At 47.1% G+C, this 71,815-nt stretch overlaps 1 protein-coding gene across 1 annotated transcript; it reads right to left on the bottom strand.

Moving 5' to 3' along the window:
* Positions 1-17,529: 17,529 nt before the first annotated feature.
* On the bottom strand, positions 17,530-66,989 carry Slc28a3 (solute carrier family 28 member 3). Its single transcript, XM_051194540.1, has 18 exons — positions 66,873-66,989; positions 46,579-46,668; positions 44,640-44,734; positions 42,677-42,768; positions 40,860-41,049; positions 38,151-38,295; positions 35,657-35,770; positions 34,956-35,033; positions 32,713-32,793; positions 31,235-31,315; positions 29,075-29,200; positions 27,495-27,625; positions 25,628-25,796; positions 24,706-24,903; positions 20,321-20,402; positions 19,697-19,795; positions 19,355-19,466; positions 17,530-17,701 (listed from the first exon to the last, which is right to left on the bottom strand). Exons 1-18 carry the CDS (start codon positions 66,987-66,989, stop codon positions 17,575-17,577), a joined length of 2,127 nt encoding a protein of 708 aa, XP_051050497.1. The 3' UTR covers positions 17,530-17,574.
* Positions 66,990-71,815: the final 4,826 nt, after the last annotated feature.

Below are 71,815 nucleotides of genomic sequence, written 5' to 3'. Positions count from 1 at the left end.
CTCGCTTTCTTTCAGTCTAAGTTCAGATGAGCAGTTTAAGATTTGTCACAGTGGAGATGTGTGAGCACAGTGACTTCTCGCTGGTGGCACAGAGGCCGGAAGGGGCGAGGGAGGGGAGGGTGGCACCTGGGGGAGGGAGGCCTGGGCTTTCTGTTCAGGACTTGTTGAGCTTTCTAGGGCAAAACTGAACAGAATGGAGCCGCCTGGTCAACACAAGGCCTTGATAGTGCTGCTGTTATCTGGTAAATTCTTTGGGCCACAATTATGGAATAAGGGGTAAATAGCACACTTTCGGCTGGGCACACCCAAGAATCCAGTGGCATTTGTACCTCGAAATAATTTCTGGAAAGTTCTGTGCTCTAACTAATGTCTCCAGTATGGTACATGAACACCTGGACACAGACACACACAGACAGACAGACAACTGTGAAAGGAGACACCCACTTATGTTTGTATCTCGTAAGGCTGGTTGACACCACGTTTGGTGGCACTCAATAGTGTTTATATTAGTTGGCAGTTTGTCATGGGTGAAGTGGGGCAGACTGTTTTACAGACACACCAAGACGTTAAATGTGAGCTGGGCGTTGGTGGTTCACGCCTTTAATCCTAGCACTGGGGAGGCAGAGGCAGGTGGATCTCTGTGAGTTTGAGGCCAGCCTGGTATACAAGAGCTAGTTCCAGGACAGCTTCCAAAACCATAAAGAAACCCTGTCTCAAAAATAGAAAGGGGAAAAAAATGTTAAATGTATTAGGTTGAACCATAGGGTTTTTTGTATATCTAATAAGGGATGACATTAATTTCATAGGATTTGATCTGAGAAGTGGCTTTTTCTTTAGAGAAACTTAGACAAGAGTTGGGAAACCAAGAGTAACTTGTCTGTCATGTAAAGCCATTAAGAACAAGAGCTAGAGATGTTTGGAGTCCGTCAACAATGGAAACGTTGTTTCTTCTGGCTGACTCCACCAGAGTGAATCTTTTCTACCATGTGCTGTGATGTCCAAGCCACATGGGAATCCACCTACCGACTCATTTTCATGCCCCGTAAAGTAACAGTCATAATAACAGGGGCTCATTCAGGAAAATGAGCTGTGTGCCTCACACAGGGAACCCACACAGTCAACCCCACAGGGAGGATCTGGCTGCTGCCAACTGTGGTGTGGCACCCTTTCTCACCATTTTAAAATCCGTCTCGTTTTTAATTGTGTATGTGACATAAGTATAGGTAGCCAGAATTATGAGCCAACCAATGTGGGTACCGGGGCTTGAACTTGGGTCCTCTGGAAGAACAGCACCTGCTTGTAACACTAATTGATCTTAATAATAAAAACCCAGAGCCAGATATCAGGATAAATGCCGAAAGATCAGAGAGACAAAGGGCCAAGCCACAGCCACACCTTACCTTGTCAAAATCTCAGTCCAAAAGGGACCTCAGCTCCAAAAGGGACCACGCTGTCTTATCACTTCCTCTCTCTGCCCAGCCATATCATTTCCTGTTTTCTCCTCCCGGGTGCTGAGATTTAAGATGTGGACCACCACTGCCTCCGTGGTTAATTAGTGTCTACCTCTGCACTCTCATCTTCAGACAATCTTTGTTTGTTAGAGCACAAACATAGCATCACCATGTGTACTCTCAAACACCGAGCCATCTCTCTGGCCCCTGGTGCTCACCCAACCCCCTTTTTACAATGAAGCATTCCCTTTCAATAGTACAGACAGCATGCTCCAGAAGCTTCGGCTGTCGGCTGTCTTTATCAACTGCTGTACGTCGAGCATCATTATACTCCTGTGTTTGTACGTGGCTTTGTGAGTGCCTCAGTGTGGGGTGATGCCACGATGGCCACAGTCCGGGAGATGAGAGCTTTCTGCCACCTGATCATCTAAGGGCCCACGTCGGCACACGACTCTCTCCTTCCACTGCTCACCAAAACTTGGCTCTGGGGTTTGCAGAAACCACCTTACCCTCATACAGTGGACTCCATGCCTGCGGCAGGGGTAGGTATGCAAACGGAGGCAGTGAAGGCAACTCCCAAAGAAGCATGCCTCTCTGGCGGCTGCAGGGTCCATGCACGGGCGACAGCTTCCGGGGCTGCTGCTTCAGAGGCCATGGGTGGGCTTGGGCCATGTAAGGAGTGTTTGTGTTTCTTCTAAACCAGCTGTGTTCCCAGTCATGCACTGGAGGGAAGATCTCAGGGTGCCCGGGGCCTGTCATTTCCCCACGGAGGGACTTTATTTTATGGCTTGAGTTTTACCCACGATGATCCTTGGACAGTAATGCCCCTTGTGCCAATTTTCACGGAGGCAGCCGTTAGTCACATAGCTCAAGCCAGCACTGATATTTTCTATCCCTGCCCCTAGTTTTCTGGTGGCTAGGGTAAAGACTCGTGACTTTCTGAGACTCAGCTCTGAACTAATTTGCTGTGTCATCCTAGGCAAGTTTATCTGCCTCCTTGTAACAATTTCTTCTTAAAAAAAAAAAAAAGAGGCCATTAAAATAGACAAGGCTATTATCTGACTGTACAGCAACACATGTTCTATAAGACCTTGAAGAGATCTGGAGTATAATTTAAATTCCATCACATTTAATTATTGACTGTTGCAGAGAAGGAACTGAGGTGGGTGGGTTTCCGGAATGGGGAGGCTGGCAGGAATTGGAATATGTTTGAAGATAATTCTCCCCTTATAAGAAAACCTGACCAGAGGTCCTAGGGATCCCAGGGAGCAACTTACAACACTCAGAGTTTCTTGAACCCTTCACACATTTGAAAATTAGAATTCATGCAGGTCGTCATTGGTGTTGGAACATGGCCGTAGTTGTATGTGGAGGTTAGTGTGGGTTAGTGTGTGTCCCACTATCTTGAAGACGAGCCGTCAGTTAGACAAAGGCCGGCATTTACAGGATTTTGGCACCAACCTGGTTTGGGGCTGATGTCGGTTGGAGTATTTGTTTGTCATTTTGTGTATCAGATGCCAGTCAGGGTCAAGACCACAGTAAAGGGACTCTCTCCAGCGGCGGTAGATTGCGTGGCCCTCACTGGGGACAGTCTGCCACCTTGTGGCCAGCTGTAAGCTTGACTGTAAATTTCTGGCACTGTGCTAATCCAAGGAGCTCACTGGGTCATGGGCAGTGGGGGCTGAGGCTAAACACAGGATTTTTTTGTGCTCCTGAGCTAGTCTTGCTTCAGGTAGTTCTGCAGCTGGAGACACCTGTTTTTTCCTGGCTCTTCAGCTTAGCTTGACCTTTGGGAAGACCTCCAAACTTCTGTCAGTCGTGAATCACATCTTACCATGGTTCTTGGCATCTGCCTGTGACAGATAATTAAGACCTGGGGGGTTTAAGTAACTTGTACTAGGCCACTTAGGTGACAGACAGTGAGACTCGGTGTGACCGTTGACAAGCTGACTCATAGTAACATTTCTGCTCCTAGTGAATGGAGTGATGTAAGAACACATACTCGAAACTCACAGGAGGCAGCGCCACACTCAAGACCATATAAATGCAACTTCATAATGAAAGTATTTGCCCCCACATAATTAAAAAAAATCAATATTCCAAAAATTGCAGATGCCTCGTCTCTCCTCTGCCTGCAAAGCTCCTGACTTGGCAGATGGCTTGGGGATAACATTTTGAAAAATGCTGAGCTAGCAGGTGGTAATTGCCCAAAGTCTAATATTTCAATGGAGTAAGCTTGGGGATGGTGTAGAAGCAGGTATTTAAAAAAGACAAGAGTTTTCTCTGCATGCTTTATTTTCTAGGTTGCAGAAGAGTTCAGCACCCTCTTTTCTTCCTCACCAAGATCTGAGGCATCCGACTGAATGTGAGCCTGAAGTGCAGGGATTTGATGAGGTGCTGTTAGCACGGAGGCAGATCTGGCCTTCTGACATCACAAGAACCAATGGGCATGGAGAAAACATCCCTCCTCACCATGGCGACTGATGCGAACTAGTTCCCACCTATATGCTTCCAGGCTAGGGACTCTGCACAGAGCCTACCTGTATCCTAGCAACAGGAGGATGCTGCAGTTGACTTCGGTTTCCTTCCCCCGCCTTTCTTTCTGTTGTTTCTCAGGTGTGAAGCTGTTGGAAGAAACAGGTGGGAAGAGAGGATAGGATACTAGTGATGTTGGTGGCAGGTGTGCGCAAGCTGGGCCAGCAGGAAATGTGAAGCATGAATCTTAGGGAAGGGAGTGCACTGCGCTCACAGATGCAGCTCAGGAAATAGGTCAGGAGTGAGTGAATTACATGCTCTTTATGAAATACTAAGATTTAAGGAAATTAGTCATACCTTGTCTTTGAGTAAAGAAGATGGAGTCATTGCTACAGCTCTGGACCTTGGTGTCGATGCCCCGAAGCTCACTGAATGAACGCTCTGAACCCAACATTCTGAATTCGCTTAATCCCTAAGGCTAATTCTGTAAGATAGACAGATGATAGACAGACAGACAGATGTATGGCAGATAAATGACAGACAAGTAGCTAGACTGGTAGACAAATATGCATCTGATGTTAATTAGAACAGGCAGATCAGTGAAATAGAACATAAAAGCCCACAAAACCCCAACATGTGAAACTGTATCTGTGTTAAATGGCATGTGTATCTAATGGAGGTGTGGATGAGGGTTAGATAGAACGTTCTAGAAGATGAGTTACAGACGGCTTAGATACACATACAAAGAGATGCCTAACCTCATTTGAGCAGAGAAAAGTAAATCAAAGTCACACTGCAATACTGTTCTTTTGTACTTGGTAAAAACCTTTAAAGTTCAAGAGAAGACAGCACTGTTCTTACTTGCCTAAGTCTCCATGGAGGACAGCATCTTTTGAAATAACGAGTTATTGTGCTCTAAGCTCTGATAGCTCTATTTCCACAGCATCTCCAAGAGGTGCGCTCACACATGGGAAGTGGATAGAGACCCGAGGGTGATTATCCTTCTCTGGACACCTGCAGAAAGGTGTCTGTGAGCATCCCAGGGCAGAGTGTGCGGACTTGATACCATCAGATGGTACGCACCCCGTGGGCTGAGAGGAGCCTGAGCTGCGCTGTACAGGAAGACGGGAAAGAGGCAATAGAGAGGCTGTGGACATCATGAATTCCAAGGGTGCACATAGCCACCTGAGGCCACCTGACCAGGGAACAAGCTGGGGGTCCTGGACGATCAGCAATCTTTGTTCTCCTGCCTGTGAGCTGCCAGCTGGAGATGAGATGGACAAGCCTTTGCTCTGGACTGTCACCTTTCTTCATAAAGCACACTTGGTGGTTCAAACCCCACCCCACCCTTGGCATTTATGGAGGGATGCGGCAGAGCTCTGGTGACACAGAGGCTATTTGCTATAGCATTTTTACGTTCATTATGTAGAAATAAAAACAGATTCGATATAAACAAAGACTACTAAATAAATGATCATGAATTATAACAAAGACATATGCTATGTTCAAAATAAGGGGAAAAAATCACTTTTCCTTATTGAAAGATAATGACAATTGTCTTTCATTTGGAAAGAGCCCGGGATGTATTGTTAGGGGACCGAGCAGGGTTAGAGCAGTATACATAGTTGGCTGCCACAGCGAACCAGCTGTCACCCTGTGCATGCTGTAAGCCATGGAGGTGGGACACAAAGTTCTGCATTTGCATTTGATGACACTGCTAGCTCCTTTGACTGGATAAAGAGATCCCAGGTCACCAAGGACTCGCTGCGCGCTGTCCACCCTGCTGTTGCCGTCACATTGCTGGGGTCGCTCAGAACTAGGACTCCTTCATGCTTCGCTGACTCTAAAGTCTGTCTTGAGTGTCTTTGTTTTTCCCATTGACTTTGTGCTGGCAATATAAAGGCTGACTGCAGACACAGACAGACATACAGACACACACACATACACACAGAGACTCACAGACACAGACACACACACAGACACATACACACAGACAGACATACAGACACACACACATACACACAGAGACACACAGAGACACACACAAACCCTGATCAGTTTCAGTTCTAGAAGATGTACATTGGTCAGCTGAAGGTAACCTGGTTTGTCATCTCCCTAGAGGAGAAATCCTTCATAATGGGCTGGATGGATTGCTCAGTAGGTCAAGGAGCTAGCTGTGAATGGGGGTGACCTGAGTTTGATTTCTGGAACTCAAAGTTGCACATATTAGATAAAGCTGATGAGGTGGATGGAGACAGAGTCTCTGTCTTGCTGTCTGGAACTCACTATGTAGAACAGGTTGATTCATCTGCCTCTGCCTCCTGAGCTCAGATTAAAGATGTGTGCCACCACTACCTGCCTTGTTAATGGTTTTTTTTTAAATGTATTTGAATGTTTGCCTGCATTTATTCATGTGTATCAGTGCCTGAGGAGGGCAGAAGAGGGACCTCTTGGAGCTGGAATGTAAGCTTCCATACGGATGCTGGGAATTTGCAAGAGCAGTCAGTGCTCTTAACTGCTGAGCCATCTCTCCAGCCCTAGGATTATCGATATTTTCCTATAACAAGTCTGAGTGTTTTCATAGGAGCCTCTCACAAAGGTGCTATGAACACAGGGGAACTTCTCCACCAGTGCATCTGTAGTGGTACGATGCAGGGTTTGGGAAGTCCCCCTCAGAGCCTGAAGCTCTGCCTGGCCTTCACATACCCACTCCCAGGTCTCCGTGACGTATCCCCTGGCTGCCGATGTCTCGGTGGTGTCTGCACTACGCACTGAGCAGAAATGGTCACATAAACCCGAAGCCCCCAAAAAGCTGCCTTCTGGTAAACCCCTTGTGCTATCTGTAAGAAGGAACTTAAGAAATTCTTTTCCAGCCGGGAGGTGGTGTCGCACACCTTTAATTCCAGCAGTTGGGAGGCAGAGGCAGGTGGCTTTCTATGAGTTCAAGGACAGCCTGGTCTACAGTGTGAGTTCCAGGACAGATAGAACTCTATGGTGAGACCCTCTCTTGAAAAAGAAAAACACAAAGAGAGGAAGGAAGTTGTGTTATTTCCAGCTGGTTAGGGTGACACGTGCCTTGGAACCCTGCGTTCAGGAGGCAGAAGCAGGTGGATCACTGTGAGTTCCAGGCCAGCCAGGGCTACGTGGTGAGACCTTGTCTTAAAAAGAATTTAGTGGCTGAAGACATGTGGCTATAGTTAAGAGCACTAGCTGCTCCTCCAGAGGACTGTGATTTACTTCCTAGCAACCGTTTGTAGCTCTATTCCCCAGGAGGTCTGATGCCTTCTTCCGACCTCTGTGGGTATTGTATGCACACGGTGTCTAGATACATAGTCAGGAAAAGCACATAACAACTTAAGAACATGAGAAAAAAATCAATTTCATTTTCATGTTATATAGAGGCCAGAAAAGAGCAGAGCCACCTCGTTGCCTGTTTTAAATAGAATTCTGATTGGAGTCTTCCTGAATGCTCGAGTAGCATTTGGGCAAACAACCCCCCCCCCCCCAAGCATCCAGCTGCAGCCTCCCTGAGGCTGCGCTTCTCTCTAGTTGGAGGACTCCATAGTTTGTTGCTATGGAAACAGTAGTCAAATCACTCTGCGCCACAAAGGACCTCTCCTGGGTCCAAACATATTGTTTCCTTCTGTTTGGTTAGGTATCCATGGAAACGTGCACCTTCTGGACACTCTGCTCTCCAGGGCTGACTCTGAGGAGTGGATTGAAGGAGAGCCAGTACTCTCCACTAACTCTCCACTGTTAGATGCTCCTGCCAGGCAGGCCACAGGTTCTTATCTTCCCCCTTCCTTCCTCCTTGTCCCCTCATCTCCCTCTCCTCCTTGTCTCCAGTCTCTTTTCGAGGAGTCTCTCTGCATAGCCCAGGCTGGCTTCCACCTCACGGTCCTCCTGCCGCAGCCTCTCAGTGGTGAGGACACGGGATTGTAGGGTGTGTTTGGACAGATAATTCTAACGAGACACATGAGTTGTAGAACTGGCCCATCTTCCAGACAAGCAAGCAGAATGACACAATTTTCAGCTGGCGGCACCCTGTGACACACAGGCTGCTGGAGGCATACCCGGGGCAGAGCTAGCAGAGCTCAGTATGCACGCACAGTTTCCATCGAGCTTCCTCGCCACTTCTATCACCTTCTTACACCGCATCCATATGAAGTCAAAAGCCAAACCAGTTTTCTCCGACTTGTGCGGGACAGTTTCCACATCCCCTTCAGCAAGAAGGGACCTCGTGGCCTTCTGTCTCGCCCCTTCTGGAGGCTAATCATCACTTGTCTTAATTTTGTTTCTGTTGCTGTGATTAATCATGGGCCAAAAGCAGCCTGGGGAGGAAAGGCTTTATTTCACCTTACTGAACAGGGCCCGTTATAGAGCAAAACAAGGGAAGGAGCTCCAGGTGGGAGCCTGCGAGCAGGGACCGGGCCGGGACCGGGACCGGGACCGCTGCACAGGCCGCGGAGGAACACATTCTCCATGGCTAGCGTAGTCTGTGGTTGTATGCCGCCCAGGGCCACCCGCGTAGGACTGGCTCCACCCACAGTGGATAGGCACACCCACATCAATCATTAGTCAGGAAAATGCCCCACAAGGCTTGCCTATAGGGCAATCCAGACGGAACGGTTTACCAGTCCAGGCGCCCTCTTCCCAGGTGGTCCTGCTCTGTGTCAAGTTGATGAAAACTATCAGCACACTGGACCTCCTCAGTCTCCCCAGGGGACTGACAAGTACGCAGGGTCCCCAAGTTTGACCAGTTTCTGCCTTTTTGCCTCCCCCTGTCACAGTGCTGGCTCTTCCCTATCACAGTTCATTATCAGAGGCTGGCAGGGCAGGGTCCTAGAGGTCCAGGAGAACTAGATTATTCCTGCTTAGCCCCCAGGGCCCGTCTTGGTGGTGGCAGTCTTTTCCTGGTGGGCTATGTCTTGGTTGGCTTTCAATGCCTTCATCATTCTTATGCCTGGTAGAATCATCCGGGAACTGGGAATCAGCCGCACCCCGAAGGCACATCATTGCTGTTTGAGAGTTCCCTGGCAGCCTAATTAAACTCCAGAAATCTAAGAGCTATTAGGTGGGAATATTTGCAAAATGAATGCATATTATTACTGTGCATAGTTACAGGCCTGTCACTCAGGTGTGTGCATATGTTGATTTTACCAATGAGAAGGAACAAAGAAAATTATCTGTATCTCGTGACTCTATTCTTGGCTGAGATGCTAAGATTTCCCCAGGGATAGCTGGTTTATTTATAAAGTTGGGAATCATTCACATTTGGAACCATGATGCCATGTATGAAAAGGCACTTTGAGATTACCAAAAAGATCAACCAATGTAAAGACAAACTGAGGGGAGGTTGGGGATTTTTTAAAGAAATACATTTTTCATGAAGTCTCTGAAAACATCATGCGTGCACCCTGTGTATTTTCATTGTACGCCCTCTTCGGAGCCCCTCAATTCTGGGGTTCTTTGCTAGTGAGGCTGCGCCTTCACCATTGGCCTCTCACCAACCAGCATAGCCTCATCTCCACAATGTTCCCCGAGCCTTGGAAAAGGGTATGCCATAAATAAACTTCTCTGATGGGAGATGTCATTCTGTATATGTTTCTCATACTGGTTAATAATAAAGCACTGTTGGCCAATAGGAAAGGAAGATAGGAGGGACTAGGAGACAAGGAGGAAATAGGAAGGAGGAAGGAGGAGTCAAGATGGAGAGTCTGGAGAAAGCAGTATGCCGCCGGCTCCCCGGTAAGAGAAGGGCATGTGAAAATACATAGATCAGCAGAAATGGGTTAATAATTAAGGCAGAGCTAGCCGATAAGAAACAAGTAACCGGGCCAACAGCATTGTATCAAATACAGAGTCTCTGAGTGTTATTTGGGGCTGGCGCGGCAGCAGGACAAGACCAAGCGGCGGGCGGAAAAACCCATACTCTTACAAATGGCGCCCAACGTGGCTAATAAGAACTTCCACTTAAAATTTAACAAAAGCTTAAAAAAGGGTTTTACAAACAAAAGAACAGAGACAAGCAAGGTTTCTTGGTAGCAGCATTTTTCTCGGTTAAACTCTGCTTTGCGAGAGACAAGCAGATATTCGCACGACTCCTTTAAGGGAAGATTCCTGACTCAGCATAAGCGGGAAAAAAAATGCACAGCTTTTAAATAACTCTGCTAACAATTTATTGGTGTGTATGAGAGATGGCAATGGCAGTGACCACATCTCCAAGCCGGCAGCATGCTTTCTGGGTGGCAGCGCAGACCAAGGCGGTGAGCACAGCTTTCCGTGCTGGCGGTAAAAGTACCCGCCACCATCTTTGGTAAACAGCGGCTGACACAGCTATGACTTTCATTTTAGCAATGTTGTTGTTTACCAGATAAAAGACTTGTGGCCAGACGAAGATAAAGATTTACAGTAAAGACAGATTCATATTAAGAAGAACCTCTAAAGGTTTACAGTGTGTTTTAAAATATACGTAGACATGAAAAAAAATGGTTTTAAATAGACAAAGAGGAACTGGGTGTGGTGGCACACACCTTTAATCCCAGCACTCAGGAGACAGAGGCAAGCAGATCTCTGTGATTTGCAAAGTAAACCTGGTATGCAGAGTAAATTCCAGGACAGATAAGAGTTACACAGTGAAACCCTATGTCAAAAAATAAAAAAATAAAAGTAAAATAAACAGTAATAATAAAGCCATGTAAAGATGAAAAGCTCAGAGAGAATCTGGTTACTGTATGCTATTGTGTTGTCTCTGCATTGTTTGACTGCTGAGAAAATAACAACTGATAAAGGAAATGTTGCTGGATTAATTCAATTTATATATTTTAAAAATGCTTTGACTCAAACATTTAAGTTCAAGGACAAGTTACTGGGGAAAAGGATTTCTATTTTTGTTTCCACAGAAAATGAAAAGCTGTGGATTCCTTGCAGACTAATGTGGTTTGAGCAAGCCAGACCCCCTGAAACAGAGTTCCTGATGATCCAACATTCAAAACAGCTTGAACAAGGCAGACTTGCAGACTACAGCCAGGATTTCTGCATCTTCTTAGGATCCCCATGACAGTGCCCCTATCAGCAGGAAGTAGTTTGGAAAGAACGACGCCCAAATTCCCAAATATTGTTTATAAATGTTTGGTTTTATTTAAATGGACTTGGTTATAAATGGGTAATGATCGCAGCCAATTATTTTTAAAGGTAAAAAGGGAATTATGGTATTGATATGATTACTTTGTTTTGGAATGGATTTTCATTTATTGATACAATTTAAGGTCAATTTTGTCATATGTATATTTCTCCTCTTGTTTGTATAGCTCATTTAGAAATATAATGTATAATGTAGTACAGATTATAGATAATTACCTATGATAGTCAAAGCTTAGAGTTTAGTTAGGGTTTTCAAGATACACAGAGATGTATTTAAGATAAATAGTTATTCTTCAAACCTTTCAAAGACCTACAGAATATGGCATTTAAAATGGTTTAGGGTTTTACTTGACAATGAGACATAATTGCTCCTGGTAACACCACCTGCGTCAAAAAAGGAAGATGGACATTAAAGAAACACGTTATGGAGTTTACTTCCAATATGGCAAGACTAGCCATTTGGACAAAATACTGCTCTTGTCTGGACTGTTTGACTTTGTGCTATATAAACTGGACATGCAGGGCCCACAGAAAAGTGACTGCTGATTCACGATGGACATTGCTACAGAGTTCCTGCTTCATGGAAGAGTCTGCGAGACAGTATGCAGGACACAGAGAAAAGTGACTGATAAACTGCCAATACAAGAAGACAGTTTAAAGTTTCCTGCATTGCTGAAGAGTCTGCCAGACACACTATGGCCTATGGGCTGAAGATGGAAGATTACAAAAGAACTTTGGGTGACCAGGCAGTGAGTTGTCTCTGTCATTTCTAGAGTTTATACTATCCTTCTGTGGTCTTTGAGGGACTTGAAGACAGAGAGTTATGGTTATAGTTTTCCTTAGTTAGGCTTACAGATAAGTTACATATAGGACTTTGGACTCACAAATATAGGATAGATGATAGAATAGTTTCTTTTAATCTTGCTAAATGTTAATGGACTAAATATTGTTAACTGTGATTCTTATTGGATAACTGTTATGTGATATATTTTGCTATGTTAAGGTTAAAACCCTTCTTTTCATTTAGTCAGAAAAGAGGAGATGATGGGAGATGTCATTCTGTATATGTTTCTCATACTGGTTAATAATAAAGCACTGTTGGCCAATAGGAAAGGAAGATAGGAGGGACTAGGAGACAAGGAGGAAATAGGAAGTAGGAAGGAGGAGTCAAGATGGAGAGTCAGGAGAGAGCTGGACGCCAGCCGCCTCCCGGTAAGAGAAGGCCATGTGAAAATACATAGATCAGCAGAAATGGGTTAATAATTAAAAGCAGAGCTAGCCGATAAGAAACAAGTAACCGGGCCAACAGTATTGTATCAAATACAGAGTCTCTGTGTATTATTTGGAGCTGGTGCGGCAGCGGGACATTACCAGGCGGCGGGCGGAAAAACCCATACTCTTACACTTCTCATGTAGTTTCTGCACCTTGGTTAGTTAGTTGTGAGTTTCTGCATAACCCTGTCCACTGCACAAAGGACTTCCTCCGCTGGGGTCTAGGAGGTAAACTAACTTAGGGGCAGAGAGATATGTACTCACAAGACAGCCTCATACTATGTCCATTTGGTCACTCTTTGGGATCTCTGAATTCCAGTCACGGACTCTTGCTGGATTTACGCTATCGAGGAGACATTTCTCCCCATGGAGCAGGCCTGAAGTCTAATCAGGGAGGGGCTGAGTGTCCCCACAGCCTTTGTGTCACTGGGGCATGCATGGGCATCGTCTGCCACACGTCATTGTGGCTTCCAGGGTTCAGTGAATAAAGCTGTGCGTGACCTTTCTCGCCCAGCAGCCTGCGTGGCACCTTCTAATGTCAGGAAAGCTAGCCAGCAGGGAGGAAGCTTCCCAGACACTATCAAGTCGATTCTCCATGTCACGTGAGCAAAGTTCTGGTGGGCAAGCAAAGCCAGTGGCATTCTCCAGGACATCCTTAGCCAACAACTCTAAGACAGGTATCCCTCACCTGGCGTTGGAATTTTTTGTTTTGCTTTGTTGTGAGACAGGGTTTCTCTATGTGTAACTCTGGCTGTCCTGGAACTCACTCTATAGACCAGGCTGGCCTCGAACTCACAGAGATTGCCTCTGCCTCCCGAGTGCTGGGATTAAAGACGCACTACCACTGCCCTGTGGGGACATTGGACTTTATTTGTTATCCTGTGGCTTTGAGGAACTTTTAGTTTGCAGTGTTCCCAAAGTCAGTGTCACAGCGTGGTGGACCAGCTGAGGCCTCAGACACACACGAACAGAGAATGGTGGGCAGAGAATAAACTGAGAACAAGCAGCCACCGTTTCCGTACCTGCGGTTTCTCCAGAGCATTGTCCATGTGCGTGGGACACTGTTTGTGGGGGACGGGTTCAGGGTGACCACTAGCTGATGTTCCTAGCAGTGGCTGAGAATACCAACCCCCACCTCAGTTAGATGAGGATGTTAGGACGAGGCCAGTGTGTGAGCCAGACAAACACGTTTCCGGAGAGATGGGGGGTGGGGAGAATGTGTCCTGTCAAGGCAGGTAAGAACTGGGGACATGGGGACACACGTTTCTTCAGAAAATCACCCGGCACTCGACATTAATCAACATCAGGAGGGTAGGTACAATCTACTAGAAAGACACGTGGCAGCCACTGATACTTAAAATATGGAGGATCTAACTACATTTTAGGGTAAATGTAAAAACTATTAATTTATACTATCTGGAAACTAAGCGTGTTTAGGAGAATCTGAGTATGTGAATTGACTTTTTAGCTTTGGATTTTGCAATCTAAACATTTCTAGTAACATTTTAGTACCTCAACTGAGATGTTTACACTGGATCTTAAAGACTTCGTTTGATAGTAAACCATCACCTTGAAATGATACTTTTTTTTTTTTTTTTAAGACAGGGTGTCTCTGTATTGCTTTGGAGCCTGTCCTGGAACTCACTCTGTAGACCAGACTGGCCTCAAACTCACAGAGATCTGCCTGCCTCTGCCTCCCAAGTGCTGGGATTAAAGGTGTGCACCACCAATGCCTGGAAATGATACTTTTAAGTTAATTTACTCTTTACTCCCTTCTTAGGGAGGTAGACTCTTAACTGTGTAGCTCAGACTTGAAAGTGGGGACAACTCTCCTGCCTCAGTGCCCCAAGAGCTTGGAATACAGTCACAAACACTGTACCTGAATGGTGTGGTAGTTCTATAAGACAGCGTTGCTATAAGAATAAAAAGCACTGGTTTGTAAGGGAAATGCACAGGTGTTATTTGAAGGAACAAAACAAAGTTGTGCTGCTGGAATGGTAATCACTGGGATAAGCATATTTACTAGACAGGAACTGATGAGTATTTCAATAAAGAATATATACTACAGTCAGAAACAGGGGGCAGCGCTCACATGTATAAACTTTCCAAAGAGCAAATTTAACGTCTTAAAATGTGGCTTGACCATAACACAACCCAGCGTGGGGCGGGAAGGTGGGTATCAAGTTCCACATTTAGCTGAGTCAAGCATGAAACCCCACCCCTAGCCATGGGATCGCTGGCAACCGTTAGCTGGGAGACGGAAAGCCAGTTTTTGACATGCTGAGCCGGCCATGCCCTAGTACCACACACACTGAGGAGTATCGGGCAGCACAAATTCATCTTGGTGGTTTAAAACAATAAACAAACAAACAAACAAACACCCACAAAGTTGGGTGGGAAGAAAGGGGAGTGGACCTAGTTGGGAGAAGGGAGATAAATATAATCGAAAAACGTTGAACAAAATTATCAAACAACCAATAGTTTTTTAAAAAAATAATCATGTTTAAGAGCCAAGCCTGGCAGCCACATCTTTTATTCCAGCACAGAGGAGCCAGAGGCTGGCAGACCTCCAAATTTGAGACTTCCAGGCCAGATAGGGCTGCATAGTGACAGTGGCTACTTTATGAAGTGATTTAACTTAGTGATATCTACACAGCCTGGGGACGGTGGAAAGCAGGCGAGCAGAGACAAAACAGCGCCTGTGGCAAACTGCCGAGCGCAATCGACTTCTAAGACATTCTGCCCGCGGTTGCTGGAATTTTCGGTATTGTGCCTGTAGCAATGTAGATATTATGGTAGGGGTGGGTAGTAGAAGTGCCCGCTGACTGGGGAGTAGAGACATAGGAGGAGTAGAGATTGGGATCCCGGTGTCCCCCTCAAACACACACCTCCAGCAGCGAACTTCTTTCCTGTGCCTCCTAAGATGTCTACCACCTTCCAGCAGGGTCACAGACTGTGGGCCAAGCCTTCAACACCTTTGGGAAATACTCAAGAGCCAACTATAGGGAATGCCTAACTCCATCCCCTCCTTGGTATTATATTGTCTCACTGATATAGTACCACACACGTGTGCATCCAGAAGTTAAAAAATAAAAAAGAAAGAAAGAAAAAGAAAAGGAAGTGGAAGGCAGTCTGCAAACATTTGCTCTTCTGCGGTAATCAATCCCCCGCATGCTTCTGTGTGCTTGTATAAACAAGAAGAAAGGTGTGTGTACTTGCCAACTACCAGTGCGCTCTGGATCCGCTGGCCAGAGAACCAGGGTGGGCAGGGTGGAAAGAGAATGTTTGGTTATGTTTATAGAAAAGTATTTTATACGTTAGGTTTTTCCATGCCAGTTTTTAACGCAGTCATTGTTTTCGTTACAAACGTCTGTTTGTACAAACCGAAGAGGAAAGCCTGTTGACAAACACAGCAGTGATTGGGTTCCTTAAAGCCAGCCGAGAGGCTCAGAGGAGAGTTAGACCTTCAAGGAACGAACCATAATGACCAAAGAAAGTTTAGAAAACAGCTTGACAGACAGGCATACTAGAAGCAGCAAACAGGTTCTCTCAGGGCTGCTCAGGAAGAAAAATGTACTGGGGGGAAAAAATCAGAGAGCTGGCGGGCATCAGAGAGAAGATGTGAAGCCTTAAGGCTCACAAAGACACGCCGTGGATTTTCCTCAAGTCTGAAGACTGCGATTGATGGAAATAATACAAAATTAGAACTATCTTGACCTAGTTACTTCAGGAATTAAAAAAAATCCTTTGGACATGTAACTCCTTCCATACCACCAAACATAAAGCAAAAACAACAAATATTTCCAACTACTTATATGTAGATTTAAAAAAAATGCCCTTGCACATGACCAGAAGGGGAAGCAGAATAAATCATTTAAGGTATTGCATCACCCCGTCCCCATCTTCCTTTGGAGCCCCTGGCGGAGGTTTTAGGCACTGCCATGTTTCTGCGTGTTTCCCTAAGGTCAGTGAACCTTAGGGTTCATAGGCTTTGGCCTGGATACTGGAAATGGACACAGCACAGATTAAGTCCAAATCAGCAGTGCAGAGATTTATAAATGGTAAATGTGCTGAGAATTCGTGGCTGCTGAGTGCTCGGCCCCAAACCAGACGTTTCTGTAAACTCCCTCAAGGCACAGGAGTATCCCACAGGGCTTGGGGGAGAAAGTCAGGGCCCTGGGGATGGGAAGAGCACTGTGAGACCCTGTCTTCTGGGCATGACTTGGCTCTGCCTTCCTGAACTCCCTGTAGGTATAGTTATTTACACAAGGTCAAGTCAACATTCCAGCAGGGAGCATTACAAAACCAAGAGAGGACACGGATGTGACATGGCAGCATGTTGGGGGTGTCTAAGAGGAGCGGGAAGGGAGATTGGGATTTGGCGGTGGGTGTGAACAAGATAGATTAAGGGAGATTGGGATTTGGCGGTGGGTGTGAACAAGATAGATTAAATGTGTGTGTAAAATTGTCAAAGAGAGAGAGAAAAAAAGATTCTTAAGAAAACACAACATTAAAAGATGCAGCCTGACTACTTACAAGTCCCTGAAGTTCATGAGACTTACTTAACCCCTTGAATTGAGCATTTCAAACTTAGTGACATTGTCGTTTGGGGGAGGTGTTGCAGCATAGGTTTACATAAGCTGATTGCTGAGAAGTCTCTAAAGTGTACGGGCTTCCACTGGTTTTCATACTGCCTATATGGTTCTCTGGAGGACTCTTGATTTAAGAAGAATAAAGCCAAAGAGTGGGTCATTGCAGAATGTTTCAGATAACCATGAGTGAAGGCAGAAAGGCCTTACTTGTGATGTGTTTAAATCATACCACTCTGAAATACTTAGAGTATTATAAGAGGGTATGGCCGAGTCACAGCCCCATTGTTGGGAGCTACTATATATACATGTATGTATATATGATAACACACACACACACACACACACACACACACACACACGTTACTTTCTCACGGAACTCTTGAAAATAGAAAGAGAACATTACTTGGACTGAAGATCACACCTCTGTTTGGGACATCATCGTAGGAGTTCTCCATGGAGAGAGGGTGGACTAAGAAGGGAGGGGAGGAAGCAGATACGGTTCCCTCAGAAGGATTCCCTCCAGACTTCCTTCCTTCTTTGCCGTTAGAGTCAAGTCTGTGCTGAATTCATCAACCTGTGGCAAAGGCTCTCTGTCCCCTCCGGCGTCTGCATTCAGAATCCCGCCGGACACACGGCTGAGCTCACGGTGTGTTCGGGACCCAACTGCAGTCCAGCGTTGGTGGATTCAACAGCTCGCAGCAGGCTTTCACAGTAAAGAGGCTGAAGTTCCCTCCTGGGATGACCTTGTTTGGTCCCTTGCCAACAGTACTGGTGGAAACATAACAAGACCATGACTTAGGCCTCAGAAGGACACAGGAGGTGAGTAGACACCAAAAACGGTAAGGGCAGGAAGCTGGTTCCCAGGCTGGGTAGGGTGGGTTTCAGGCAGGGGCACCTGAGGGTTAGTTTTGGATCTCAAATTCTGGGTGGCCTTGAGGGCTCCCCCTATTGCAGAATAGCAACGGCAGGATAGGATTGAGTCCCATTCACAAAACAAAACAAAAGGAAACACACTGGACAGGGACTGGAGAGGTAGTAAGTTAAGAGCACTGGTTGTTCTGCTGGAGGACCCAGGTTCAATTCCCGGTACCCACACAGACGCTCACAGCTGCAGCTCCAGTTCTGGGGGATCTGATGCCCTCTTCTGGCTTCCCTGGGCACTGCATGCACTCAGTGCAAAGCCATACATGCAGCTACTCATGCACAAAACCAAAATCTCAAATAAATTAAAAACCGCTTCAACATTAATAACAGCACGCGAGGCCACTGGTTTTGCAAACCAAAACTGTAGAGGGTGGAGACGGACGGCAGGGTCACGGGTGGCCTAGCCTCTCACCCACCATTGTCCTTCACAACGCTGCCAGGACCACCTGGATTCTTCTGAAAATGAGGCAGTAAGAGGGGAAAAAGCGGTAGGCATCTCGTCCAAATCCTATCAGCTGATATCACCAGGACTGGGGACCTGAGGTGAGGCCAGACTGAGATTCTAGCAACAGTAACTGAAAGCATTGGCTTTGTGGACAGGCCTGAAGTTCCCGTCTTGATAATGTCGGAACTAATATTGCTTGGACAGACACAGGCTTTACCGTGGCAGATGCAAAGGGAAGGTGTGATTGTCCTAACTTATGTGGGGACTGCAAGGTTTAAGTGAGTTTGTTCACACCAAGTGCAGTGTGCACAGGGGTACATGCTATCCACTTGTGAGCAGCCTAGGAAAGTGTTTCCGTTTCTAGTCTTACCTGGAAAGGTAAGACACGACGTTGTCAGAAACACCGCTAGTTTTCTCACACGCCCATTGAAATACACAGCTAAGGAAGCTATGATAGCAACAGATAACGGTCTTTATGCTGGGACCGTAGCACGGCTGTTTGCTCCAAAGATAACAGGATCATACTATGTGCCTGTCTGTCCACTGTCACTGAGAAGAGATAAGCTCGGCCCAGTAGTCACGGCAACCAACTAACTGTAGTAATACCACGATAGCCGGGTCTATGGTAATAGTAAGAGAGTGAGCATTCCCTAGAAGAAGATGGGTGAGGAAGGTCAAGAGGCTGGGATTTCAGCTACCACTTCCCACCTCTCAACTGCACGCAACCCCGGGACGTCCTGGGATATGCGGTACAGGAAGGCGGGCGGAAGTGGGACTCAATAGCACAGCTTCAGCGAGTCATCGCCCGTGCTGGCGTGAGAGCTTTCTCTGCTCCCGCTGCAGTGGGGCTCTCTGCACATCTGTGAGGAAGCCTGGTAAACTCACTGGTTCGCCAAGCAGGGCTTTGAGTAACTGTCCACTTTTGTCTATTCTTGGTGCCCTATCTGGGGTGAACAGACTCTTGTCCACATCTCCCCCAGAAAAAGGCACACGATAGTTGGATTTGGTTATTACTGAGAGATCATAGGGACAATAAATAAGAAGACAAGTACCTGTTCAGGAGACTTTGGCAACAAGACACCGCTTCGGTTGTGTTGCTGAGTAAATCGGTGCTCTCCAGAATGTGATGGCAGTTGGTATCTGCGGGGGTGCTGGAGAGTATGCCTGGGAAGGAACCGAGTGCTGTTTATTGTCACAACTTAACAAAATCCCAGAACGCCTTCTGTTCCCAGCTTCTCCACTGCAGCCCACGCACTCCGCTTTACAGGGTGTGCCTAGCTCAGCTGATTCTCAGCTTTCCGTGGCAGCGTGCGCTACGCATGCAGCCGGGAAGCTCGCCTCCGTGGGAGCTTCCACCCCTCGGGCTTGCGGGGCGTGAAGGGTGGATGTCATACCTGCGATGCAGGCCGTCATGAAGCAGGCAGCTGTCCCTGCGATCAGGGCTCTCATTGCCCCAGAGGCAATGTCACGCTTTCTGGATGGAGCTATGGACGCTGGGAGAGAAAGAGGCATTCAGATTAGGATGATTAGAAACCCAAATTCGTAGCTTCTAATAATTGTTTTGTGACTGGACTCTCAGGTCCATTGGAAAGAAACACGTCTTAAAAGTATCCAAAGAGGCCACAGAGCACTGAGGATGTGGTAATGTCAGTGGGCTACCAGGGAGGGTCAATCGATGGGATGACGTCTTGTTAGCCGTCATCATCTATGTCTACATCCATGGCAGACATCAGTAACAAATGACAGCATCTTCTATGGTGAGCTTCCACGGACCCAGAATTCCCCCCAGATGGCTGTTGTTACTCTGTGAGCATTGGTCAATAAGTGACTGATGTTATTGGCTTGGGAGAAGTATCTGTACGTTTGAACATATGTATCTTGAATACTAGAGTGTGCATATGAAAACCATAGTGCAGAGCAGAGAGGAAACAGACCCCAGGGTGCCTTACTGTTGGAGAAGCCACTTTCCACAACACAACAATAAAGAGCTGTTGTTGAAGAACTTTCTTTTCACTTACTAAGTCCGCCGATCACTATTCCTAGGGAACCAAAATTGGCAAAGCCACAGAGGGCATAGGTCGCAATGGTCTCAGAACGAATCTGTAAGGGAGCATAAACACCGGTGTGTACGTGATCTGACTCACCTTCTGACATCTGACGCCCCGCCCCCCCCCCAGGGCCTCACAGGCCACAGAATTTAATGGTGATAAGTAATAACCACTAACGGTTTCCTTGTGCTCTTGAATTTTGAGGGAGAGTAGACAGAGGGTAGATTCAAGGAACACCTCAACAGACGGGGGATTAGTAGCCTTGGCATCAACAAATGACACTTCCTGCTCTTTAATAACTTGTAATGTTCTGTATGGCATGGTTACCTGCTGCGTTAGAGCAGGCACGGTGCTAGAAGAAGTTGGTCTCAGAAAATATTTACACTATATCATCTGACAAAGACTTACTTGAAATATATAAAGAGCTTCTATAATTAAACAAGAAAACTACTGTCCAAGTTTTGGATATATTGCCACAAAAGATGGGCAATGAGCATATGGAACAATGCTCAGTATTAGACACCAGGGAGGTGCCAACCACTGTACCAAGAACCAAAATAAATCTTCCTTTAAGTCGATTTATTTTAGGCATTTTGTCAGTTACTGCGAGAGCTTAAAATTGGAAAAAAAAAAAAAAAAAAGCAGAAGCTGCCTACACTAAGTGTGTCACGATGTAAAGCGTCTGGGTTACTCATGCATCGCCACTAGGAAAGTCACGCAACGCACTCTCCTGGTGAACCCTGGAGTCTCGCTGAGGTAACACAAGCTTCCTGCAGGACCCTTGAAAAGAGAATATAATGTATCATACGACTCATCCAAAGGGGCCCACAGATTCCCGAGAACACGGCAGAGCCAGTGGTTACAAGAAGAGCCCATCAGTGAGACGATGTGTCATTCAGTTGTCACTGGCTGCTTCCAGACCTGCAGGACATAGGCGAACACTGGCCACAGGGAGACCTTACTCCCGGGAGTCTCACGTTTAAACAGCTCAGGTGTTCTACATTAGGAAACGTATAGACACATGGTGAAAACCTACCAAACAGAACATTGGTCTGCCAGAAACGGAAGAGTGGTATGTGTGGCGGACGGCATGGATAATACAGTCTGTTATGGATGCTAATGCAGCCTATTTGTGCACACACACAAAAGTGATTATTATGGTTTGGGTCTTGACAGTTCCCCGGAAGCTCACGTTGAAGGCTTGGTTCTCAGCGCAGCCATGTTTATAGGCAGGGTCTTCGGGAGATGTTTGCCTCACAAGGGCTCTGACTTCATGAGTCAAACTGCCCCCTTTATGGGTTCACGGGTTTGCATGATGGGTTTGTCGTAATACTGAGAGAGCTTTTTCTTTCGATCCTGGCCTTCTACACGATGCACGTGCCTTACTTACCATTGGCCTAAAAGTAACCATGGTAAAACCTCTAAAGGACAGTTCTGAGTAAACCTTCTGATTCATCTCAAGTATTTTGTCACAACAAGGACAAATGGTTATTTCAGTCCTCTACAGAGAAAAAAGACCATTGGTTGCCAATAGGTCTTGGGGGGGGGGCGTTGTCTTTTAATAATCACGGGGGAAGTTAATTAATCAACCAGTAAACAGGAGCATCCCCACAGTCTGGCCATCCTGTGTGCTTGCCTTTGTTCTTTAGCTCCGAAGGCCCCAGGAGAATGCCAGGATGCCCAGTTGCAAATGTAAGAGTGTGCAGCCTTTCCCGGGGTAACGGGAAGGCAGAAGTGAGTGAGCAGAAGGGAGCATATGGGGCTGGCTGTGTTCCTCCTCAAGGCTGCATGTCTGAGGACTGTCTCTCAGGATGAAGAACCCAGCACGGAAGTTTCTGCACGTTGGTGAGACACAGCTTCTCCCGAGCACACACTGCTTCTCCAGAGTACACTGGCACTCTGCTTCTCTGGAGCACATCCAGCCGGGCAAAGGCACTGTTGACGTCAAGCTGAGGGCTGCTCTGTGATTGTTACTCCACATTATACTAAACAGTGGATTTCCAGACTGACCCTTGACCCAGGACACACCATTTCGCAAACAGCGTTCGACTCCGTACTGAGTGTGAACACAGGATAACCACACCTGGTGGTCACTAAAAACCACACCACTGCCTGGCACCACCTCTGCGCTTGCCACAGTAAATATGGTGAATGGAGGTATTAGCATCACATCAGGACCAGGACAGAGGGGTTTCTGGACAAAGCAGATTGGGGAAGGGATGCAGCACCCTGACCAGACCCCATAGGAGACGTCTCATGTCTCAGCCACCAGAGCCCGCTAGCCTGTCTCTGACAGGGGTCCAGCAGAGTGTGTGCAGACCCCACTGCGGACGGATTTATCAGCAGCGGAGAAGGAGGCTGAGACCATACTACCGTCTTTTGCCCCCACAGGTAAATGATTATGCAGTGGAGCGAGATGGGCCGAGCTGAGAAGATAACAGTCTCCTGTGTGTGAGCCAAGATGCTCAGAAATTTGGAGCAACTCCTTTTCCCACTGTGACTCGACAGTAGCAGAGGCCGCTGGGCTGTTTTCTCATGGACCCTGCGTGTCTGCCTTCAGCTGGGCTCACTCCCAAATGCAATCAGCTCTGCAGTTGGGGCTCTGCCTTTCCGACAGGCTTTCCAGAGAACCAATTAGTACTGCCAGAACTGGCAGCTTGCTCTGCTCATTAACAAAAGCACTTCTCCTGGCAACGGAGAAGTAGAAAACATGTCAGTTAATTTAGCCTATTGTTTACTCTGGGCAGGGAAACAAACTGCTTTAGATGGCATCCAGACAATGAAGAAAGTTGTCCGTGTCCTGCCGTTAGGTTACCTGGAAAATGAACAGTGAGGAGAGGAGACCCATGGACCCCGCCCGTTCCTATCAGATTTGGGGGGCACAGTGCCCCTGACCACAAAATCATTCGCATGAGGATGCCCTGGGAGGTGACTCCACTTATATGATCTATTTGTTTGGTTTTTGAAAGTCCAGGGAGGAAGTGCTGGTCTCTGGGGTGAGTATCTCCATACTTGGCAATATGCTTTAATGCTGGGGACATTAACTCCAAATGGGTTGTTTGAGAGAGATGGGGATGGTTAGAAATATTCGCTTCTGTTCGTTTCTTTATGTGAGGATTCTGATCTTTGGAGGGAAATAAGTTGTGCATTCAGCTGCAAACAGGTCTTCATGCAGATTAAGTTCCTCACTCCATCAAAGCCCAAGAAGGAAGCCATGAGTGACTGACCCAAGGTTTCCAGCCACAGGGTCAGGGCCTTATCTCCTCTTCTCCTTTTACAGCAGCAACTGTGCCTCCTCATCTTTTGAGGACACGAGGAACAGAGTGACAGTAGTCAGCTTCTAGGAACCCATGGTGCTGGCAGAGGCCTTCACAGTCAGCCATCAACTCCGAGAAGGAAAGACCTGCTATTCTTTGGCTCCTGAGTATTTCCCAAAGACCTCTGTGCTGAAGGTGGAGCCTTAAGCGGGCTTGACAGCTAATCTACCTGGGAAGAGGGACCCCCGACTGAAGAATTACCTACATTAATTGGCCTGCAGCGTGTTTGTGGGTTTTTCCGTCCTTGCTGATTGATGTGGGAAGGCTCAGCCCACTGTGGGTGGTACCATTCCCAGGCAGCGGGCCTGGGCTGTGTGAAAAAGGCTGAGTGAGCCTGGGGCCAGCCAGGCTCTGCCCCAGGTTCCTCCCCTTGGCTGCTGTCAGTGAGGAACTCTCGGGAAGCGCAGGCAGAAGTAACCCTCTTCTCTCCCCAATGGAGTTTATCCCAGCAACGGAAAAGCACGCTAGGGCAGGAAGTCAGGCCCAGTACAGGAAACTGGGTCATTCTACCACACCCTACGCCCCCTTCTGTCCCTTCACCTCCCACTTGCTTTGTGGTGAACTTTCCCCGATGTATGCTCGATGAACAGATTCGTACAGAAGAGCCACAAGGCCAGGGGATCGTGAGCTGAAACGCTGGAAACTGTGCGCCCAGGTGATCCTGCCCGTTTTGGCATTGTGTCACCGTAACACCGTAACACGAGGGTGACCAGCAGAGGCCTGTGGTGCCCTCAATGCCTGAGCCCCCCACCACTCTGAGCACAGAGGACAATGGGTAAGCTGCGCACTGATGCCGGTTGTGGCCCTAGGCCTGTGGTTATCGTCTTTAAAAGCTCCACCTCTCTCTCTCTCCTTCCCTTTCTTTCTCCACACACACATCACACAGTCGAGGAAACATGACCCAAAGTTATGCTGTGCTCATTATGAACGCTACAAGGTTAAGTTTTTGGGTTGTTCTGTGCCGCTGTGGGGACAGAACTCAAGTTCCCAACCGGGTTCGGAACAGGTTGCAATCACGCGATAGAGAATTGCACATACCGACATATATTGCTGCACGCCATTCACAAATTTGGGTCCAGCAGCTTTCCTCAAATTGATCAATTTCGAGAGATGGTCATACGCCACAAATTCATTGAAGAATGTCTTGTAGCCTATGAGTTTGGCCACCATGAAGCTGTCTTGCCAGTCGACCCCCATCATGAAGGACAGTGGCATGAAGATGTAGGAACAAAAGAGCTGCGAGACACAGGGGCATCGGCACCGATTAAATGGTGGCTTGCCTCTAATTCGGCCATGCCGCCCCCTCGTGACTGGATTGATCCTGCCTCTCCTGGGCACTAGGAACCCCTTCCATCCAGCCGCCCATCTCCATATCTCAGGAGCACATGGTTAGTCCTCAACAAACTGGCGTCAAGGCTTGATTCCCATGCTTAAAAAACCAATGAGCATCTTTCTTGGGATATCACATGAGTTAATTCTCGGTGGAATGGGCTAATCTGAGATAGTGCTTGTTTGAGGAGGGGTCAGCTCCTTGGTTCTGTCACCCATGGGTCTTCGTGTGATCCTCACCAGATATAATCCCCTGATAGAGGATGTTCGTAGCCTTCAGAATGGCAAGCTAAACAAACCTGCTTCCTGATCAAGTGTTCTGTTATAGCATACAAAGCAGGCTAAAGCAGGGGACGCAGCGAATGTGCACAGGTGGTGCTCTTAGTGGCTGCAGCTGAGGGCCCCAAGGTCTCCCTCTATAGCCTTGAACTCATGCCAAGTCTTCTATGTTGGCCTCCTAAGTGACAGGATTAAAGACATGAGCTACCATACCTGGCTTCTAAACTTTCACAGAGATCCGCCTGACTCTGCCTCCTCAGTGCTGGGATTAAAGGCGTGAGCCACCAACGCCCAGCCTCTACACTTACTTTTAAACACAGATGGTCAGAAACAAAACATGACAGAATCATACCTCAAAACTCAGCTGTGGGTAGTCGAACATGTTTCCGAACCAGGACAGGGCTGAGTTCACAAAAGACAGTAAGGCCAGGAAGGCGATCAGATTCACGGCGATGTTTGCTACCAGAGGGATGGACGAGGATGCGCCCTGCGTTGCTGCCTCCAGGAGATTTCTGGAATCACTTCATCAAGAAATGGGAATTCCAAAATTACCACAGAGTATCTCTGGAGAGATAGATGCTCCAGCACAGCATCTGCCACGTCAGGTTTGCCACACACGAGGTGACCCTTAGTCGAATGCCTTGGTCAAAGTACTCAGTCTCTTACAGCCTCAAAATCACCGTGAGGCTCAGAACCGTTACCCTCAGTGGCGGGGATGTGGGACTCCAAGGCTGCATTACCTTTCCCTTGGCGGTGGAGAGTGAATCCTGCATGCTAAGTACACAGACCCATTCACAGCCCTAACCCAACAGTGCTTTTTAAATTGGGGGCATTTATAATAAAAACAGGAAAAAACCAAGGAGCGACAAACACAGAGAAATTTCAAACCATTTGTCAACAGTACCCGCCAGGGGATATTCACAACTTATCCTGGCTCTAAAAAACGAGCCGTTGGAAGAAAGCTCATTCACTGCCTCTCCATTTAAGATTGAGTCACTTTAACCCCTGCACTCGGGAGGCAGAGGTAGGCCGATCTCTGTGAGTTCAATGCCAGCCTGGTCTACAGAGAGAGTTCCAGGACAGCCAGGCCAGGGTTACATGAAGAGACCCCATGTTGAGATTGAACCCCACTTGGGTCTTCTCTGATCTCCCATAACCCCTGTAATCTCAGAAGTCTACCCCACTTTCTTAACCGTTCACCCACATGTATAACACACACCAAGCAACTCTTCCTGGCTCTGACTCTAAGTGGAACCTTCAGGGGGCCATCCCTAATCCCAATCATCTGGACCAAAAGCATTTCCTGCTTTGGTGTTTGGGATAGTTGCATTATCCACAACAAGGAGTCTTGCGGGAGGATGGTAAGGCTTAAAAGGAAACTGTATTAATTGGTATTTCCTATGTACCTAATCCACAGGAACTAAGGGTAATTAAATACATGGTTATCTGCTATTGCTTTCCCTGTGAGCATGATGTGAGCATGTAGCTTCTCTCCTTACACCTTTACCTGGGCTCTGGGGATCAGGTCTCCAGGCCTGGATGGCGAGTGGCCTTACCTGCTGCGCCTCCTGCAAGCCCTGTACAATGTTCTAAATAACCCGTGATTAAAGCAAAGCTGAATGCATGCATTTCCCAATTGTGGCATCGTGACGGGACTCCCAGTGCCCTGGATTTCAGAGCAGTTTTGATTGCAGAGTTCTGGGTTAGGGATGCCCACCCTCTATTTAATCCTTTTGACAAGCTGCTTTCATACTCCCAGACTATTTCCATGTGAACAGGGATGGAGCTCAGACACATGTTGGCTGAATTATGACTTAATGAGACACAAATATCTTAGCTCCTGCAATCCCTCTGAGGTTTTTTATAAATCTCTTTTGCATAGCACAGAGAAAGATGAAGCAGTTTTGTTTGTTAGTTTCATGCGGGACCTGAAACAGCCATTTTGTGACTTCTCAACAGTGCTAAAGTAGAGCTCAGTGAACTCAGTGATGTGTCTACGTAAGCACCTTCACAAGGGACACACTTTGGAAGCAGATGTCCGGAAAGGCTTTCCTGAGCATTGAAAGGGGAGTTCGTTCTGTTTCTTAAACTCTAAGAAGTCACTGGGAAATGAAGTGTAATTCTAATGCCAACATGGGCTGTGCTTTCTTCCCGTCATCAACGCTGAATCTGGCGTTCCCAGCCTGTGCGGTTGTTAATTAGGTAATGAGTCGACTTACCCACTTTGAATTTTCATGGCATTCTTGAGGGTGATTTTGGGTTTTTCTGTTTCGGGCCAAAAGAGCTTGGCCACAGCCAGGGACGCCGGTGCTGACATGACAGAGGCTGTTAGCAAATGTGTGGATGACACCTGTGAGGAGAAGAGGCCGATCCCTTCTGGAGTCTGCAAGAACAGCCGCTCCCACTGTGCCCAGTTCTAAGGCCCTGGGAGTCAGGTGTCACCTGACACCTGCTTGGGAAAAGCACAAACCTAAACCTGATTGTTTGGGATGAGAATTGTAAGCATTGTCAGCATTCTCCAGGATGAACTTTCGGCGGGCCCCTACCTACCGCCCACATTTTGTCACAGCCTCAGTTCAGATGCGGGCATCATGGAAGAAGGGCCTCTGGCCGTGTGCAGAGACAGCCTCTACTCTTCCTGCCTCTTCTCTCTCTTGAAACCCTTTCTGTCTCAGCACCATTTTAACTCACCCTTTGTCCTGTAAATGATTTTGCCTTTCCTCATGTCCTTCTCTCCTGCCCTACACTGGAACTGTTAACAGATTTTTATCCCTACTGTGAGGGCTAGTCTTGGTTGTCAACGTGGCCATGTGGTGGTTTGAAGGAAAATGGCCCCCATGGGGAGCGGCTCTATTAGGAGGTCTTTGGAGTAGGTGTGGTTTTGTAAGTGTGTAAGTGTAAGTAAGTGTGTCACTGTGGAGGTGAACTTTGAGGTCTCTTATGCTCAAGATTCGGCCCAGTTCTCAGACCACTTCCTGTTGCCTACAAGATGCAGGATTCTCAGCGCCTTCTCCAGCGCCATGTCTGCCTGTATGATGCCATAATCCACCATGATGATAATGGACTAAACCTCTGAAAATGTAAGTCACCCAAATTAAATGTTTTCCTTTATAAGAGTTGCCATGGTCATGGTGTCTCTTTACAGCAAGAGAAACCCTAACTAAGACACTGCATCTAACAGAAACTAGAACCCAGGCCTCAGACCACTCCTGTGAGGGATTTTCTTGATCAGGTTATTCGAAGCAGGATGATAAAGCCTTCTAGAAAACTCTAGCAGGACCCAGATTTGGCTCATGGTATATAGTTTGCTATAGTTTAGACCAGGGTTCTCATGACTTTCCGAATACTATAACCCTTTAATACAATTCCTCATGTGCTGACCCCCAACCATAAAATTATTTTCATTGCTATTTCATAACTGTAATTTTGCTACTGTTATGAATTGTGATATAAATCCCTGTGTTTTCCAAGGGTCTAAGATGATCCCTGTGAAAAGCTCATTAGACCCCCAAGGGGTTGGGACTCAAGGATTGGGAACCACTGGTTTAGGCTGTTTTTGCCGATGTCAACAATGGGCTTTGTTTTCCCCTCCAGATTGAAAATTTTAGATAAAGTAACTTATAATTCCACTTTGTTGTGGCTAGACATAATTATAGGATGGTGGCAGGGATATGAAAGCCAAGCCCTCAATCTCCTTGGGGTCACTATGTCATGATGACAACATTTTCCATCCGCAACGAGAAAGAAAAAGGAACAATAAATAAGAAGCAGGAGTTGATTATATTCCAAAAGTTCTTACTCCAAAAGAGATGTAGGCACCCAAAACGCTCCCTGCAATCGTGGCGAAGCCAGCTGTCATAATGGCGTGGAGCTCTGATCTGGTGACATGTGGTAAATATGGTTGGACCAGTAGTGGAGACTCTGTCTGGAAACAAATGTTAAATGTTAGCTATCTGGTGCTCAACATTATATTCCCTGCTGCAGTTATTAGAGAGACGCCCAGACTGTCTCCAGCAGTCACCAGGAACTCTGGAAATGCAAGTTCTCCACCTGGAATCAGGAACTCTGAGGGTGCTTCCCCCTCCCCCCAGTCTCTACTTCCCAGGTGATTCTGGTGTCTGACTCCTTGGGGTCCCTTCATTCAAATGCTAAAGTGACTGGGGGCAACTCTTATCATATTTTAACATGGAACAGTTTCCGGGTCTCACTGAGTGGTGACTACAAATAAGAAGAAAAGCAGCACAGCAATAGGAAAGAAGGGATCGAATTTTGTGTGAGTTAATCATATCCCAAACATTCCTACCGCAGAGAACATGTGTGCCCAAGATGCCTCCAGCGTTTGCAACATGCCCACGCCATTGGTGTCCTGGTCATTTGAACTCTACATCAGCGTGCATGTGTAGCCTGGGTGAATCTTGTAATATGTGGGCCTATTAAAACAGTCCTGCACCCAGCTTTGGGCTGGATGCTGGGAGGACTTGGGAACCCTTCCTGAGGAATGGCCAAATAACTCCACCTGGTAGTCTGGGATTCCCAAACCCCTGAAACTTTCTGTCTTCCAGGTTGATCTTGACAGACATGTTTTGTGGAAATAGAGACCATTATAGAAAAAAGGATAGGCCAGGTGCCTATAGGCCCTTTCATAATTGAGACTGACCGGCCAGGGTACAGGGAAACAGGCTTGAATCTCATTACAGGGGGCAGGCAGCCCACAACGTGGGGCTCTCCATCAATAATAGTAGCACTTTGGGCACATTAACCATCAAACTGAGCGCCACAGAAGCATGCGTGCAATTTTACAATTTTCTGCTCATTAGTCCTAACTATTCTGTGAGATTGAATGTGTTGAGTCTCAATTTATAGACTAAATAGGAGCCCAGTATGTGAGACCTTCTGCCCCACAGGTACGAGCAATCATCTCAAGATGGTGCCTTAATTAGTCCTAAGAGATTTTATGACTGTAATTATTATAATTTCAACTCCTAGAGAAGGGAGCATTGCCACCACACACATACTGAAGACTGCTTCAGGCTCATGAGCCAGCTTTACAGAGAAGTCTCAGTCTGCCTGGAGCAGTCGGAAGCCTGGGTTTTGGGGCCACCTATTTTCCCCGTGGCGTGAGTTTGCTTCAAGTCCACTTTCTTTGGGCAGTGTTGCTGGCAGCATTCCCCCAGCCTCATTGTGTGATTCCAGTTTCCCTGAAGCTATGTGTCCCGAGTGGTGGCGCTCATAGCCAATTCCTAACCTGCCCATTCCTTACGGTTGCTCCAATGTTGAGGAATTACATTTCTTTGTTTAAATGGGCTTCGGGGAAAAGTGTATTTATTCATGGGATGGGTTGGGGAAATGAGAATCATAACCTAAAAGTTTATCTTTGATGAGAAGAAAAAAATCTGAAAGCATTTTCTGCAGGCTCGGGGAAGGTAGATGGCTGGGCACGTGGGGGTGAGGTTTGTTGATGCACCTGTAGGACTGTTGGTGGGTGGCTTTTCTGTCTTTCTCATTGTCACAGGCATCGCAGTGAAGAATGTGAGGTGTCCCCTATTCACTATCTGCAGCTCAAAGGCACTGAAATCCATCTGAGATGAACAGCTACAAGCTTCTTCAGAGCTGACCAAAGGCTTTTATGGATAAAAGGTTTGTGGAGAACGTGTACATGAAAAGCCCCATGGTTTGATTAAAATAATTGTGTTCTCTCTCTGAGCTTTTTCAATAACTCAATTCTGTGCTAACATGACCTCCCTCCCTTTCTCTTTACACGCGCGCGCGCGCGTGCACACACACACACACACACACACGCACACACACACACACACACGCATGCAATACTAGGGATTTCTTATTTTATATTCTTCATTCTACCCTAAAGAGATTATGCATCGATGAGCTCGTTTTCATCTATTTTGGAAAGCGCATCCCTACTGCTTGGCTTTGCTTTGTTTCTGTTATTACAACTTACTTGTCCAACAAATATGTTGCCGGCAGCAACTACAGACTCAATGGGAGATGACCCCATAGTGACAAGCATTAGCCATCCAACCTAAAAGGAGGAAAGGAAAAAGTCAGCAAAGAACTATTTATACAGCAGACCTAACAGTCGGCTAAAAATCGGACCTTAGTTAAGACCCTGAGGTCTTTAAGACCAATGGCAGGTTGGCAATGGGCTGAACATGGGTGAAACTCCTCCAGCCACAGAGCCAATCTACCAATTCTGCATCATTGTATCTGCTTTTGAGCAATATAGAAGTCGTTTCTGTAGATTAAATAGAAGTAATGGATAAATGATTGCTTTTCTGTGGTCTCAGAACGACTGTGAGCAACAGACCCGAGTAACCCATCTATTTATGGCTCTTTGGAGCAGATCTCTGCCGTTCCCTGTGTTGCAGAAGAGGCAGCTAAGGCACGGAGCAGCTAGTCAGGGCCAGCCCACAGGGAGTACTAAGATGGAAGATGGCTGGGGCCGAAGGTGTTTTCCCTCCTGAATTCAAACGAGCATGTTTGGGGGGGGGTCCTACTTTTGTGGTGGCTTTGTGGGATGCTTAGAGCCAGAGAGGGCCCTCCCCAAAGTGCCTACATATTAAAGGCCTGGTCCTCAGCCACAGTGTTATTAGGAAGTTGTGCCTTTAAGGGGTGGAGCCTAATGGGAGGCCAGAAGTTGTCAGAAGGCACCTTTGAGAATACCTGGGGACTCAGTTGGTCTCCCTCTGTTTTGCTTTCTAGGCATTTATTTCTGCCTGACACCCTCCCTTACTTTTTATTTATGTGTGTGTATGCTTCTGTGTGGCTGTGGGCCATGCGTGTGTAGGTGCCTACAGAGGCCAGAAGAGGGTGTCAGTCAGTGGAGCTGATTGTGAGCCCCTGGTTATAAGTGATGGCAACCAAATTCAGAGCAGAAATTGTTCTTAACAAAAATGTTCTCTAGCACCCTTATGTACTGATGAAGATGAGAATTCAATTGTTGGGCATCAAGAAGATGACTAACTTGCTTCAAAAAATTCTATGCACATAAAACTCTCTCCAGAGAGAAAGCAACTTCTTATTGTCTCTATTTATGTGCCACCTGCAAGGCCTGGACGACCTTGGGTACCCGGTGGGGAGCTGTGACTATGAGAACTGCAAGGTGACAGCAGAGCAGCTTCTCTGGGCAGCCATCTGGTCTCTGCTCCCGCACTGCAGAATGAATGGTTTCTATGGTTTCATGGAGACATCCAGTGAGTTGCAAGCCTAAGTCCCTTTGAAGGTCCCTGAGGTAAAGTTCTTGACAGGGACACATGAAGGATTACGGGTTTGGATCTAGGAACGTAGATGGAGGCGGAGGAGAGACTGTGTATTGTCAGTACCTGCGTAACAGGGTTAGCGCTTTGAACCTAAGCTCACGCTGCCTCAGCCAAGGCACACAGAAAAGTGTGAGTTCAAGCGAGAGGGGCTATACAGTACCTTTCGGATGACCCATTGCATCAGGCCCACATAGTACAGCACAGACATCACAGTACTGAAGAAAACCACGATCGGCAGGATCTAGGGGCAGGGCGGGGGCACAAACGTGGTCACTGGCCAGTGCAAAGAGTACCCTGAGTTTGCTACTAAGCTTCCCCTCTGCCTCCCTCTTGGCCCTAGAAGCGTCAGAATAGAAGCAAAGTCCCTCTGAACAGAAGACGGCTTCCATCAAGCACCCGCCCTCTGGACAGTCTCCTAAAGTTCACGTGGTGGATATTTAAATATCTCCTAAGTTCAATGGCGTTGAGTCTGGGATGGAGTCTTTGGGAAGACGAGGAAGTCAGGGACTGCAGAGATTGCTCAGTGGTTAAGGACACTCGCTGCTCTTCTAGAAGACACAGTTTCAGTTCCCAGCACCCACATGGCAACTTACGATTGCCTGTGACTCCTCCAGTCCCAGGGGAGTTAGCGTCCACTTTTGGTCTCTGTGGGCACTGTATGTATGTGATGCAGAAGTAATGGCCCCCTTCTTGGAGCCTGCCCCTGCCTTACCCCTCGCCCTTCCCCACTATTCCATAGCTAATTGGTCAGAGGCAAGATGTCAGTAAGATTGTGCAAGAGCTAATTTAGAAAAATCTATTAATAATACCCCTAAAAACACATTTTGTCTCAGCATTAGTGTTCTTTACGTTTTAAAGGGATCCCCATGACAGCGCCCCCTATCAGCAGGAAGCAGTTTGGAAAGAACGACGCCCAAATTCCCAAATGTTGTTTACAAATGTTTGTTTTCATTTAAGTGGGCTTGGTTATAAATGGTTAATGACCACAACCAATCTTTTTAAAGGTAAAAAAGGGGATTATGGTATAGATATGAATACTTCGTTTTTGGATTTTCATTTATTGATACAATTTAAGGTCAATTTTGTGATATGTATATTTCCCCTTTTGTTTAGGCATTGTGTTTATATGCCTCATTTAGAAATGTAATGTATAATTCAATACAGATTATAGATAGTACCTATGATAGTCAGATCTTATAGTTAAGTTAGTTAAGATTTCTCGATATACAGACATGCATTTGAGATAAATAGGCATTCTTCAAAACTTTCAAAGACCTGCAGAATATGGCATTTAAAATGGTTTAGGGTTTTTCTTGACAGTGAGACATAAATGATCCTGGCAACACCACCTGTGTCAGAAAGGAAAATGGACATTGAAGAAATGGGTTATGAAGTTTGCTTTCAATATGGCAAGACTAGCCATTTGGACAAGATACTGCTCTTGTCTGGACTGTTTGACTTTATGCTGTATAAACTGGACATGCAGGACCCCAGGAAAGTGACTGCTGATAGAAGGTGGACATTGCTACAGGGTTCCTGCTTCATGGAAGAGTCTGTCAGACAGTCTGTAGGACACAGAGAAAAGTGACTAACAAACTGCCAATACAGGCGGACAGTTTAAAGTTTCCTGCTTTGCTGAGGAGTCTGCCAGACACACTATGGCCTATGGGCTGAAGATGGAACATTACAGAAGAACTTCAGGTGACTGACCAGGAGAGTTGTCTCTGTCATTTCTAGAGTTTATATACTATCCTTCTGTGGTCTTTGAGGGAGTTGAAGACAGATAGTTATGGTTATAGTTTTCCTTAGTTAGGCTTAAAGATAAGTTACATATAGGACTTTAGACTCACAAAGATAGGATAGATGATGGAATATTTTCTTCAAATCTTGCTAAATGTTAATGGACTAAATATTATTAACTGTGATTCTTATTTGATAACTGTTGTGTGATATATTTTGCTATATTAAGGTTAAAACCCTTCTTTCATTTAGACAGAAAAGAGGAGATGATGGGAGATGCCATTCTGTAAATATGTTTCTCATCCTGGATAATGAATAAAGCACTGTTGGCCAATAGGAAAGCAAGGTAGGCGGGACTAGGAGACAAGGAGGATTCAAGGAAGTAGATAGGAGGAGTCAGCATGGAGAGACTGGCGAGAACAGAGGTCCGGGCCCACTCTCTGGTAAGATGAGACCACGTGGAAATACTTAGATATTAATCTATTAAGAAATGGGTTAATAATTAAGACAGAGCTAGCCGATATGAAGCAAGTAACTGTCCAACAGCTTTATATCAAACACAGAATCTCAGTGTGTTAATTGGGGCTGGCGCCATGGTGGATCCAGATCGGCAGGAAAAACCTTACTCCTTACAATGGGCAGGCACAGAAAGGTGTTAGTTACCTTAAACGCGAAGAAGTGGTCTGTGTACTTCTCACCGAAGACAAACATAGCTCCAGTATCAGTGTACCCGAGAAAAGTCTGAGTTTGAGAAGGAGAGAGGTCATTGCAAACCATCAATCATTACTACAGACCACAGGCGAACCTGAGGGTCTGCAGAGGATGGATGAGGGCCAGTAAACTCATGAATCTGATACTTAGTCTGACTTGTTCTGACTGGGGTCATGGGCTCCCATAAACCCTGGGCGCTATATGAGGATGACCCTAGTTACCACCAGATGCAGACGAAAGCCTTTTCTTTATTTTGGGGAGCTATCTCAGAAGTGTGGCACCCCTTGGGCAGTGATGGAGCAATGGGAATAAGGGCACGGTCATGGTTGACACAGGTAGGGGGCAGAGGCAGGCTTAATCAACTACATAGATGAGTATATTTGACACAAGCAGCAAGCCTGATTTGTGCTATGAAGCTAATCTAAGAGTACAATATTACAGATAAATTATCTACTTAAAAAAATGTTCTGAGTGCTACATCCAAATATGAAGGAGTAGAAGAACACAAAGAATTCTCTTTTTGTTTTTTGTTTTTTTTTTGACAAGGAGTAGTGAGGCTCTGGTTGGCTTCCCACCTTCCTTATAGCCAAGGCTGAATTTGAATTCCTGACCATCTGTCCCAGCTAACCCAGCTTGTCTTTTGAACTGCTCACCTGAACTTGTTTTCCCAGCCAATCAAAAGCAATAAATCCAGGCTTAGTCCTCAGAATTAAGAGCCCAAGAAGAAACTGCAATCCAATTCCCCAAAAGACGGGCCTCCAGTAAACCTGCAGAGAAAGGTGGAGGCTGTTAAATATTGTGCTAACTTCACCATTGTAATGAGGCTTAAATGAACAACCAGCATTGGGCACTTGGAGACTAAGCTTTCAGAAATGACAACAGACCCTTTCATTTGTAGTTAACCTTATTAGAAAGTTAGTGGTGACCTCAACATAGATGTCCAAGGGGCCACTGTCCCCTTATGAGTGTTTCCACATGTGACTGGGGATGCCCAAACAGCCAGGAGCAGAGGACTTTTTTCCAATTGGTTAAATTTGTTTTTTTGACAATTTCACACATGTACATGATTATGCTGATTACTCTCCCTCGATAGCCTTGCCTATCTCTCCCACCCCGTCTATCCTGTTTATCCTTACAGACCTCTTTCTCACACTCCAATTTGCTCTGTTTCATAACTCACTGACTTTAGACAGGGTCATCTGTGTGACCATGGATTTGGAGCTATCCATTGAGTCTGGTGGGTTCAGCGGTGGGCACACAAATGAAGACAATGAATGACCTTGATTCTGCCAGGATTTACGAGTAGTATCTATCAATTCTGTGGCCGTTGATTTTAATCATGAATTTGACACACATATAACTATCTGGGAAGCGTCTCAGTGAAGGATCAGGTTGACTTGTGGCCATATTCCTTAGGTGTTATCTTTATTACATTAATTGCTGTGGGAAGGTTTTCCCTACTGTGGGTGGCACCATTGCCTACACAGGCTCTGCTGAGCTGTGTAAGGGTGGAGGAGGGAACTGAGCTCAAGCATGGATCCACTGGTTTCTTGCTCTCTGCTCTTGAAGGTGAATAATGTGACTAGCTGCTTCAAGCACCTGCCATTTTAATTTTCCCACAATGATGGAATTGTGAACAAAATAAGCCCTTTCTTCCTGAAGTTGATTTTGTTGAGGTATTTTGTGAAAGCAACAATGAAACAAGATAGAACCCATACAAGTAAGCACGATGCAATGGTTGTGTCATGCCTAGGATGGATGGTATTTCAAAACCTTTCTCCTTGTCTCTGGGTCTATCCTTTCTTCTTGCCGTCTCCTCCACGGTGTTCTATGAGCATCTGAGGGGATGTCATAAATGTCTTATTTAGAGCTGGACATTCAGCCATCACTCATTCTCACTACCACAGGCAGCTGCAAGTCTGCATTTACCCACCACTCAATACCAGGAGAGACTTCAGAGAACCTTTAGACAGAACCATTCTGTAGTATGTATGAAAGTGTGTATGCATGCATGCATGCATGTGTATATATATATATATATATATATATATATATATGCGTACATGTATGTCAGGGCTGCATCCACTCTTTATAAACCTTGGTACAAAACCTGAGAAAATGTGTAACTATGAAATCCTGATGATCTAGACACAAAGTATCATCTGTGAGACAAAAATTGTAAATATTACATGTACAATTATTTTTCCACTTGGAAAATGGAAAGGTAGAAATTGAGTTTTCTGTGTTCAGAGCTTGTTTGTCTGGCAATTTATAAGTGAATTGGATGAAATTCTGCCTACTTGAGGGACTCTTGTTCCACAATAAAGGGAGCAATGACTTCTAATGCAGACATAGGATGACAAGAAATGGATTGTCATCTACATTTATCTCAGAGCAGAAGCGAGTGACCTAAAAACTTTGGATTGATGGAGGTGGCCTTATGAGCAGGGCAAATCATTTTCATTGTATTAGGTCAACTTGGTCTCTGCTGAATGCTTTTTCTGTGGGTCATCCTTTTAGCCAGAAAGAACTTCTACAGCCTGCATTGAGATTTGCAGGTAAAAGCTTTTAGTCTCAGAATTCATACCCATCTCATGGGCTGTATGCTAATTTAAACAAAGGGGGGTGGGTGAGAATTGGATACAACATGGAAGGAATGTATAAGGACAAATTTTAGGAATGAAAGAGCCCAAATCATAAGCAGAATTTTTATAAAGCATAGGATTAAAGGCTGGAGATATATCTCTGTGGGCAGAGGGCTTAGTTAGCATGTGCAGACCCTTCCATTCCACCCTCAGGCCCCTGTACTGGGCATTGTGGCACCTGCTTTGAACTCCAGCACTGAAGAAGAAGGAGGGTAAGAAGTTCAAGGTTATCCTTGAGAGAGTTTGAGGCTAGCATGGGGTAGATAATTCCTGTCTCAAAACTAAAGAAATACAAGATTGACTGTGCAATGGATCAAAGGAATGACTTTTCCCGTGTGTTTAACAGTAAAGGAATGTTTTACTTGTGTAACTGGAGATTACTAGAAATAAAACAGCTCAGACAAGCACCCTCACCACCTTAATGACTCATGTGAGGGGAAATTTGCATTGTTAGATTCTTTCACATTCATTATTTTGGAGTACATAACCAGTCTGTACTTACTCTGTTAGGATGTTTGGAAAAGAGAAATAACAGGATAATGTACATTATGAGTCCACCAAAGGATATCAGCTGCTGTTTGCCCAATTTGGCAGTGTCAAGAATCAACCAGAAAATCACGGCCAGGATCAGCGAGCTCCACATCACCCTGTAAGAATGGAAGGAAGGAGCTGCTGTCCTTTACTGTGACAACTTAAGTAGCATGATGTAACAAATGAAGATGGATAATGAGACAACACACTACAGAACCAGGAAGCTGTGTGCTTCCCACAGCTGTGGCACGGGCCCTCACAAGTTCAAAGATACCATCAACATCATAGAGGAGGATGGGTGTTCGTACCGGAGTCTGGTCTCTGTTTAAAGGGTCTTTGAGAGACATGTTCGTCTTCCTTTGTATTTTTGGGGATGGGTGTTGTCTTCCTCCCTTCATGAGAGAACATGTTTTCTGTATTTGGGGTACCTCAGCAGAGCTGAATTAGACTTTGGGTCCTATTTTCCTACATGAGAGTCTGGTAGACATGATAGGTGACTCATGGCTCCGATGGCAACGAGGAAGGCCATTGTGTGGTGAGGTACTACCCTGACGAACTAGACCAAAGGTGGGTGAAGGGTCCAGGGTAGCCCATTTGGTTTTCAATGGGGAGAACCAGTGCAGAGAACTACCCAATAGGGCCCTCTCTAAGGAGAGGAGATCCTACAGTGAGGAGTCACTGTAGGATGTGGGTTCCTTTGAGGGGCAGTCAGGTCCCCAGGAGCCAGTCCCGTTCCTAGAATAGAAGCCCCTGGTGGGAATGTTCTTCTGTGTATATGTTTGTCTTTTTGGTTGATGAGTAAAACACTGATTGACTAGGAAGTATGATAGGTAGGACTAGGAGGTAAGGAGGATTTGGGGAAGTATAGAGAGGAGTCATCATATGATCCCAGGAAGTAATATAGCTGGGCAGAATCTGCCACAAGATAACCATAGAGGTCTGGAGGTCTATACAGATAGACAGGAAATGACATAGCTGGGCAGACTCAGAATATAAGCAGGGACAAACAGGAAATCGCTCTCTGTGTAGAAGCTGAGCAGTCACGATGTCAGATGGCGGAGGAATAACACCATGCTGGGTATTACTGGGTAAGTCACAGCCTCGTGGCTATACATAGATTAGTAATTAAGACAGAGCTAGCCAATAAGAAACGCTAGTCACTGGCCAACAGCATTATAATTAATATAAGCTCATGTGCTTATATATTATGTGGAGGGCACCCGGACTTGCTGGGCCAGAAACCACAGGTGACAAGCTCTTTCCTGAGTCAGAGCTACTGTGTCTTCATCTTGGTACTGGCTTTGAGGTAAGACAAAAACCAGGGCATGGGGAGAAAAAAAAAGACAGGGCGTTTATCGGAGTCTTCTCCAGCCAGGGATGGAAAGAACATCACTGGCTCTTTAGCTAAGGGTAAGCAGAGAGGTCATGACTTTTACATTTTTGTATAACATGGACTATAGATGATATTTCTCACTAAATAAAATGGGATAAGGGAAAGAAAAATGTCACGATTTTAGTACATGGCTTACAACCCCCCCCACCAAAAAAAAACCTTGTGTGATGTGTCTTCAGCATCAAGGGGAATTTTAGAGATCTAGGGTTTTTGTTTTTGTTTTGTTTTTCTTTTTTGAGGCAGGGTTTCTCTGTGTAGACCTGGCTGTCCTGGAACTCACTTTGTAGATCAGGCTGGCCTCGAACTCAGAGTTCTGCCTGCCTCTGCCTTCCCAGTGCTGGGATTAAAGTTGTGTGCCACCACTGCCTAGCAAGATCTAATTTTTTAAGGAGCAAAAAGCATAGAAAGAAATGAGAGGAAATGAAAACCTAATCTAAAAATTATTGCATTCAATAGCCAAAATAAATGCAAATAAGGGACACCAGTTGGTCCAACTTAATATATAAAAATAATGTTTATGTTCATTGTGCATTGAAAACACACACACACACACACACACAACACACACAAAACCCTGGGTTATATCATCTTGGTTTTCATTTCTTATTTGAAAACTATATGTAAGTAAACTAGTAATAATAAATAATAAGTGAAAGAAAACATTCAAGAGTGAGTGCAATTCTTGATTTCTACTTTGTAAAAGAATGTAATGAGATTATGCAGAACTATGCATAAGGAAAAAGGCTAGGGAAAAATGCAAGCTCACATTGCCATCAACCCTTTCTGTTTTGAACTTATCAACCGATCTCTAATCAGCATTGAAAAAGGATGGCACTGTGCAGTGCAGCTCTTCTCTGACCTCGGGCATGACAGACATTACTAGCTGATCATGATCTCACTCTACAGACAGGGTGGAAAGAGAGCTAAAGACATCCCTGCATAACTAAAACGTTGCACCACCCTGTATTCTTGGCTAAATTTTAGTAAGTAGATATCTAGGTGTCCCTCCAATGCAGACATCAGGATGACCACATGGTCTCTGGACATTTGCCGTTGAATCAAGGGGCTCGATGGTCCACTCGAATAATTTCCATATGACACATTCATTATCTCACTCTGGTCTTGTCTTCTTGTTTGTCCAATGGAAGCATGTGACAACTGCTCTTGAAGTTATTTCTAGCATCAATGTCCCATAAATGAGGATGGAATTTTAGAACACATTTTGGGAACAGTGTCAGAGAGAGCCAAACATCCTCCCACTGCTGTAGGGGGAAAAGTGGTATTTACCATTTCAGCCAGAACCAATGCCTGTGGAGAAGCCTTTTGCCTGGAGACAGGAGCTCACCGATTCGATGCTCATATTTAGCCATCAAGTGATCCCAGATAACAAAGAAGATGGCAACCACGGTGATCACAAAAAGAGGAAGGGCTCTGTGGAAGTTCAGTACACAGGCTGCAATCACCAGAGCCAGGAAACCTGTCCAGGAGGCAAATTCAGATGGTTAATATTACCAAACCAGTGGTCCTGGGCTTCCAGCCCGGGTCTGACTTAGATGAGGGATGGCTTAATTAAGCACCCATCGAATGCAGGGTTGCTTTGGTACAGGTAGAGCCTTCTTTAGCTGAGCCTTCTGCTTTTCTTTCTAAAGAGTCACCAAGGTTCACCATGATGGAGAAAGGGTGGTGTCTGTCTGTCTTCTGTTTGCTTTTTCTCCTTTATAGTGCCTGCTCAATTCTTGGAACCTGACACTTGGTCATTGTTGCTCCATTTAAAGAACAGGTTCCAGGATAAGAATTCCAGGTGTGGTGGTGCACACTTTTAATCCCAGTACTTGGGAGACAGAGACAGTCATATCTCTGTGAGTTCAAGGCCAGCCTGCTCTACACAATGCGCTTCGGGATTCCACAGGGTATACAGAGAAACCCTGTCTCAATAAAATGAAATTAAAGTTCCTTATTCTACAAGCTCAACAAACAACGGTCCACAGGCTAAGCCTGACTTGCCGCACGCTCAGTGGCATTTGTTCTGTGTGCTTGTGCCCTCCCATTAACTGGTGTTGCCATGTAGCTATGCTTTCTACTGACTTATTATCTGCAGTTGCACTTTCGTTACAGTGGAAAGTTTGAAAAATGCCAGACCTAGGAGACTGTGACCTTCCAGAGGGAAGATGGCCAACCCTGGCTGCTCCTGTCCCAGCTGTTTGACCCTTAGCACAGCTTTGGCAGTGTAGCGTTGCTATACGAGTGCCTCACGGGCTCATGTGAAGGTTCACATTTTATAGACAATGTTTTGTTTTTGTTTTTTCAACAAGCTTTGAAGACTTTTGCTTTGGGAAGATGAAAATCAGGGGACATTCTCATGCGCCTGTAGGCTAACGTGTGGGCCAAAGGGGTCTGGGTCTCACCCTGTATTCACTCCTACAATCAATTTTTGTTGTTGTTTAACCTTGTGTTCACCGCAAAGTCTGCCAGCTGCCCAGGGACTCTGGATTTGCCTTAGCCAATGTGCTTCTTCTAAAAATGTCACAATAACAAGGGCTCTACGAGCTCCTCGAGTAAGGTAGTGCTATGGTTTGAATGCATCCCTCTGAAGTCTGTGTGTTGGAGACCTAATCCTCACATTCATATAGTGACAGTAGCAGAGCTTCAGGGAGGTGACAGGAATCGGACGAGGTCCTGAGGGTCAAGCCGCCATGATGTCACTAGTGGCTTTGTATAGAGAAATAGAGACACAGGTCAGCGTGTGTTATCTCACGTTGCGAAGCTCCCCCCCTCCCCTGTCAACACGGCACCTTGACCCTGGACTCTGCTCCAGGACCTGAAAGACCTCTACGATTGAGAAATGTAGTATCCAGAAAATTCACTAAGACAGTATGTGACTCAAAAAAAATTCTGGTTGGCCTCATGAACAACCCAGGCAAGCAACCTGTGTAGGGTTTCCCTTCTGGGGCTTATTGATCGACTTCACCACTTGTCTGGGTGAGTCTGTAAGGTCCAGGGGAAGGGACAATCTCTCTCTCTCTTTATACAGAAAGCAAACACTTAAAACAAACAAACAAACCTGAGAAAAGACAACAGAATCCCCACCCCCCATTAGTACTCACCAGTCAAGAGAATGCCCCCGATGATGCGCCGAAGAATGGTTCTGTGCTTTCTACAAAACTCACAAATCATATCATACTTTCTTTCCAAACACCTGCAACATAAAAAAAGCAAAAGACCCACAGGGTAAACACCCAAACGTGAGGTATCTGGGTGGGAAGCCTGGGCTAGGCTTTGTAAGCAGCGCAAACAGGTTTCCGAAGCCATGTCTCAAAGCAGAAATGGAACATCAATTTTAGACAGACACTGGCCGTGCCATGGCTTAACCACTGGATGAGTGTGCCAAGCTCTGAGGGAGAGAACAGAATGGGGATGGGTAACCATTATGTACCACCAGGTACCATTACCGTGGGAAGTATTCATGATTAGGAGAGCCTGTGCTGAGAATCTGAAATGCCACTCTAGAAGACACTAGGTGAATCCAAGTGTGGTAAAGACTAAGCTTCCCGGGGTCTAGTTCAGGAAAAGCCAACAATGCTTTTCCTTCGGTGGAGGACATAGTGGTTTGCTTTGTTTTTAAAGTAGCTCTGGTAAAGGGCCACTTTTAACAGACCCTCCATCCACTGTGCATTACTTTATCAGATCTTTTAGTGGCAGAGAGAGTGTGTAATTCGTTACAGCAATCTGACCCTATAATACAAAGTTGCTGGCATAGACGACACTTGATTCATTTGGTTGTCTAGGCTGAACAACTCTCAACTAGCTGGTGACTGCTTCAGTGGCATGAGCAGGTGAACCCGAGGTCACGTGATTCCCCGAGAGTCTATTCCAGCCCCCTGGACCAGAGCCTCCTGCAGTAAATGAAGGACAGAGTTTGGCAGATGTTCTTGGTGGAACATGTGTACCCAGATCTCTCAGCGCAATCCTAACTGGTGTGGGAGACATTGCTCTGAGGTATAAGAATAAAAGTTCCTCAGGAACTGGATGCTCGGTGGTGAGGAGAGCACACTACTCCTGAGGAGGGACCTGGGTGTGGCTCCTGGCACCTACGTGGTGGCTCACACTCCTCTATAATGGCAGCTCTGAGGAAGCTGATGACCTCTACTGGCGCTGGGCACACACACGGTGCACAGACACACACATGCACTAAGAAATAGGGAAATAATTAAAAGTTCTTTAGAGATACAGAAATGTAAACAAAATTTTACATAGGAATTTAAAAAAATGGACCCATGAATTATGATACAGGTCTGAAGTTCCAGGTCATTTTCTTCCAAGAGGACTGACTTTGGGTAGGTTACTTCTTCAAGCTTCATTTTACTAACCCAAAATCAAGATGGTGATACTGCCTCAACCAGGAATGATGGCTCACACCCATGACCATAGCATTTGAGAGCAGGCAAGAGGGTGGTAATGGAAATTTCAAGGTTATGCCTGCTGCCTCTCCTGTCTTCCGTGATTGTAAAAACTTGGGGCTGATTTAAGGCTACAAGGTAAGGAAGGCAACAGTTTAAACATTCTCACTACATGTTTCTATTTTGAGTGCATATGTGTGGCACAGAACAAGTGTGGAAGCCTGAGGACAGCTTCCAGTGTTTGGTCCTCTCCTTCCAGAAGGCGGGGAAGTCCTGGGGTCACCAGGCTGGGGAGCAGGTGCCTCCTGAGATGTCAGTGAGTTTCAAGAATTCAATTGCTATTGACTGATATGGAGAAGATGAATTGGCTCCTTGTGTGTGGGTTGGAGCCACTAGTTAGTGGTTTGTACCTTTAATGAGAAGACTGTCCTGGGTAAATGTAAGAACAAACACTAGGTAACTACAGCAACATCTTTTTGACCTGACCACACCTATCATCCCCAAAAGCCATTCATTTTTTTTCCCCAAGAGGTGATGGGTGGGTGGGGCTAGAGGTGGTGACAATTTCTAACGAAGCATAGGGAAATAATTGGGAAGAGAATAAAACAAAATGACAAAGCATGGAACACACAGGGGTGGATGTGCTGCGTCCCTGGCTTAAGAACTGTACCCCTTTTGATGCTCGTCTTGGCCATCACCCTCCACGTCGTCAAAGTCTCTGTCTCCCGGAAACTCCTCCTGCTCAATCGTGATCTGCCTGTCACCCTGGAGATCAAACGTTGGAGCAGAGAGAACAATGAGAATCTGGGCACCAGGGGCCCTGTGCTCCTCAGCTTAGTACTCAGGCAACAGTCCTTTTAACCGCGCCTACTGCACGGACACTTCCCCCTTTTATAATCACAACACATTCGGGGTCACACATAAGATCTCTTTCCTCCCAGAGGAGCCTCCGGTAACCCCAACACCACCTTTTTTGTTTTTTTGAAAGGGGGACACGTTTGCATTTCTGGTTTTGTTCCTGTTTCTGCTGTAACCATTCAACAGTAGGCACAGCTCTGGTTTGGGGAAAGGCTAAATGAACTTAACAGCCAGGCTGTGTAATTCTCCCTCTGCACGGAACCAGCTCATTGCCAGAGTACTGAAGCCAAACCAAAGCCTGGCTTGCAGGTATGAACACCTGCTTCATCCTTCAAGGGCTGACACACTCCCCTCAGGACTCACAAGAGCATTCATTGCCTTTGTCCCGATGACCTAAGAGTCACATGCACCCGAGCTACTTCCCATGGACAGCTTTTCTGTAAACAGTATGAGCTTTCTCCTAAATATCCATGACCTATCCCGTTCCCAGAATAGCTCCCTCTTTCCATTCCACAATAATTCTTCAGCTGGAGAACTTGGCCATTGTAGCTGGGGACCGCTCAGGTGCACCTTGGCTCTGGACACAAACTAGCAGATGTATGTAGTGTACAGATGGTTTCAGTGCCGTAAAATTCCCTCTGCTCACCCGCACTTTCTCCCTAAACCCTGGAAACCACTATCCCTTCATTCCTCTACGGCCTGGCCATTTCCAGGATGATGCCACTGGGTATGGGTGTCCCTGCCTTAAGCTGGCCTCTTCCACTCCACAGTCTGCATTCACAGCACCACGTCCACTTGTCTGGATGGACCACCGTTTATCAGATTTACTGATGGGCATCTGGGCTGCTTCAAGGTTTGCCAATTATCCGTAAAAGCTGCTGTAAGCACCCGGGGTGGTTTTCATGTGGACAGGTCTGTTTGCTGGAGGACACGTGTTGAAAAAACTTGGTATATTAAAGGAGGTAAGCAGTAAATAAGGTGGACAGTGGATTCCCAACATCGACGTGCAGGAGGTGTGCTGGCTTAAACAGGCTACGTTCCAAGATGCACCGACTCTTTCCCCTTGGATGAAAGACCAATTTTAATCTTCCAGTTTTGCCGCAATAATTCTTCCCGGTTTTAGGTACTCTGGGTGATCTACATGGCTAATTTCTCACTTCCCCTTTTTTTCAGTGACAGAAGAAGAAATTCTGCCTAAATCTAACAACACAGAATTCCTTGCCGGATGCAGTGCCCATGCATGTCATCCCACCACTGGGGATGGTGAGGTCAGAGGGTTAGGAGTTCAATGCCATCCTCTGTTGCATATCGAGTTTGAAGCCAGCTTGGGTCACATGAGATCCTGTTGCCCCAAAACAAACAATACTTAAAAAAACAAAATAACAATAAAATAAAAACAATAAACCTCAACCCCAAACAAAAAGACTTGAGCGAGCTAAAGTTTTGTGAGGGGCTGTTGGGCTCCGTGGAACCGAGGGAGGGGCATCTCACGCGCCTCCTTCGCCTTCGCAGGCAAGCTGGCTCTTCTTTTTCTGCCAGGAGGCCTCACCCCAGGCCGGCCCTGCTCCTGCCTCTGGCCCAACACTGGGCTTTTTGCCTGGGGCTGGTTTCCCTTTCAGGGAACTCTGAGACTGTAAAAGTAAAATTGTTGTTAAGGTATGAGTGCCCTAGACACACTAACCACACTCCATTCGCAGGAGGCAGTGTCACCATGGCAACCGTTCCCCAACCATCCTCCAAGTCTGCCCCACCTGCTTGGCATTTCCTTGTTCCTTGCTCTGTACCACTCTGCTCCTGACGGTGCTGTTTCCCAGTGTGTCCTGCTCTTCAAGGTCTTCATCCTAAGAACAGAGCAGACACAGAGTCAGAGCCCAAACACAATTGTCCTTCAGTGAAGATTCCAGGAAGGGTTGTGAACAGTGGCAGGAGGCGATGAGCTTCGGTGTTCCCACGAGGCACCCGCTTCAAGGAACTGCCAGGGAGCCATGGGGTTCTAAGGAAACGGATGAATTTTGCTTTGCTTTGCTCTGACGGGAAAGCCACGTGCTCCACATTGAGTAAGGACAGCAGCTCCTCACCTTCAGCCCTGACTGCAGAGCCAGTACCAGGGGGACCTGGGTGGGGCCCTAACCAGGGCAAGTTGGTCACCTAGCTGAGGGACCACCCCTCAGGCAGGCAGATCCACTTTTAAGTCACGCTCAAGTGATGGGAGAAACAATTATCCTAGAAGACAATGTACTTTTCCTTCCCAGAATTCCCAGCCCTAGTGCGGACATGAGCCCCAACTCTGAGTAATTCTGAGAAACAAAACCTTCCCTTTCTTTCGGTCTCTTTTCTGCTCACGATTTCCCTAACTCACTGGGCTTCTTTCTCTAAAGTTTCCTTCTCTGCAGTGTGGCTGCTCACCTTCATGCCGTTTAACTCCACTGACTTAGCTTCTTCTCTCCTGGGTAGATGCCAAGATTTACAGCTCCATGTCCCAGGTCCCAGGGTTTCAATTTCAAACTCCAATAAAACTGTCCCAGTGGCTGCTCTTAAATAATCTCCCTTCCTGCCCCTCCCCTCCCCTCCCTCCCTTCCTTTTTCTTCCCTCCCTTCCTAACTGATATATTAGAAAGACAGGTCCTCCTCAAACACTCCAGAGAGCTACAGAACATGGCATTTAACGACACCCTCCATCCCTTCTTCCTCTGCCCTCACTATGTAACCCTGCTGGCCTGGAACTCACTCTGTAGCCCAAGCTGAACTAGAACTCAGAGAGTTCTGCCTGCCTCAGTCTCTTGAGCCTGGATCACAGGCCCGTTGCACTGATAGCCCTCTGGTGGGCTCTTCACTATTCTGCATTCGTGGTTCTTACATTTTCCTTAACATTGAGTTGAAAACAGCAGGTTCCAGGGTCCTGCATTACATGTGTGAATAAAATCAGGGTTCCTAAAATGCAGCAAGTGGGGGATGGAGAGGGAAGACTTCACCAAGGGCCTGAGGGAAGCAGCTCATTCCCAGACCAAGCAGAGAGCCTTCCCTCAACACACTGACTCTCCCCTGGGCTCGGGTTCTGTTTGTCATCATTGTTCCTTTTTACTTTTAACTGTGCGTGACGCCTCGCAGGTCACAGGTCGTATTGTTCTAAACTTCAGTTGTCTCTTTCCGACTGCCTCCCTTCTAAGGCTTCAGCCTTTGATGCTGATCACTCCTGCCCCCTGCTGGCGGCATCTGAAATCTTTGCCGACTGTGGGTGTCAATGATCTTATGTGTCTGGGGGTGTCCCGCATGCTGCTTTGCAGGCTCCCAGAGAGAACCCTGAATGGGTTTTCCCTTGTGTGCTGGGACTGTTCTGTCCGGTGAACTCACTCCTTGGTCTTTATATTTCCAGGAAGAAAAGCGCCTCCCACTCGAAGATTTAAAACAGAAATAAGGGGCTACTGTGGGTGTGGGTGGGTGGGAAATGACTAGCTTTTCTCTTTCCCTTCAAGCTGGAACTGTGGGGTTGTAATAGAGGCTTCTAATCACTTATTAGTCGCCATTTCTTCCTATCTATTTAGGTCAGATTACCGATACCTTTGTGTCTCACACCTATAAGCATGCCTGTTCTCAGGGTAGAACCTTCCAGGACACTGACTGGGTTGGGAAGTTGTGGGAATCACACGCATGTTTCAAAGTAATGAAGACATACATAATAAATAAGATTTAAATGTATTTAAGATATTAGAGATTTAATATCTCATTTAAAATGTCTCTGATAGAGCATGTAGCCATCTCTATTAACAGCTGTGCTGGCTGGCTTTGCGTGTCTGCTTGACACAAGCAAGGGTCAGCAGACAGGAAGAGTCTCAGTTGAAGAGATGCCTCCATGAGATCCAGCTGTTAGCGATCAGTGGGGGAGGGCCCAGCCTACTGTGGAGCCATCCCTGGGCGGGCGGTCCTGGGTTCTATGAGAAGCAGGCTGAGCGAGCCAGGGGAGAAAGCCAGTGAGCACGGTTCCTCAATGCTCTGCATCAGCTCCTGCCTCCAGATTCCGGCCCTGTCTGAATTCCTGTCCTGACTTCCTTCAGCGATGAGCGGTGACGTGACTGTGTAACCGAATAAACCCTTTTTCCTCTCCAACTTGCTGTGTAGCCATAGTGTTTCATTGCAGCAATAAAAACCATAACACAACACTTAAAACTAAAAAGGAACAACAACATTCCAAGCAAATAAAACCCGACGTCCAGGGGAGAGTCCAGGGAAGGCTCTGCTTGTCTGGGAGAGAGCTGTGTTTCCCTCAGCCCCGAGCTGAAGTCTTCCCTTCCCATCCCCCACTTATCACATCTTTAAATTAAGAAACATTTATTTTAAAAGTTTTCCAGGTGTGATGCCACACACCTTTAATCCCAGCAGGGAGGCAGAGGCAGGTGGACATCTGTGAGTTCAAGGCCAGCCTGTTCTACATGGTGAGTTCCAGGACAGCCAGGGCTACGTAGTTAGATCTTATTTCAAAAATGTGTTTATTATCCATGAGTGTTTTGCTTCATGTATGTAGTGCATCATGTATGCATGCAGTGCTCATGGAGGCCGGAAGAGAGACTCAGGTCCATGGAACTGGAGGTGGGGGACACTGAATGGCCCCCTCTGCAGGAGCAGCCAGGGCTGAACCTGTGGGCCATGTCCAGCCCCTAAGCAGATGCATTTGTGAGCATCTTGGTTGTGCCTCTGGAACCATCTGAACCAGAATCTGGAAAGTAATTAGTGTGAGAAGCGTACGTGTGTTCAGGAGCAGAGGCTTCAGTCCCGAGGCCGTTTCGCGCTGTGATCGTTTAGAGTCTTAAACAGTACGTGAATGGTTTGAACATTCTTCTTAGTTGTCTAAAATCCTACTTCATGGTAAAACTGTATTGGTTTATGACTATGTTTGCTTTGTGACTATAGAAACTTCACGGAACTTATCACATTGGAACATAGAGTTTGGGGTAATCTCACTCTGTTCCTAGGCTATTTGGCTCCAGAATAAACAACCTCTTCCCCTTGTAGGTGAGAGCTATTTTTTTTCATCTTTCTTCAATTGGAGCCAATGCAAATGCCACTGCCATGAAAAACACGTACAAACAAGTCCCTTGCTGGGACCTGGTGTCAGCTGGAGACGATCTTACAGGCATACCTGTGAGCGACGGTGCTGGGAGTTAGCCTAGGTGGGAAGACCCACGCTAACTGAGGACTGCACCATGCCCTGGGCGTGGCTCCTGGGCTGCAGGGGAAGAAGGAAGCGAGTTGAACACCAGCATTCACGTCCTTGATGGTGGGCGTCATTCATAGACCATCTGCTTCCAGCTCCTGCTGCCTTTGTGTCCCTGCCCAATGCATAATAAATAAACTCTGCAAGCCAAAGAAACCCCTTCCCTCCTGTCTTCCCTAAACTGCTTCCTTTGTGTTTGAGACAGGGTAGCTCTGACTGTCCTAGAACTCACGGTGTAGACCAGGCTGGCCTTGAACTCAGCCTCTCCCTCCATACTGGGATTAAAGGCCACCAATGGGCCTAAACTGCTTTAGTCATTTTATCACAGTGACAGGAAAAGGGGTTAGTGTAAAGGGACACACGAGAGACAGTACCAAAGACAATGTTGCTCTTCCTGGTGATAAAGGAGGAGGACTCAGCCTTCCTGTGAACCCAAAAGGAACTCCAGGGTCGGACGTGATGGCTGTGGGCACGCATGTGTGTGGGGCGGTATGTGGTTTCAGTCAGAGACTTTCAACCCTTAGAGCTTTCTCTTAGCCTATGACAAACCGTAGTCTCTCTGCCCACGGGATTTCATCCATTCTCCCACAGCCAGAGACCTGAACGCCACCAACATGGCTTCTAAAAGCTGATGGCACTGGGCAGAGGGATCCCTGAGCTCTTCAAAGTAGTGACTATGTAGTAAGCCCGTCACTGCCCCCTAGGGGCGGAGAGGACCCTGCTTCTCTGCCCAGGGCTGACTTAGGCCCTTTGGAAGTTTCTGGAACAGCCTTCCAGTTGGCCAGAGGAGGAGCCAGACTTGAGTAAGTGCCAGTTAGCAAACTCTCCTGCCCTTTCCTGCTTTTAGCAACCTCCACACCTCTGACTAGGCCTGAACCTCTTCCCATTTCCTCATTCTTCCTCAGAAGACCGACTCACCTCTGGAGAAACTGAACGTCCTAGCTAGTTCACGGAGTAAAATCCATCCCCACTGATTTTTACTAATATCCGGGTCTTGAGTTGTTCTTTGGGGGGGGGTGTCCAAATCTCTGAATCCAGCCTCTCCATCTGACAGCTGGAGGCAGAACCTCCCATCCACGCACTGCCCACAAGACTGACTTGTCCTAGCCCACCCATAGGACAATTATAAAAGATAATAGCAAAGATCCAGACTATAGGGTAGGTGTAAATTACGAGGACATTTCATTTCAAAAAGGAAAAGCCAAGCATAAACAGCTGGTCAGTAACGCTGCTTCAAAACTGATAAAGGGAAATGTGTATTAGTCATGCTGTTTGGGGAGCAGCAGCAGTTTTTAATTTTTCAGAAAGAAAAGGTTTGTACAAGTCTCATCCCTGGCTATGCTATATGTCTATAACACCCAGCACATGCCTATAATTTGAAACCCAAATGAATCTTCAACATAGAACTCACACAAGAGAGACTTGCCTCAAAAACAAACAAACAAACAGAAATTCCCAAACCAAACCAACCAACCAAACAAACAAATAAAAACAACAAGTACACCTTAGACAGCAGAGGCTGCGGAGGGTCAGTGGTTAAGAGCACTCGCTGTCCTTGCAAAGGACATAGCTTCCATTCCAATCATTCACACAGTGGCTCACAACCATCTGCGATTCAAGCTTTATGGGACCTTATGCCCTCTTCTGGCTTCTATGGGGACCTACACTCATGTAGTCCCACAAACACACATAACACATATGGATAAACGTTTAAAATATGGCTAGTTGTGACAGCATGTTTTTAATCTCAGCACTCAGGAGGCAGAGACATGTGGCATTTAGGCCATCTAGGTCTATATAATGAGTTCCAAACAGCGAGGGCTACATGGTCAGAACTTGTCTAAAAAAAAAAAAACCAACCAACCAACCAACCAACCAAACAAACAAAAACTCCAAAAGAACCTGTGTTTGCCCTAGCAGGTGACCTAGTTAAGTTTATTCTTGCTGTGATGAAATACCGTGACCAAAAAACAGCCCAGGGAGGAAAGGATTGTTTCGCTTACAGTTCCGTATCATAGTCCATGTTTGAAGGAAGTGAGAAGGAGAATTCAAACAGGGCAGGGGCCTGGAGGCACAAGCTGACATACAGGCTGCTTTCTTATGGAACCCAGAACCACCAGACCAGGGTGGCCCCACCCACAATGCACTGGGCCCTCTCCCATTAATCACTAATTAAGAAAATTCCCTACAGCCAGACCTTATGGAGACATTTTCTCAATTGAGGTCCCCTCCTCTCAGATGACTCTAATTGTGTCAAGGTGACGTAAACTAACTAGACCAGCCAGACAGCAGGGTCGCCAAGAAAACTGGGGTCACGTGACTGTCTGACCTTGTGGATTCCTGTAAAGTCTGAAGTCGTAAAAACACACAGATGTGTAGTTCATTTCTGACGAAGTATGCTCATGACAGCAATCCCCCAGCCTCCACCTCCCAACTGCTGAGATTGCAGTCTGCATTGCGATGCCTGGCTACCCCATTAGTTTTAAAGGTCAGTTTTGTGCCCAGCATTCCCGTTGGGCTGTCTGTACGATGATTTGTGCCTGATTCCAATTTCCAACACTATTTCTTGCCTTCCTCTGATTTAGCTTGCCCTGTTTGACGTAAGGGAAGATATTCCTACTTCTAAAATGCTTTCTGAAGGGAGAGGGCCGGAGAAGTCTAAAAGCACACAGCGACTGGCTGTAAGAGCAGGAAGTGTGGCTAGTTGGGATGAAGGTGGCTCTGCCCATGATTTCATAAACGTAACCTGTTTATCATGAGAAACAGGAAACATTTTTAGCGCAAGTCAGATGTCAGTGCCAGAATGAAGGAGTTGGAAGCCATTGCAGATGGGTTTTCTCGTTGGCAAGAGCGCTTCCTGTTTGCCTCCATCCTGCCAGTGGCAAGAAGTCTTTTCCCCTTTGAGACTCCTGATGAAGTCTGAGATTAGGAATGTCTTTATGTTGTCTGACACTCACAGCCAAATGACCTAAAGATGGTAACAACTCTTGTCTGAGACACAGTTTGGTCAGATTTTTTTCCCCCAAAACTGAGAACAGAAAGCATGGCTTCAGTCTGTCTCTGTCTCTGCTTCTCTCTCTCTCACTTCAGAGTCTTATACCATAGCCCAGGGGTTTTTACCTTCCTGGCAGGAGAGCGGGAGAGAAGACATTTTACAGAGAGACACTTCTGCTATCAGATCATCTAACAGAATCTCATCCTGGGGGCAGGGAAGCCTGATGCTCGGCAGAGCAGGAAGAGATTACACACAGTTCTGTTAACAGATCGCCATCGGTGGATGAAAGCAGACACGGGGGGGAAGGGGGGTCAGGTCAAGGGTCAGTGATGGGTGGGGCCACATCTTGGCTGGGAATGATAGTTACACACACCCCCTTGCCCTTCACTTGCACCCAGGCCTCATGCCAATGTGAGATGATGCCTTGAGACTGATCAGTTTGTCCCTCTTTCCACCATTGCCGCACTGGACATGTCTACTTTCACTGTTGGTCTCTTTTGTTGGCATACTAGGGACAGGTGGCTGAATCTAACTTGTGGGGACTGGCAGAGTCCAGACTAGACCCTGAAAACTCCTGTGGCAGGCTGGACCATACATACACCATTCCCTTACATCAAAGGGTTGCTGATTAAATAGATACAGACTAAACAGAAACACATGGATTGCATTTATATGCCATAGAGAGTTTTAAGGAAAGCATTTGCCTAAACAGAAAATAGGTAGAAATGGCCAGGCCATGGTTAGCTTCAGTTGCTGTCTTGACACCCAAGAAGAGGGAACCTCAATTAAGAAAGTGCCCCTCACACATGGCCAGAAGCTAATCTGATGGAGGCAAATTTTCGGTTGAGTTTTCCACCTCCCTGAGTGTGTGTCAAGTTGACAACCGAAGCTGTGGCATATTCCAGACCTCTGAAGAGTAAATCCCTAAAGTTCCCCGAGACACAGGCTTGGCCCACTTGGCCCAGACCTAAGGGCTCAAGGGATCCACACTGATTGATGGATTGATTCAAAGCTGGGTAAGGACACAGGGTGGTGGCGCTAGGCTACTCTGGAGGCTGGAGCAGCAGGGTTGTAAACTCCGGGCCTGCACTGCGTTGCTAACTCACTGAGGTCTGGATTCAGATAAAAAAGTGATGGGGAGGCCAGACAGAAAGCCTCCGGCAGAGCAAGTGAAGAACCTGGGCCAAGCCTCGGTGCTGTAGGGAGCCGTCTGGCGTTGTCACAGTCCTCACATCTCACATCAATGGAGCCCGGTGTTTGCTGCAGGAAGAGACTGACTTCATACTCACATTCCTGGCTCGCTTTGTTCTGGACCCCAGCTAAGTGGTATGAAATCATCACCCATGTTCGGGCATTTGCTGAGGCCAGTGCTCTGCATGCATTACCCAAGAGTCCATCGGCAAGGGATGGGGCCTCCATTCCCCAGGGATGTGCGGTTTGGGCTTTCATTTCTCCGTAGGATGGTGATGCGCGGCATTCATTCATCTATCTTCCAAAATTATTTTATTTATTAATTTTATTTTGTGTATGGGTATTTTGCCTGCATGTGTGTATGTGCACCTGCATGTGTGTCCCTGGGTTCTGTGGAGGTCAGAAGTGGGCATCATGCACTCTGGAAATGGGGTAGTGGATGGTTGTGAGCTAACTGCCATGTGGGTGCTGGACCCTGAGCAACAAGTACTTTGAGCACTGAGCCATCTCTGCAGCCCTTTTTTATTTTTAATTATGTGTATGTGTATGGGTCTGCATGTGGGGATTTGCATGTCAATGTAGGTGCTCACAGAGGCCAGAGGTGTTAGATTCCCTGGAGCTGGAGTTACAGGCGACCCTGGAGTAGTTCCTGAACTTAACAGTTGAGACATCTTTTGGATGAGAAAGACATAGAAGAGTTAGAAAACTTGCTTCAGTGATGTGTGTGTGCATGCACGTGTGTGCATGTGTGAGTGTGATGGGAGGATGTCATTCTGTAAATATGTTTCTCATACTGGTTAATGAATAAAGCACTGTTGGCCAATAGGAAAGGAAGATAGGAGGGACTAGGAGACAAGGAGGAAGAGGAAGTAGGAAGGAGGAGTCAGCATAGAGAGACAGGGAGACCAGATGCCTGCCCCATTCCCCGGTAAGGAGACCATGTGGAAATACATAGAAATGGGTCAATAATTAACACAGAGCTAGCCGATAAGAAACAAGTAACTGGCCAACAGAATTGTATCTAATACAGAGTCTCGGTGTGTTAATTGGGGCTGGCGCGGTGGTGGGACAAGACTAGGTGGTGGGAGGAAAAACCCTACTCCTTTACATGAGTGTATGTATGTGTGTGCATGTATGTGTATATGTGTGAGCATGTATGTGTGTATATGTGTATGAGTGTGTGTGTGTGTGTGTGTGTGTGCGCGCGCGCGCGCGTGTGTAGGTGGCAGATCCAGATATAGCCTGACTCAACTCTGCCTGCACACACATGTGCATGTTTGTGTGTGTGCGTGTGTGTACATGTATGAGTGTATGTGTGTGCGTGTATGTGTGTATATATGTATGTGTATATGTGTGTGCATGTGTGTGAGCATGTATATGTGTGCATGTGTATGTGTGTGTATGTGTATATGTGTGTGCATGTGTGTGTGCGTGTATATGTGTGCATGTGTATGTGTGTGTATGTGTATATGTGTGTGCATGTGTGTGAGCATGTATGTGTGTGCGTGTATGAATGTATGTGTGTGTATGTTTGTATATGTGCATGTGTATATGTGTGTGCATGTGTGTGAGCATGTATATGTGTGCATGTATGAGTGTATGTGTGTGCGTGTGTATGTGCGTGTGCATGTATGTGTATATGTGTGTGGGTGTATGAGTGTGTGTGTGTATGTGTGTGTGTGTGTAGGTGGCAGATCCAGACAGCCTGACTCAACTCTGCCTGCACACCCTCTGCTTTTCCTGCCTCACAGCGTGTGGCTTTTCTCGTTCCCATCTGTGGTGCTCCTGTCTCAGGAGTTTGTCACTGGCTTCCTGTTGGCGAGAGGCCACTTGTCATATCCAGCCAAGGTCCCTGCCACACTGAGTACAGTCAGTCCCTGGGGCACTAAAAGTGCCCCCTGCTGCCCTGGCTCAGCTGCCCAGAACTTTCTTCCTTTTCTCGGACCCGAAGGGGATTGAGGAAGTAGCCATGTGGGCCCAGAGGAAGCCTGGTGTTTGGGGGCTCCTGAGATGTTGGTGATGCTTGTCTGTCATTCTTCCCAGCTGGATCTGTGCCCATTCACCCAGCGTCTGCAGCTTTATCCCTTTGTTGACTTGGCCACAGTGAAACATGTTTCCTTTTCTCCCTGGCCCTACACACTAGGCCAGGACTCTCTACCTTCCCCTTTGTGAGTACTCCTGACACAATAGGATCTGATGGAAACTCTGAATCCAGTTACTTTAATTGGAAATGTTTAAGCTGGGTGTGGTGGTGCTTGCCTTGATCCCAGATTGGGGGCAATGTGGGGACAGTAAGGAGACTGGGGGGGTCACTCAAGAGGAAGAAGCAGGCAGATCTCTGAGTTTGAGGCCAGCCTGCTCTACAAAGCTTGCTGTGGGATAGCCTGGGCTACACTGAGAATCCCCGTAAATGCTGTAAAAGTTCACAAAGCTTTAAACGGATGACACTGGAAGGGAGAGGCACCCAGCTCCATAGCTCCAGTTGCTTTGGCAATGTCCCAAACATGTGGAGGTGAGGAGAACGTGGCTCGGGGTCCATCCTGTGGCTGACATTTTCCCATGCCATAGAAGAGCTTCACCTCATGTTAGCAGAGAGCTCTCACAGGGGACTCATACTCATACCATCACTTCAGCTCTAACTCCTTATCATGTGCCTTGTTAGTTTATTCTAGAATGTTCTTGGGTACACAGAACACAGAAATCCAATTTTAAGTCTGTTACTGACTTTACAATCTTAGGGCCAGGATTTTGTAGTCAGCAAGGTGCCTTGAGGTAAGTCAGGGGATGTGGGTTGTATCGCTGTCTGCCTCCCTTTCCTACCCTATCCATTTCCGGGATCAAGCCCCTCCTCCCTTCCCATTCCAGATCTGATTCTTCATAAAATACAATATAGGAAATAAGTAACTCAGGTAGTAGCATCCTGTGCATCCTAACCAGTGTTTTCCTTCTGTCTAGCACTGGAGAGCTGCTTGGGATAGTTTGGTTGAATTAAAGAGTAAAAAACATATATAAAATGCCCATTTGTCACAGTAAAACAGTGACTCCCCGAATCCCAGACAAGGTGAAGGTCACACCTATGCTAGGAATAGAATTTTGCACGCGCACACACACAGAGTGGTACTAGTTTGTCATTGTTTGGCCATAGCCAAGCAGTGGCTTTCTGTTTGTGGCTCCTATTATATATAGCCTGACACAGTGTCAGGGCTCAATAAACCTCGGTTGCATGTGTAGGTCACACTTTAAGTCACACAACTTTGGCTCTCAGAAGCAGAGTAAAACAAAAACAGAAGTTTGAGGGCTGGAGAGATGGCCTAGAGTTCTGTTCCCAGCATCCATGCGATGGACCAGTCTGAGTCCATCTTCAAGTTAAAAGCTATTTTGTTACAAGGTCAGAGTAAGTGCATTTCTATTGGCTGCAAAATCCAAGCTGACAGTGCTTTAACCTGTTTCTGGAATTTAACTTACTCCCTACCCTATGACCCTATGGAGTCTGCCTCACACGCTCACACCTCCACGTATTTACTCCAGACTCTAAGGTTTTTTTTTTTTTTTTTTTTTTTTTGCCAAGGAATCTTGAGATATCTTGAGATATTCTGCCAAGATGATCTGTCACATAATCCAGTTTGCTGACTGCTTTTGTAAAATTTGCTTGCCAAGTCCTTACGTTACCAAATTCCTTTGAAAATCCCCAGCTTGAGTTTTTTCCCTGTAAAGGGGCCTGAAAAGTTGAACCAGAGCACCCTCTCCAGTCCTGCTCTGGAGAGTCCGTCCTACGTGCAGTACATGAAGCTTGCTCTGTTGGCTTTAGTTCTCAGTCAGTGGGATCAGCACAGGTAGCATGGCTCACAACTGCCTGTACGTCCGTCCAGCCAGCGGCTCTGACGCTTCTGGCCTCTGTAGACACTCACGTGTTCATACTCTTACACAGACACGTGCATCATTAAAAAACAAAGGTCTGCACTACAGAAGCTGTGAAGTCGCCAGGTGTAGTTGGTACCCTGCGTCCTGCCTCAGCGGTTCCCGGTCGTCACGGGCTCTGTTCTTGGTCAGGTCCACAGAGCTTCACTTTGGCTACTGTCACAGGACATAGGGCCTGCATGTGACCATCTTCGTCCTTTCCCAGTCACAGAAAGAGGCCCTAAGCTGCTTCTGTGTCGTCTACCTCGCCCAGGCAAGGGGTGGAATAGGGAGTCACCAAAGGCCCAGATCCCCACTTTGAGTGGTAGCTGCTGCTACCTGACATCTGGGATCTGGGTTCCAGGTGTGGAGAATTGCAGTTCCCACTCACAATGAGCTTTTATATAGAACATTCCAGGTACGCACACCCCGCCCCCTCAGTTTGGCAAAGTGTTCCGTTAGCTTTCAGACCCTTGGACTGGCTCCCTCTTTTTAGATTACGGGACTGTGGGGTGGAGGGTCTGTACACTGGGAGTGAAAGATAAACCAGGACTCGTTTAGGCCCGGCCTGTCTTCTGCAGCCCACCCTGATGGCTGCGGACACCTGGCCTTCTGAGTGAGTCACAGCTGCTGGATGACACCTGTAGTCAATCCAGCTAGAACCAGGGATGGGTCACAAACTGGGTCCTGTCCCATGTAATGTAAACGTAGACGCCACCTCCCCACGAAGCCCCCAGGCTCAGGGGAGATCATCTCTGTAGCCCATTCCCCACTCATTCTTGTCCTTTGCTAAAATCTCTCTCTCTTTGGTGAGAAGCAAGCAGCAGCAATGTCTCTGAACCTAAGCCCCGCCCTCCTCTTGCCAGAACATACATGTGTCCCTGCCTACAGGTGTGGTGAGTACTCCTTGGCGCTCTGGCCAAACTATCAGAATTACTCTTTCAGAACGCTAGAAAAAAAGTACAGGCCCAAAGGGTGCTTATCAAGGAAGATCTCAGTGCGGCCAGCTCTGAAGTGCCGTACGTCTGCCTACTTCCAGTCTTTCTTCAAGACACAGGGCAGTCTTGGGAAAATACTCCTGCAGCCACAAGGAAAGCTGCCTGCCGAACAGACACAGAGGACTAGAATACATTAAACCCCAGAAGACGGCCAGTATTTAATGTCTGCAAGTTTCTTAATAGCTGCTGGGAATGAGTTGCCCAAAAAGGGCTTTGAAAGGTGTGTGTATGTGCCTGTGTGAGTGTGTGTGTGTCTGTGTGTGTGTGTGTGTGTGAGTGTCTGAAAGCCATTCCTCTCCCTATTGTGAACTGAAACCAGGGCCTTACCAGTGCTAGGCAAATGTTCTCCCCAGCCCACGGGCTTGGAGAAGCCACAGAAGTCCTGGGGCTATCTTGTACAGCACATGGCCAAGCAGACTGATCACGTACAAAGAATTGATTTAGTCAAGTCACTAAACAACCAGTGATAACAAACAAATGACAAAAATAGCAAACTGCTTAGGGAGGCAGAAACAAATTCATTGCAAGTTCAAGGCTAGCCAGGGCTTCATACTGAGCTCCAGATCAGTTAGGGCTGCAAAGGAAACCCCTGTGTCAAAAACAAAAGCGTAGCTCAAGTGATGAGGGTAAATTGCCAACTAGAGAACATTAATAGAGAGGTCTGAGGGCTGGGGATGCTCCACAGTTAGTGGAGTGCTTCCTCAGCAGGCTTGAAGCCCCTGGTTCCAGCTAGGTGTGGCCTCTGCATCCGGAAGTCCAGGACAGGAGACAGGAGGCTCAGTTCTTTCAAGGTTATCCTCAGTTCAAGGTCAAGGCCAGTGTGGGCTACATAGGACCTTGTCTCAACAAAGGGACTATCTAAAAAGTTATGATTGGCTGTGATGACACATGCCTTTAATTCTAGCATTTAGGTGGAAGCAGGTGGATTCCTATTAGTTTGAGGTCAGCCTGGTTTTCATAATGAGTTTCAGAACATCCAGGACTGCATAGTAACACCCTGTCTGTGCTGGCTAGATGTATGTCAACTTGATACAAACTGGAGTCTCTGGAGAGATAGGAGCATCAGTTAAGAAGATGCCTTTGAGGGGCGGTGTGGCACAAGCCTTTAATCCCAGCACTCGGGAGGCAGAGGCAGGTGGATCTCTGTGAGTTTGAGACCAGCCTGGTCTACAGAGTGAGTTTCAGGACAGGCTCCAAAGCCACAGAAAAACCCTGCCTTGAAAAACAAACAAACAAACAAAACAAAAAGATGTCTTCAAAAAATCAGGCTGTGGACAAGCCTGTGGGACATTTTCTTAATTAGTGATCAACGAGGCAGGACCCAGCCCATTGTGGGTGGGGCTACCCCAGGGCTGGTGGTCCTGGGTTCTACAAGAAAGCAGGCTGAGCAAGCCCTGGGGAGCAAGCCAATGAGCAGCATCCTCCATGGCCTCTGCATCAGCTCCTGCCTCCAGGTTCCTGCCCTGTTTGAGTTCCCATCCTTCGGTGTGGAAGTGTGAGCTGAATAAACACTTTCCTCCCTGGTCATGATGTTTTATCATGGTAACAGTAACTCTAAGACACTGTACAGAGCCAGGAGATGGTGGCACACACCTTTAATCCCAGCAGAGACAGGCGAATCTCTGTTAGTTCGAGGCCAGACTGGTCTACTGAGTGAGTTCCAGGACAGCCCCCAAAACTACAGACGAACCCTGTCTCAAAAAACAAAAGCTGAAAAACAAAACAAAATAATACACTGTCCCAAAATAAATTAAAAACAGACACATAAAACTTAAGAGATGAAGCCAAAGTGGTGGCTAGAGGGAGACTCGGGGTTTGTACTTTCTCACGTTATCTTAGCTCGTGGACTAGAGAAATGTCTCAGCAGTTAAGAGCACCCTCTGCTCTTCCCAAGGACCCAGATTTTACTCCCAGCACCCATAAGGCAGCTCAAAGCTATCTGTAACTCCAATTGAGGGGATCTGACTCCCTCTTCTGGCCTTTGAGGATAGCCAGCTTGTACATGGTACACAGCCATGTGTACACACAAGCATACACATAAAGTAAAAATAAATCATAAAGGGTCTTTCATCAATAACCTAATCTTTCACTGGAAGAAACTAGAAACAGGAGAGCGAACTGGGTGGATGGAAGAATTTGGTGATGAGGGTGAGGGCTGGAGTCTGGCTGGGATGGATGGGATGGAGTGTTTGCCTAGCGTGTGCAAGGACCTGGGCCCAGAGAACAAAGCAAAGAAATTAAGGTCAGAACAAAGATAAATGAGACAGAAACTAGAAGAATGGAACAAACCAATAGAACCCAAAGTTGGCATTTTAAAAAGAACAAAATTGTCAACTATTTCACAGGCTGACAAAAATAGAAAAAAGAAGCATTTGGACTCGGGAGTAGAAATGAGGGTGTCACTGTGCCCTTAAAATAAAGAGCGCTAAGGTTAACGGTGGGTAATCGTGTCGAATAGAACAATCTGCCCAGTGTCCTCTGCTTAGGGCTCACTCACTAAGAGCAAGAGCACCTCTCTTAATGAATCATCCAGAAGTGTTTGAGCCTGGAATGGATGACCCCAAGTGCTTTCCTGACACACTCAAGCCCGTTTTAAGGAACAGTAGAGTGGACATTTAAAAAGCTTTCCTTACCAATATAAGGAAGAAAGTAGGTAAGTAAGTAAATAAAGTGGACACGAAAATGAGAGGGGACAGGCTGACATGTTATGGCGGCAGGGAGGAGGGAGAGAAGGAGGCAGTCAGGTGTGGATATGATCAAGAGTGTTAAATAAAAAGACTAAGAAAACTTCCCTTACTGGAAGTCACTGGCCAGGAGCCAGAGGATCTCTGAATTTGAGGTCAGCCTGGTCTACAGAGTGAGTCCAGGGCAGCCAGGGCCACACAGAGAAACCCTGTCTCTAAAAACAAACACAAGCAAACAACAAAAGCAAGTCACTGTCCCACATTTTATGCGGGATCTTAATTCATGTGTGGGAAGGCACAGGGCTGCTCTGGCCAAGCTTGTTCTGAGCCTGGAGGAAAACCCCAGAGTAGCCCCGAGTGGCCCGTTAGGATGCGGCCCCTCCTTTCCTCTCTGTGTGATTTCACCCAACCGTGAACTCATCTGCACCTGCTTCTCATTCTCCCGAGATCTCTCCAGTTGAACTCTGCTGAGCAGGCTCTCCAAACCTGCCTGGCTGGGTCCCCAGCCCATTCTCTGAGTCACGTAGCCGTAGCCCGTGCTCAGGGTTTGCAAGCCCTGCCTAAGTGGGTCCCACCCAGCTAACTTTTTGTTTGTGTTTTGTTGTTGTTTGTGGGGCTGGGCATGGAACTCAGACCCTTGTGTGTGTCAGGCGAGCCTTCTGCCCCTGAACCACAGGCCAGTCCATGTAGTTCAGGCTGGCCCCCGCCTCCTGAGTGTGGGCATTACAGACAGGCACAGTCACACCTGGCTCAGTTGGCTTTAGAGTAAGCAGAGAGTCTGGCCCTCAGCGGTGGCGAGGCTGGGGGTCACACTCGGGAGGAAGGGACTGGAATTAGGATGTTAAGGGAACCCTTTAATAAAAGTGTCTTTTCAAAACTTTGCCTAGATTGTCACATTTGGAAACTGAGCTCTGTGACTTCCCTGAGTCACAACGCTCCCTCTTCTCTGGATTTTCTCCCACCAGTTTGGGGAAATTTTTCAGTATTCCTACTCCAAAAAGTGGACAAGGCATGGGCACTCGACAAACGAGTTTATGGAGTGGGGGAAAGATGGTCTTTAAAGAAACAAGAGTCGGAGACGACTCCCTTTTATAGGTACATTAAGCCCAGTCTGGGAAAGTAGAGACCTCAGTGGGGTGGAACCAGGACCCCATGTGTGCTGAGTAAGTGTATTGCCACTGCTATAGAGGAGCCCATTGTTTGCCTCCCCCTCCCTCTATCCCGTGGCACCATGTCCATTTATAATACAAGTCTACTTTTTGAGTGACTGACACTCGAAAAGTCTCACAGTGTGGCCCAGGCTGGCCTGGAACTTACTATTAACTCAGGATAGCCTCACACTTGGGACTCCCCATCCCAGTCTCCCGAGAGCTACAATTGTAGGCTTGGGTCACCACACCACATACCTTAGAAACAACTTACTATGTATTTATTGTGTGTGTGTGTGTGTGTGTGTGTGTGTGTTTCTTCTGCCATGGATGGAACTCAGCCCCCAGGCACCGCAGCAGCCCCCTTTTCCTGCTGAGCCATCTCCCGGCCCCTCCGGTCCTGTTAGAGTGTGGTCTTTAACTCACGAGGGAGGCTGTTCACCCTGGCGAGGGCTCATGTGTTTCCTGCTCACTAAGGGGAGCCCAGAGGCTGACCTACACTGTCTAGCTGTGTGTAATAACAAAATTACCCGATGATGTATTTCTCAGTGTGCTATGTTAATTGATAATTGTATAATTGTACTGCTACATAGAAGCTGATGAATCCACGGAAGGGAAACAAGGACTCACGCCCTTCTGATGGGTCTAAAGTGGCACAATCATCTACAATCGTCTAGGAAGCCAGTTTGGCCTTATTAGTGCAAGTTGAAAGTATCTGGGCTCAGTTAGTAGAGTGCTTGCTCAGCATGCAGAGTCCTCTCTTTGGTGCAGGCATTGCACACACCCCTCATCCTGGCCTCAGGAAGGACAGGTGGGAGGGTCATGAATTCAAGGTCGTTCTCAAGTACACAGGGAGTCGTCGACGGAAGCTAGCCTGGGCTCCATGAGACCCAGCCTCAGGACGAAACGAAAACAAAAAGCCAGGGCAGGGACTACAGGAAGCATGGGTGGATTTCAGTGTCCTAGCAGCCAGTCCTCAGCACAGCCCAGAGGAAATTGTCGTTGGTGTTTCAGGAGGACGTACAAGTGTACACAGTCCTACCCTGACTTTAGACGCATCGGCGTGCTAATTCACACGTCCGTCCACAGCGATATTTATGGGACAGAGAACTCATGTCTGTGCAACCGTGGGGACTGAGGAACAGTCCACAACACCACAGTGAGCCTGAGAGCCTACCACAGAGGCGGGAGCCAAGCCTCTGATTTTGTAGACGTTTGAAGACAGCAAGGGGTGCGTTTTGTGTTTCTGGCTGTAAGGTTTAAAAGCAGCGTGGATGTTGTGTGGGGTCCATAGTGAGAGGTTAAGGGTGTCAGCAGCCGGGAGGGCGTGGCACTGAGGATCCTGGTGCCCGGTCCTCCCGGCTTCTCTGCCCTTCCTGCTTTCTTTCTGTTGACCCGAGGCGCTTTCCTCTCCTGGACGGCTCCCAATCCTGCCTGACCCAGCTCAGCTCTCCCAGAGGCTCCGTCTGCTTCCTTCTCCAAATCCCCTCTCTTCCTCTTTCTTTGAGCCTTGCCCATGGATCCACACTTTGACCGAGACACTTGGAACCTCAACCAACAGGCCTCACACGGGATTCATCCCTTCCCTTGAACCAGCCTTCCTCTGGATGTCCTTGCTAAACAATAGGGATCTCTGACATCCCGGGCTAGAAAACCCCCTTTTCCACTGCCGCTGCTTTTCACAAACACTCAGACACTCTTCTTTGTAATGCAGTGTATTTGCGCATTGGGTTTTCTCAATAGCTCCTGCATGGGTAGCATTCCAAGCCTATCTAACAGCGGAAAACTGGAAGTTCAGAGGGAGAAGCTTCCACACCCTGTCTCCGCCCTGACACTTCACCCTGGAGCGGTTCATTCCCTGTCAGTGTCTAGATGTGCCCACTGCCTGTGGCCTGGCTTCCTTGCTGGTGTCCCGTCCACACGGCCATCCCTCAGTAGGGTCACAAGAAGCACCTTTAACCATCTGTCCGTGGAGATTTCCTCCTGAGCGCCTTAGCTCACAGAGACCTCATCAGCTGGTGCCGCCAACCTCCTCTGCACCCCGCTCGCTCGCCGCTCCCCCCCCCCGCTGCACACATGCATTGTCCTCTTATGCCCTAGGCCTGCAGACAGACAGCTCTTTGCCTCTGAAGCTCCCCTGGCCCCCTTTCTGCTCATCGATGACCCTGCCTGAAGCCCTTACACGTCTGTGGTGTACTCTGGCTCCCCAGTAGGTTCATCTCTAACTTTCTGCTGGGTTTCAAGTCCTTCAGTTCTGCTGCATCTTTCTGTGATTGCTGCCCTGCTCTGTCTCTTGAGGGCAAAAGGTATGGCTGTCTGCTGGAACTAACCTTTCCTCTTAGTGCTGGACATATTTGGAGGACGGGGGCAGGTGGCTAATGATTCTACCTGGTAAATGTGCGTGGACAAAAAGCTCTCAGACCTTGGTAAAAACAAACTTTGGAAGGAGTAACTGGGACCCTGTTTGCCAGGAATGAGAGAACAGGAAGGGTTAAAAAGAATGGCGCCCACCCCGCATACTGTGCCAGTGCCCAGTACAGCAGCGATGGCCACACAGAGCCCACCACCACCACCACTGCCACAGTCACTTTGACTGCATCCTGCACCAACCTTCATTTTCTCCCGAGTGGCAGCTCCCGTGTTTAAGGTCCCCCTTCCCTTCCTGCTTAGGAAGGCGGTCAGGAAGTGCCACCTTTCAGATAAGCCAGTGTCACCTAAGAATGTGATGAACCCAGCGAGAGAGGGCATTGAAGAAAGAGCAGACTCCACCCTCCTGACCTCCCTGACGAAGCCCACAGATTTCCCACTCAGGGAAGAGACCTGAGCCAGCCCATCAGCGGAGAAGTCTGCACAAACAGACCTCAAGACAACAACTCTTGTCTCCCATCAACTCTCCATCTGTTTCTAGTCCCTATGATCATTTCTGAGCCTAAAACCCAGCCCCCTTCTCCACGGTATACAGCCATAGGATAAAACATGCACACGCCTGGCGTTCACACACCATCCCGGTAGACTCTTCAACTCCTTTTCTGTGAGACACCATACACACGGAATTTCAAATACTGATAAAACTACATGCTTTCTTCTCCCCAACCTGTCCTCTTATCAGTTTAATATGCAGGCCTCCTCATACCTAGAAACCATGGGGTGGGAGTCGCTGTGACTACTGGTAGACTGTCAAACCTGGGCTTCTGGAACTTGGGGTAACTTCGTGGTGGAAGAGACCAGGCTCACGCCAAGCGCTTCGCCTTCCCCTTCTTGTGCTAGTGTTCAAAAGTTGCATTCTGCCCATTAAGTGCCCACGGGTTACAGAGCCCTGCTCAGGTAGGCTTTCCGATCTTTTCAAAGTTCTCATGTTGGGAGCCAATTAAGGAGCAACTCAGATCTAGGTTCCGAGCAGGCAGAGTATTACAGCAAGCGCGCACAGAAACTGGCCTTCCTCCCAGGCCACCTGTGGCACCCAGCCCTGAGACTGTGAGTATTAATCATTCCGTAGTCTTGGCTGAGGACACAGGTTTGCGTAAGTAGGCTGTCCTGGGCAGGCTCCTGGACTACATTCCACCTGGGCTGAAAACCCAGTCACAAATCTACTACTGGGGTCTGAGGCCCCTGGTCTTCCGCTGTCCAGATCTTGGGGAAGGAACCTGAGGGCAAATCCTGAACTTGCTGTGAGTCCAGGGGCAAAAGCGGAGAGGGCGGCGGTTTTGTTTCCCGAGTGACAGTCCAGACCAACAGGGGACCTTGAAAGACACTTTTCAGGTTTACCAACCAGAGGAGTGCAAGTTGGAAAAAATAATGGGCTTAAGGCGTACCCATTCCAGAATTAACATTCTTGCTGTGGCTCAGTGAGTCCACGGCTCCTGTTACTAAGCTTGCCCGATGTGAAGACAGCAGGCTCCCTGGTCCCCTTCAGCCCTGCTCACCTGGAAGGCTGCGTTGCTGCAGCCCTGTTTTCCCGGGGCTGTGGCTGTTGGCTTCAACTCCATGCTCGCCTCGCTGCCATGGGGCTGAACACGCTTGCCCTGTTCTGACTTGGACATCCTCTGCCTGAGAGTGAGCACCCCCTCTGCTAGGTCAGAGGGCCACCTGCCACTGTCTCAGTTTGGAAACCCTTCCAGTAACCTTTTAAATGACTTGAACTGGAACCTGGTTGGGGCGGGGCGGGCGGGGCGGGCAGGAGGGCGGGGTGAAGCCTGTAATTTTTTTTTTTTTGCAGGCCAACCCCCTTCCTCTTTCCAGGGATGCCCAGCATTGATGGGAACCTGAGTTTTCTCTGTAGTCCTTTGCAAAATCGTGTGCTTCCTGTGGAAGGCACTGGGGACTAGGCAGGCGTTGCTGCATCGATGCCAGGCACGTGATAGGTACAATCCCTATGAGTTTGTACTCTGCGTGGAGAAAGGCAGTAAAAGGTGAGAAGAATCAGATGCAGGTCTGGCCTGCAAAGCCTTTCTCTGCCCCCCTGCTTCAGACTGAAGGTTTCAAAACCCCAAGCACAGAAGAGCAGAGGTGTGTCTCATGGGTGGAAGGGGAGTGACTGCCCACTCACTCCCTAGCATCTTAAGTGAAACGCAGAGCTGCATTGTCTTCGTCTTCTCCTCCTTTATTCCCATGAAGTTTCTCATGAATGAAAAAACTAGATTTATAGCATTTCATATGGGGAGACGGTGGACATGAGGACAGGAGAGAAACTCTTCCTAGACGCCGCATCTGGATGGTGGTTTCATGAATGATTGCTAAAGCGTGCTTAGCATTTCACTGATTTTTCTATGAAGTTCGCGGCTCTTATTTTCACTTACAGACTCTACAAATGCTTAGGGGCTTGATCACCTGAACTTATTGTGTGGCTTCAAACCCCGGCTTTTCCCGTCTCAAGTCCTCAAACTACAGCTTAAGAGCTAAATCCAACCTGCTGCCCGTCTTCATATGTCCTAAGAGCTAAGAGTGTGCTTTCGGTTACTGAATAATTGGAAAATAAGTAAAGGGAAGAATATTTCGCTATGTTTTTATTTTAAATTAATGTTTTTAGACTTAAGTACAAAGTAATGGGCTTTATTATGGTGTCTTCATGTGTATGTGTCCCAGGGTGTCCTCGGTGGTTTGAATGTAATTGGCCCCATAATCTCATAGGGAGTGGCTATTAGGAGGTGTGGCTTTGTTGGAGGAAGTGCGTCACTGTGGGGGTGGGTTTTAAGGTTCTCACTCTTTGTATATGGCCCAGTGTGTCAGTCAACTTCCTGTTACCTGCAAGGCACAGGGCTGTCGCTTACTCCTGCCACGCCACATCTGCCTGCACGATGCTGTGCCCACCCCCAATGACGATGATGGACCGAGCCTCTGAAACTGAGAGCGAGCCACTGAAAGGTTTTTCTTACAGGACTTGCCGTGGCCATGGTGTCTCTCACCCTAACTATGACAGTTACCCCCAGTCTCATCGCCCCACCTGCCTTCCCGCTGAGACCCACCCTTCCCCCAGTTAGCCATCTTTGTACTCTCTATTATATAGGGAAGGATATTCTATGGCACATGAAAATCAGATGGTATTCTAGTTTCAAGTTGGGTGTGGCATCCTGGTAGCCTTGGCATTCGGAGGTAGAGACAGGGTTGCTGCAAGCTTGAGGTCAACACGGTCTACACAGCGAGTTTCAGCTTAACCAGGGTCAGTCGTGAGTAAGACTCCGTCTTGGAAGAAAAGGGCAGGAATGTGGAAAGAGTGGGTAAAGGCACTTTTGGCTCAAGTCTAAGGACCCTGTTTTGGTGTTGGGATGGTGTGAGGAAAGAAACACCCCTGAAATTAATCAGTCTTCTGACCTTTGCGCCATGGTGCTCGGACTCCATCCGACACGCATGTAATAATGCAGTCTTTTTAAAAATTAAAATTGTAGTGTGAGAAGTGGTTTGCTGGAACACAAGCATGCCCGTTTTCTCATGCATTGTGCAGGGCTGCTGTGTGGTAGTTGCTGGGAATTTGCTGATGGTGGCTGCCTGTTGGGTGCTACGGTCCTGGAGTTAGAGTTTGTAGTAGGTAGGACTTTTGTGCATCAAGCAAAAGGTCCTGGGTTCAATCTCTGGCCTGAGGCAGGAGCCATAGCCCAATGTGTTCTCTGCCCATTGGCTAAAGCCAAAATACATGGATATTTTTGAGCCTGTCCTTTGGCAACAGAGAACGCTATATAGTTTGCTTATAAAATATGGTGCACTGGATCCAGTGGGGCATACCACAGAGAGTGTGTCCCAAGACCCCGTCTTACCCCTGTCTACACACACACACACACACACACACACACACACACACACACACACACCCGAACAGTGATCACTGCTTCTCATTCTCCAGCCACACAATGAAAACTTACAACCTGAAGAAGTTGCAAATACAGCCATGACCCTAATGTGCCCCAAATGGTGGCGTCTAGACTAAGGTCGATCTCATATACCACCTGGAGCCTGTGCAGATTTAACTCTCAGAACTAATGTGAATCCAGCCGTGTCTTGAACACCAGAGCTGACTGGATTTATGGGGGTGTCACTAGAGTGGTGTTACCTTGCTATGAGCTATGCATTTGTGGCTCATTTTTTTGTTTTTGAGACAGGGTTTCTCTGTGCAGCCTGACTGACCTGGAGCTCACTCTGTAGATGAGGCTGGCCTACGGATCCGTCTGCCTCTGCCTCCTGAATGCTGGGACTAACGGTGTGTACTGCCATCACCTGGGAGCCCCAGTCTCATTTCTAAACCTTGAAAGCACCAGGTAGCAACAAAACCAGTGGGCATTTGTTTTTTTTTTTGTTTTTTTTTTTTTAACAAGTGGGCTTTTAAATCAACCAATTACTACATCCTTTGCCTCACAAAGGCTGAGAAACCCTGTGTGTGTCCCCTGGAAACCTGCCTGTTCCATCACTCTGTAACCAGGTTGCTCTTTACGAAGGCATCTTCCAAAGGGAAAAATAAACTAAGGTGACCGTGTGTAACACACACACAGCGATACGCAGGCATGCCAGTGCTGTGTTTGCCCCTGCTGCTCTCTGGAGACTGTTCATGTGTCACATGCCATCATTTGTCTGTGCGCTTGCAAGGCAAATGAGGAACATCATCAACCATCAACAGTAACATCTCTACTAAAGCTAAAACAAAATGCCCCGGGTGCGGCAACTGTGACCCCCACATTCCAGAGGCTGAGGCAGGAGCATGATGAGTTCTGAGATTAAACTGGGCTTCACGGTGAGATTTTTGTCTCAAATAAATAAATAAATAAATAAATAAATAAATAAATAAATAAATAAATAGATAGTACTCCTACATGATTTATAAATTGCTTAACCTAACCTGCTTTAATTTTCCAGGCATTGGGTTGTTTCCACGTCAAAGCTCAAGATACTTACTTCTCCCTCCAATTGAAGACCACAAAGGGAGCTTCTCGGGGGCCAGGCCTACAATCACAAAGTCAAAACTTGGGCTCCTGTCTCGTCTCTGACATCTACTTAAGCTCTGCAAAGAAATAATGCCTAAAGGAAGCAAAAGAATGTCCCGATTTCTTCCAGTGTACGGAGCAAGCTACACACAGGTGTGGAGAAGGAGCAGAGGAAGACAATAGATCTGCCAGGGAGACTGAGTCTATATCTTACGGGTGCACTTTGAAACCCTCGACTGCCTAATGTTTACAAGGTGCCACGAGCCATGAGTCCCTGGAAAGGAGTGCTTGGAGCTGTGAGCCACAGAGACACAGAGGACAGAAGTCACACTCCGAGGTCCCTGTTCAGTCTAGAGTTCTAGAAATGGGTGGGCCCTGTGACAAAGAACTTACATTCATCAAAGGTGAAGGGGAACTAGGAACTCTGGGGATTGAGAGGTAAGCTCAGTGGTGGGGAATTCTCTTTCCTGCCTTCCCTGCCTCCTAATCTGCCTTTCCTGTCTGTCTGTCTGTCTGTCTGTCGAGATAGTATCCCCCTATGCAACACTGACTGGCTTGGTACTTGTTATGTAGCTCAAAGCAGCCTCAGACTTGAGATAATCCTCCTGCCTCATGCCCCTGAGGATTACGGGTATGACACACCACTACGCCCAGCCAGTAGAGTTCCTTCCTTCTTCCTTTCTTCCCACCTTTTTTCGTTATTGTTGAGACACGGTGTTACTACGTACCTCTGGCAGGCCTGGAACTCTGTGTAGACCCAGGCTGACCTTGAAGCCACAGGATCCACAGAGCTCCACCTGCTCTGCCTCCTGAGTGCTGAGAGCAAAGGCATGTGCCATCCCGCCCAGCCTCAGAGAACTTTCTTACCACGTCCACACTACAGCAATGGATTTTTACCTTCCCACCCATGTGTCCTGAGGACAAGGTGTGAGTTTCAAATGAGTGATTAGGGAGGGAGACTAAGTTTACAGCAGCCAGGTCTCCCCAAGAGCCTGAGCTGGAACTGGAGAGCAGACAGTGCAGAACCCAGGGGAGCAATCGCCCTCAGGGTCAAGTGCAGGCTTTGCACTGGGCATGTAGTACTGGCTTTCACAGGCACAGGAGGCTCCTTGCCAAGCTCGCTCTATCAAGGGCCATGGGTCTAACCTGATTCCAGCACAGCCTTTACCTTTGAATCCCACTGTCTCAGGTAAGTAAGGCCACTGCCAACTGCTGTTAGATGCAACATGAGGATTTTAGTTACTTCTGGGTCTGTGATGAAGATGGCTTGAGGTTGCCACAGGGAGAGTGTTTAGCATATGGAGTAAGTGTCCACACGTGAAAGGCTGTAGGCAAGCCTGCTGGTGGCTGCCTTTGAGTTCTGTCCCTGACAATGAGGTGTGGGCTTCTTCCCACCCTGGCAGTGTCAGAAGAATGGAAACATTGTATCCATTCAAACAAGGTTGACAAAGGCAGGGAAG

The sequence above is a fragment of the Phodopus roborovskii genome, unplaced genomic scaffold (assembly GCF_943737965.1).
Source record: "Phodopus roborovskii unplaced genomic scaffold, PHOROB, whole genome shotgun sequence".
NCBI lineage: Eukaryota > Metazoa > Chordata > Mammalia > Rodentia > Cricetidae > Phodopus > Phodopus roborovskii.
This window is presented reverse-complemented; position numbering and strand designations above follow the sequence as displayed.

Bases quoted from the DNA above. Each gene is read 5' to 3' on its own strand.
- Slc28a3 (XM_051194540.1), bottom strand. From the start codon at position 66,989: ATGTCCAAGTCAGAACAGGGCAAGCGTGTTCAGCCCCATGGCAGCGAG. The intron at 31,316-32,712 runs GTACTGTATAGC...TCCTCCTTTTAG, and splicing joins TGCAATGGGTCATCCGAAAG to GTTGGATGGCTAATGCTTGT. The intron at 25,797-27,494 runs GTAAGTCGACTC...TTCTTGATGAAG, and splicing joins GCCATGAAAATTCAAAGTGG to TGATTCCAGAAATCTCCTGG.